At 39.5% G+C, this 72,089-nt stretch overlaps 1 protein-coding gene across 1 annotated transcript; it reads right to left on the minus strand.

Moving 5' to 3' along the window:
• Positions 1-28,013: 28,013 nt before the first annotated feature.
• LOC133832247 (uncharacterized) lies at positions 28,014-30,410 on the minus strand. Its single transcript, XM_062262617.1, has 4 exons — positions 30,355-30,410; positions 29,875-29,950; positions 28,872-29,793; positions 28,014-28,615 (listed from the first exon to the last, which is right to left on the minus strand). Exons 1-4 carry the CDS (start codon positions 30,408-30,410, stop codon positions 28,014-28,016), a joined length of 1,656 nt encoding a protein of 551 aa, XP_062118601.1.
• Between the last annotated feature and the right edge of the window lie 41,679 nt (positions 30,411-72,089).

A 72,089-nucleotide genomic window follows, 5' to 3' on the forward strand; every position in this document is an offset into this window, starting at 1 on the left:
CCTATCCACCTTAATAAGAGAGATTAAAGAAAAAACTATAAGAACACAAGGATTCTTACGTGGTTCAGGTTATAAAAGAACCGTAGTCCACGAGTCTCTGATATTAAGAGGATTGTAAGCTTGTGATGGCAAACTCCAATGGTGTATTCTCAGGAAGCATTTAGATTGCTCTGAGTACTAGGTGTTTTCTCTCTCCAAAATCCAACCCTTACAATGAGACTCCCAGCCCTATTTATAGAGGCTGGGGTCATTAATGTTAATCATAAATAATTAATACACATTCTTCCCATTATTGAGGGATTAATACACTTCAATGCGTTGGGTTGGATTGAATAGAGACCATGACCCAAGCGAGATTTGCAGAGCCCACTACAGAAAGGTAACCACTTTATGGGAAACATGCCCCTGGTGCTGTCAAGGCATGCTATACGTATTTACGTGTTAGGCGGCGTAGTGGGAGTGTGAATTGTTGAGTCGCACCATCGACAACATTGTAGGCAGAGCACCCAAAAAAAGGTTGTCAGGTCTTCCTATGAGGCAGCTAACCTACATTGGCTGACACCTGGCTTATCCTCAAGATCCCGAGGACTGGGTCCTCAGCCTAAAATATAATTGAGGGTAATGAAAACCGTGAACTATCAAGCATCCCCGGGATATAACCTAGGGAAAACATTCATAGCTCTCAGGACATGGCCCAGGAGGAAGGTCGACACTTTCTCACTATTAGAGGAGAAAGTTCTCCAACTGTGGAACCAACCTCCCGAGAACATATCCCTTGGGTGTTGCCTCATAAAAAGAGGCACATGTCCTACTCAGGTGATCACGTGTCCTTGGGTGAAAATACAGACAACATTTTCCCCACAAGTCTCTACTCATTGTCGGACAGTGGAGACTTAAAACTGATGAAGCCTTCAAAAGGTCCTCGGATAGGAAACACTTGGACTTCCACTGACGTTTGTACAAGATTTCCTGCCATGTGCCAGAACCCCATTGTTGGGCCCATCACTCCACGCAATTAATGAAAGGTCAATTCCATAGCCCGAAATGTCTTTTTCATACCCTAGGCGTCCTTTCAGCTTACACTCGAGATTTCCCTTTTCCAATGCTAATGATAATGATCTGCACCACTCTGATTTTAGGCACTTGGATCGTCCTCGAGTATCCAGGTCCCAGATAATCCGATGCTTGGGGTGAACTTACTTCGCCTCCAAGCACTGGGTCTATGAAAGGTCGAGAATCAAATCCCCAACGTTACTTTAGCTCATTTAAAATTTTTCATGCCTTCAAATTCTTCACTCTCAACTTCTCTCAAACCATTTTCTGGCATTGCCTCCTCTCTAGTTCCTTTCGTCACCCAGGATGACTAGCGCAAGGCTTCGTACTTCTAGGTGAACAATCAATTGTTCTTCAAAGTTTGCACTCAGTTCAGCACAATCCGACACTTCATTTCGAGTAATTATCCCTAAACTGTGATTTCCCATTTTCATGTGTATTTGGGAGTTTAGGATGCATGCTTAGGTGTTGTTTGTCGAGCCTTTCTAAGGCTTTTTTTGCCGTATTTGCAATCATAAATGGCCTAAATAGCCCATTTAACCGCTCTCTAGTCTTCTGGGGCGTTTTTGCTTATTTTGTGTTCTTAGCCAGAATATGGAAAATTTCTAGATTCCGGCAATGTTCATCATCTTTGATGGTGTTCATCCTTTTCGGTGGTGTCTTCGGTGTCAAGTATTCGACCCTGAGGACACCCCAGAGCAACTAGTCTATTTTTTTCTCCTTCCCAAAGCAGTGGTCTTAGGGGCTCTCGTTTTGGCCCAACTTCCTTCCAGTCAAGGCGCTAACTTTTTGGTGTTTGTTTTCAGATGTCTGTGGAGCTCTATTAGCTCGAAAAATAGGGATTCTATGCCTTCGGCAATGAAATCCTCTAGATGGCCCGAGAGGCAGAACAACACCCCGAGAAGGGGAAACAAGTGGCTGGCAGCAACCAGGCTCTTACTGTGCGGGAAAGCTTGGAGCCGGCTGTGGTGAGGCCTCACAGAACTAGCTTCTTGGAGGAAGAGGCCAATGCTAGTCTGATGCTATCGGATACTCCGTATCCCACTATAGGATTCGAAGCAGAAGACCTTCCGAGAAAACTACAGGATTGGGGTGCCTTGAATAAAATACTCACCAACTACAAGGTAGAAAATAGCGAGATACTAGTGTGCCTGGCTCGGGAGGATGAGAGGGCACACCAAAGTGTTCATAGGCTCGGACCTTGGAGTGCCTCGCATTTTCAGGCGAGTGCCACGCTACCACTGAACCAATACTATGTCGATTTCCTCATATACGTTGGCATAGCTCCATTTCAATTATCTCCTAACGACTATCGGGTATTGGCTGGACTCTACGTCTTATACAATACCCACAACTGGCCTACTCCATCCCTCGCCAAAATACTGTATACCTACAATTTTCAGCAATGCTCGAAGAAGGGGAAGAAAGGGGGATATACACCCTGATGAAACACACGATTCTGGGAAAGGCTATAAAGCTTCGAGTGATAATGAGAACCACACTTTGGCATATAAAGACCAATTCTTTTGGGCAGACGGCTTCCCGACTAGGACCAATCCAATCATACTTCTAGACTTCACCACCGTCGGTAACTATTGAACCCGCGTAAGTTAGCCCGATGGCACTTAGCTTGCAACTGACCTCTATATATTTTCCCCAACAGGTCCATACCGTCGTACCTCATTCTTGGACTCCTTCGACGAGAGGCTTTGTGCGATAGGCTCTCTCCCTAATGTAGAGCTAGAACTCTTTGTGGAGTGCTATCGTATCGTACTTGAGGACGTGAGATGGGTCTGATACATATCTATGCAACATCAAGATATCGAACACATTGTGGCTATCTGCTAGAGCTGGCGGTAGGGCTAATCTATATGCAATCGTTCCCACTTTGTCCAATATCTCAAAAGGACCTATAAATCGGGGACTAAGCTTGCCTTTCTTCCCAAACCACTTCACACCTTTGATAGGAGATATCTTTAGGAAGATTTGATCTCCGACTTTGAATTCCACATCACGCCGCTTGTCATCCGTATAACTTTTCTGATGACTCTGAGCAGCGACCATACGCTTTCTAATCAGCGCTAATGCATCCTGAGCTTCTCTAACAGCTTCGGGTCCAAGAAGTTGTCTTTCTCCTACCTTGTCCCAAAGTAATTGCGATCGACACCTTCTTCAATAAAGTAGCTTATAGGGTGCCATCCCGATCGTTGACTGGTAGCTATTGTTGTAGGAGAATTCTATTAGCGGTAAATACTTACTCCACGATCCTCCAAAATCAAGTACACAAGCGCGCAACATATCTTCTAAAATCTGTATGGTACGCTCGGACTGACCATTGGTCTAAGGATGAAATGTCGTACTAAGACTTAACTTGGTACCCATGGCTTGCTGCAAGCTTCCCCAAAATCTTGATGTAAACATCGATCCTCTATCAGATACTATGGTCTTAGGGATTCCATGTAGTCATACTATTTCTCGGACATAAACATCTCTGTATTGATCTGTTGTATACATAGTCTTGACAGGCAGGAAGTGAGCTGACTTGGTTAGTCTATCTACTACTACCCAAGCCGAGTCGTGCTGATTATTTATTCGTGGTAGGCCTGTCACAAAATCCATGGCTATGTCTTCCTACTTCCATTCTGGGATATTAAGCGGTTGCAATAAGCCTGCAGGCCGCTGATGTTCTGCTTTCACTTGCTAGCATACTAAGCATTTAGACACATATTCTCCTACATCTTCTTTCACTTCCTAGCCACCAATAGCTTGCCTTGAGTTCGTGAGTCATCTTGGTCGACCCTAGGTGAAGTGAGTATGGAGTATTGTGCGCTTCTTCTAAAATCTTCATCTTAATTCCATGAGCATTTGGCACGCATACCCGGTCCTTATATCTCAAGAACCCCTGCCCTGATATATAAAAATTTGTGGCCTTACCTTCTTTAACTGCAGCTATGTGAGATACTAATGTGTCATCATGCCCTTATCTGATCCGTATATCTTCTAATAGACTTGATTGGATGGATAAGTTAGCTAGCTTACCAATGACTACTTCTATTTCGGCATTGATCAGCTCTTGCTGTAGTAGCTTTTCTATTCCAGCTAACGCTGCTAGGTTTCCATAACTCTTCCTGCTTAGCGCATCAGCAACTACGTTTGCTTTTCCTGGGTGGTATAGGATTTCGTAGTCATAATCCTTTAATAATTCTGACCACCTGCGCTGCCTCATGTTGAGCTCATTTTGTGTGAAGAAATACTTTGAGCTTTTGTGGTCTGTATAAATCTCACACCGTTCTCCATAAAGCTAATGGCGCCAAATTTTCAATGCAAAGACCACTGCTGCCAACTCCATATCATGCGTTGGATAGCGTTGCTCGTACTCCTTCAGCTGCCTCGAGGTGTAGGCTATTACCTTATCATTCTGCATCAGCACTCAACCCAAACCTTGCTTTGACGCGTCACAGTAGACTACAAACATGTCGGTGGGTGTCGATACACAAAGTATTGGTGCTAAGCATAGCTTATCCTTAAGCAACTAGAAGCTCTCTTCACACTTATTCGTCCAGTTGAACCTTTGCTGCTTCTGGGTCAGGTTGGTAAGCAGAGTGGCTATCCTAGAAAAGCCTTCTACAAACCTTCAACAATAACTTGCTAGCCCAAGAAAAATTCTTACCTCTGACGCATTCTTAGGTCTTGGCCAATCCTTCACAGTCTCTATCTTAGTTGGGTCTATAGCAACTCCGCCCTTGGATACTATGTGGCTGAGGAACGCTACTTGCGAAAGCTAAAATTTGCACTTCTTGAACTTGGCATAAAGTTGATGCTCTTTTAGTCGCAACATAGTCATCCATAAATGTTCCTCGTGCTCGACTTCGTCCTTTGAGTACACCAAAATATCGTCGATGAATACTTCGACAAATTTGTACAAGTAATCTTTAAAGACCCTATTCATTAAATCCATAACTGCAGCTGGAGCGTTTGTAAGACCAAAAGACATAACTAGAAACTCGTAATGTCCATAACGAGTTCTAAAAGTTGTCTTGGGAATATCCTATTCCCGTACTTTGAGCTGGTGATACCCAGACCGTAGATCAATCTTTGAAAACACGATCACTCCTCAAAGTTGCTCAAACAAGTGGTCGATCTGGGTTAGCGGGTACTTATTCTTAATTTTCACCTTATTCAACTCGTGGTAATCTATACACATTCACATACTTTTGTCCTTCTTCTTCACAAATAGAACCGGGGCTCCCAATGATGAATGGCTCGGTCTAATGAAACCCAAGTCTAAGAGTTCTTGTAACTACGTCTTTATCTCCTTGAGTTTGGTAGGTGCCATTCGGTATGGTGCCTTGGAGATAGGCTCGGTGTTCGATACTAGCTTGATTGTGAAGTCAATTTCCCAAATTGGCGGCAACCCTGGCAAGTCATAAGGAAATACTTCTGGGAATTCCTTTATAATTCGGACGTCTCCAACCTTTAGTGGTGTTTCCTTTACCACATCCGTGACACTGGCTAATAATGTGTGACATCCTTTTTCTATCATTCTCTGAGCTTTGAGAGATGAAATAAATGGTGTACGTAGTCCTGAAACCTTTCCCATAAAGCATAGTCCCTGACTGTCAGGAGTCTGGAACATCACTTGCTTACATCTGCAGTCGACGGTTGCGCCATGCCTTACTAGCCAATCCATGCCTAGTATTACGTTGAAGTCTTTGATTTCTAGCTCTATCAGGTCTCCTTCTAGTTCTACGTCCTCAATTATGATCGTTATGCCTCGTACTATCTATGATGATAGGACTACTTCACCCGAAGGAAATTCTGTCACAAACCTAGTTCTAAATATTTCACAAGGTTTGTCTAATTTCTCTATCATTCCTAACGAGATATACGATTTTATGGCTCCTGAATCAAATAATACTGAACATACATTATTGACGATAAGAATCTGACCTGTGACCACTTTATTACTAGCTTCAGCTTTTCCCTGGGTCAAGGCAAAGACTCTGGCAAGAACCATCTTGTTGTCCCTTTTCTCTTCTTGCTTGAGCTAGGGACATTCTTTCTTTTGGTGACCTTTCTGACCACAATTGTAGCATTCCTTGGTGTTTGCACAACCTCACCAGGATGTTTCTTTTGGCACTTAGAGCACTGCGAGTATTCTACATAACCCGACCTACTACCTCCATTGTTTGTCCGTGCTCTTTTATCGTTGTCAGACAGCTTATTGTCAGGATGCCTTCTCATCTGACTATTATTGTTGCTATGTTAATGGTTGTTGTTGTGGTGGTTGTTTCAACCATTCTGAGGTTGACTCAACTGTTTAGGCTCAGGCTTACTACCCTCCTCCTTACAAACATTCGCTTGAAGCCTTTCTACTTCTATAGCCGTTTCAAGAGCATCGACATAAGTAGTAGTTCCAGGGTTTGCTAGGTTAACCCCTAGCTCAATCTTTGGTCTAAGTCCTCTTACAAACTTGATAACCCTCCAAATATCGGTTGGGACCAGGTCTGGAGCAAACTTGGCTAGTCGATCAAAATGTCGAGCATACTCTGCTACCGATAAGTTACCCTGTTTCAGACTAGTGAACTCCTGAACTGTTGTAGCGATGACTGTCAAGTTGTAGTACTTCTTGTGGAACAACTCCACAAATCTTGTCCATGTCATGGTGGCGACGTCATGAGTTTACTGAACTAGGTCCGACCATATTCTATCATCTTTCTTTAAAAGAGACGAAATGCAGGATATGTGATTCGCGTAGCCGAGGTTCATGTGCGCTAGGATCGGCTCTACATTTCTGAGCCATTTTTTCGCCTCAAAGGGGTCAGTTGTCCCTTCAAATTTTGGAGCGTGTTGCTTACAAAACCACTCATAGATTGGCTCCATGTACTGAGCTAGGTAGGGCGCATAGTTCACGATTTTCCATCCCCCATAAGGACCTACTTGTTGGGGGTGCTTGAGCCATTTGTTGAGGTTGTGGTTGCGGGTGAGGGTGAGACTAAGTTTGTGGCTGTGGCTAGGCCTACTATCATTGTTGCTGCAGCAATTCTTCCACTTGTTGTCGTAGCCTGACAATTTCTACGTTGTTGTTAATCGGAGATGACAGTGCACTTTGGTTAGCAGCAGTAGTGGTAGCACGCGCTTCCCTTCTGCGAATTGGAGGGGCTTCAATAGTATCATGAGTGATGCTAGAGGCATTGGCATTTGTGCGTGCAGACCTTCTGAGTGACATCTTTAGCAGAGTTCTAACAGTCGAGAAAAACATGTTAGAACTTACCCTAATAGGCTCTAAGGAAAAATTGAGGCTAAGCAAACATAACTCGGACCTATTTGTTATGATTTGTTATGAAAAAAATTATACAAGCCTTCTTTATAATCAACCATCTTTATTATTTTCTAAGTCTGTTTCTAATCATCCTAGATGAGTTAATTCTCAGGCTCGAAAGTCGTCGTTGTTCAAATGTTAACAATATTGAGGGAGGGCCGGGATCAGTAAAATCGTTCCCACTACTATGGCCCCTTAAAATCTCAATATAGAACTTGGTCCATTGATTTGTTGTAATGAGCCAACTATTTCTAAGACCTTTGACCATTAAAATTACAAGACGTAACCACTATTTTTGAGTAAACATACATAAGGAATATTCATAACTTTGGATCCAAAGTAAATATTGAAATACATAAATGAGCGGTATGGGATCCCATTGTTTTAAAAATAAAACATAACTCTAAACTAAAGGAAATTGTTTACAAAGATAAATGCGGAAAATACATAAAAACATAATTTAAAGAGACTAAAGATAACGTCGTCCTCAAATCGTCACGCAGTCCATCGAATCTCTTCATCCTTAATACACAAGCCAAGCTACCAAGAATCCTTCCGCCACAATATCTATTTTCCTGCATCATATTAAAAATAAAGGAGTGAGCCTAATGCCCAGCAAGGAAAATCTACTAACACATATAAGCATAAAACTATATCATAAACATATTCTATAAAACGTATGACTATAAATAAAAACAAGTATTACAATGGCCATCGTACTTCTTGGGGCTTGCTAGCTAGGCAATCATATGCCCATAAATTTACGGGGCTAGTTATCTAAACAAGTCATATAAATTTATGGGGCTCGTTATCTAAACAAATCATTTGCCCAAGGAATATATTATCGGGACTTGTTATCTAAACAAGTTATATGTTTGTTATCTAAACAAATTATATGCTTGTTATCTAAACAATTATATGCTTGTTATCTAAACAAAACATATACTTAAGAACTAAAAACATATCATACATATATCATAGCATAAACATAAAAAAACATAAAAGCACATGAAATCAATCCTATTTTCCTTACCAACACTAGGATATTTGAGAACAAGGACGGGATTTGGAACACTCCTAAAACCAACAATAAGAATGGTGAATTCTAAAGATAAGAGATGATAAAGAAGAGAACTAAACCACCAAGAAGAAGCTTACCGAAAAGAAACCTTAAGTTCAAAGAACTTAAATACCTAACCAAGAATCGAAAACAACAAGTTAGGATTTGAGTAAAGAAAACTAAGGAATTCAACAGAAATGAACTTAAGAATAAGAATACCTTTAGATGTACTAGAACCGAACTACACCTCGATATTGACACACACTATATCTTACTTCCCAAGTGCTTATAAAGCTTAGGATGATAAAGCTTTTATCCCAAACCCAAGTGTATCACTCTATAGTAAACCTATCAGCTTGAAGGCTCTGAACACAGCTTGAAGAATGAGAAAAATGGCTGGGTACTAGATCCTATTTATAGAGTTCAAGGAGTGAAACTAACTCCTTTAAGCCTGAATAAAATAATGAAAAATATTTGAATATTCGTTCAATAGGTGCTTAAGTCTCAGTCAAAAACGTTCAGAGGCAAGTCAAGAGGTTAAGGGATGAATCAAGCTCAGTTTCTACAATGTTTGAAAAAGTGGTCCTAGGGCTGATATATCGCCTGACCCTATGTCCCGAGTGCTCGTAGTTTCGATCGTGCGATGTTGACGTGTTTTTCGTATCTCCCGTGTGGTGATATATCGCCCCTATAGCTGCGATATATCAGCATACGTTGAAATATTAGATACTTAATTGCACTTTATCAGCTTAATTTGAATTGAATAAACAACTTTGACTGAGTCATAATACGATTTAAAAGCTCCTGGAAGGTTCTAGAGCTTCTAGATCTTTCTTTTTAATAAAATTGTTCATTAAAATACTTAAATCCTTCATAAACATGCACATGACAAGTGTCATGATCTTATTAGTTCTATCTAAACCTTATAGTAAAATAAATGCATCTTTCTAATCAGCTATATTAATCAAACCTTATGTTATAATTAATATTCTTAAACTATAGGTTAAACTTATAAAATCTATAGGTGTTGCTACGAGTGTTCGACTAAGTCCCAACTTGAACCAAAAATCCACAGTAACTATCATACTATAACTACTACTAGCTACTACTACTACTACTATTATCTAACTAGCTAAGTAAAGTTCTGGGACTCTACGTTTGTATCCATTATTTATTAATAATAATAAATAAATTTATTATTTATAAATAATAATATTTATTATTTATTATGATTGCATAAGAAAATCAAAATTATACATGTCATTCAAAAATAACAATAATATTCATTTGGAAAAATGTTTTCACTAAATACAATCATACATGCAAAAAATAAATAAATAAAGAAATAAACTAATCTAAAAATCAGGATCTTCTACATCTGACCCTTCATCTAACATATCATCATCTATCTCCTCATAATCATCATTATCTTGAGCCTCAAAATTTCCTCGTGGAAGATTCGTGAAGATTTTATGTTTTTGCTCATTAGTGAATTGGAATTCCATCTTAGAGGTGAACCTAAGTATGAGAAAATAATATCTCATAGCTACAGGTAATTTATCTTCATCATCTATAGTCTGCCATATTTCTTCTAAAGATGAAATTACACAAGTATAATCTTTAAAAAGCCTAATTACGAAGAGATATTGCTTCGTAGCTCTCATCATAATTTGCTTAGTAGTTTGGAGGTGAACTATCTCCATGTGGAATAAAATCAATCTCCGAATGATTCTTTCTAACACTCCTACTGTATTCCTTGGATCTCTAATCCTTTTTAATGCCTTAATGGCTAGGATATCCTCATAGGTCAAGGCTCCATCCATTCTTAACTGAAAACATAAAGGCTAAAATGTTAGCTAATAACATAAACATAAACATAATAACTATAACAAAAACACTTACATTGTGGTTATATTCGGAGCTTGAGCATGTGTATTAATGAGAACTTCATGCATATGAACCGTTGCTCTAATACAAACTATAATGACCCAACTATTTCTAAGACCTTGGACCATTAAAACTACTAGACATAGCTACTATTTTGATACAAGCATAAGAAATAACATATCTTTATTGAAAACCCAAAATATTGTATCAAATACAAGATAATATAAAAATATAAAATGTGATAGATATGGTATGAGATTCCATTGTTTATAAAACATAAAACATAAACTTTAATTTAATTGTTCAAAAACTATGTGCATAATTACAAAAGAAACATAATTCTTTAGACTAAATAAAGTCATCCTCGATCGACACACAGTCCATTCATTCCATTCATCCTTAACACACAAGCCAAGCTGCCAAGAATCCATCCACCTTCCATAATCATTTTCCCGCATCAAGCAAAAATAAAGGAGTGAGCCTAATGCCCAGCAAGGAAAATCTACTAACACATAAATCATAAATCATAAGACTAAATCATAAACATATACTATAAAATATATGACTATAAAAAATATATAACATATAGGACTATAATATTAATAGCCATTAACTCATTAACATGGCATGTGATAAAACCATCTAGGTCCTCTATCTACTAATCGAGGTAGGTTAGATCATATGGTAGTATATGATAACCCATCTAGGTCCTCTACTAGTCGAGGTAGGGTAAATCATAACTATAAACCATGAAAATGATAAATAATCTTGAGGTTTTCTATTTAAGCATTTATAAGCCCCAAGCGACATAAATGATTGGGGTTTGCTATCTAAGCAACTATAAGCCCCAAATAACTACAAGACATATTCATACATAAATATACATATCATAACATAAAACATATAATAACATAGGCATATAAGCACATATAATCTATCCTATTTTCCTTACCACACACCGGAATATTTGGGAAAAAGAACGGGATTAGAACACTCCTATAAACCAATAGTAAAAATGGTGAGTATCTCTAAAGAATAAAGATGAAATGAGAACAAAACCATCAAGAAGAAACTTACCAAGAAGAGCCTTAAGTTTCAAGAAACATAAATACCTAATCAAGAATCATAAACAAGAGTTAGGATCTGAATAAAAGAATACTAAAGAACCATAAAGAACTAAACTTAAGGATAAGAATACCTTGAATGATCTTATGAATTGATCTAAACCTCGATACCGAAATCTCACTATATCTCACTTCCCAAGTGTTTAGAAAAGCTTAGAATGATAAAGCTTTTAACCCAAAACCCAAGTGTTTACTCAATTTAATAACCTTTGCAACTTGAAGGCTCTAAAGACTGCTTGAAGAATGAAGAAAATGGCTGAGTACTAGGTCCTATTTATAGAGTTCAAGGAGTGAAACTAACCCATTTAAATTTGAATAAATAAATGATTATAAAATGAAAAAGATTTGAATTTTCGTTTAACAGATGCCTAGAACTCGGTCAAAATTCTTCAAAGGCAGGTCCAAGTGGTTAAGGGTATTTTTAAATTTAAAAATCATTAACATTCAAAAATACGTCACCAGGGGCGATATATCACCTACCCTGGGCGATATATCGACTCCACCCTAATCCCAAGCCCTGTTCGTACGTTCGTGCAAAGTCGACGTGTTTTTCGTATCTCCCATAGGCGATATATCGGCCCCTATAGCTGTGATATATCGGCATACGTTGATATATCAAACACGTATTTGCACTTTTTCAGCATATTTTGAATTGATAAAACAGCTTTGACTGAGTCATAATACGATCCTAACAGTTTCTGAAAGGTTCTAGAGCTTCTAGATCTTTCTTTTATTAAAACTATTCATCAAAATACTTAATTCCTTAATAATCATGATTATGACAAGTGTCATGCTCTTAATGATTCTGTCTAAACCTTAGGTTATAATAAACAATATATCTAGGACCAGCAATATTAATCAAACCTTATGTTATAATCAATATTCTTAAACTATAGGTTAAAGTTATAAAATCCATAACTATTGCTATGAGTTTCAAACTGATTCTCGGTGTTTACCCAAAAATGGCTATTAATGATGTGGCAAAGATTTCTCGCACGTGGATTGACACGTGGCCGAATTGAAGGGCAAAGGTGCTATTCGACTATCGACCAGAAGCACACCTCATCATCAGTGTTAATTTTTTATACGACCAGGCTGATCGTGAAGCCTGATTTATTTCCTTCTTAAGTTGAAATCTAATATTAACTGCTTTTGAATATTTCATCATAATTATCCTTGATACGCGATTATTAAGGAAAGATAGGACACATTAACATGTGTAACCCTCCTTGAGCCTATAAATATGCATGAAATAGCTAAGGGAAGGGACTTTTGGATTCATGAGCTTTTTTGCTTAATATTGAGAGAGAAAGAGCTATAGTGATTGTTCATTGTTCTATTGTAATCCTTCCAAGGTTTGTGAAACTCAAAGAACCATAGTTCTTAGATCACGACTTTGAAGTTCAATAATAACAATACACTAAGTGGACGTAGGTTGTTACCAATCATTGGGGAAAAACCACTATAATTCATTGGTGTTTTTTCCTTTTCCATTAGATTATCTTTTCAAGTGTCATTCCTTATTTTTTCGTATATTTGACTCCGTGTCGTTGGCCAATTCGAGGGTCAACATTCTGGTGCTTTCATTGAGAGCTTGTGAAAGAATCTAATGGTGAAAACATCCAAGAAGACTAAACAGGATACTGGCACTGCATCATCCTAGCCTCCTCCCCCAAATGTGGCTGAGGATGAACCACATTTGGAGTTTGATGAGGAGGAGTTAGATTCTGAAACATTGAAGGAAACGCTGTTGGTGTTGCAGGATGAGCTGGAAAATCTGAGGGCCAATCAAGAGAATGTTGTAGAGATAATGGCGTCGCAGCAAAGGGAAATAGAACGCCAGCATCGGGAGCTGAGCGAGCGACAAGCTGAGATGGATCATCGGTAGAGGGATGCCATGGCCGCCCTTGAAGCAGCCATCCAGCTGGCTAGGAATCAGGCTGCGCTAGCCTCCCAGCCAGATCAGCAACCAAATGGGTCGCCTCAAAGGGGTCCCAATCCTAGTCCTCCGCTCCAGCCGACAAGCCCTCAAAGGCCTAAGTAGCTGCATGTGGCTTAGGATGATGTCCCACCTAGGGATCCTGAGCAGCGACCTCCATCTCAGGCTGGTTGAGGCAATCCCTAGCACCCGAGGTAAAATAGGGCTGGGCAACCGCCCCGCAGCCCTAGACTCATAGGGGATGAAGAGCCAAATCTACTGAGCAGGGGGAAGCGTCCTTCTGCCAACAAGAGGAACTCCGAGACAGGCTCTGTGGTCAGGGGCCTCCCACGACATAACAATGCATGGGGACCCACCGACCAGCGCACGCCTCCTCCTGATGCTCGAGAAATGCCAGCCCGAGGAGGCAACAACGTGAATAGCCGGTCACGCCATAGTCAGCCACAATTCAGACATGGCCACGACTACAATGAAGCAGATTCCGGCATAAGAAATGCTGGTCGGAGAAACGAAGAAAGAGGTGGAGGCAGGAGCCCCCCACCTAGAGAGGACTGACCAGCGGGCCATAACGCTGGGGGGCAGCCCACGTAGCAGAACGTCTTTAGTCAGCTGGGAGCCAGCGAGCAGAGACGAAGAGATGATGATCTGAGGGACGTACTTAACGACCGCTGTGAAAGGCACGATGAGTACGTTCCCCCGGTACCAGTTGCCCCAGCAATCCCAGAAGCTGTTCAGGCTCAGATCAATGCCCTGAACCAGGCGGTGCAGCAGCTGGTTGGGGGGCGAACATCCCACATTGAATACGATCGAAGGAGAGGCACCCCCTTTGTACAGAGGATTGCTGTGGCTGAAACCCCCAGTAAATTCAAGATGCCAACACTGCCAAATTTTGACAAGAATGGAGACCCGGTATCTCACGTTAATAAGTTTGAGATACAAATGGATATACAGAAGATGTCAGAAGATGCCCGCTGCCGCATCTTCCCTGCAACACTGTTTGACACTGCCCAGGAGTGGTTCTTCAAGTTCCCTCCTGCTAGTATAGTATCATGGGAAATGTTCGGAAAGGAGTTTTACAGACAATTCTATGCGAGTCGCGTGCACCCCACTGAGGCCAACCAGTTGGTCGAGATACACCAGAAAGAAGGAGAGCCCTTGAAGGAGTATGTTCAGCACTTCATGCGAGCTGAAGCTGGAGCCAAGACTGTGGGTGATGAAGGTAAGATGATGGCCCTAACTGCTGGGGTTAGGCGCCATTCACCCCTCTGGAGCAGCCTTAGAAAGAATGTAGTCAGGAGCACCCAAGAGTTCTTAGATCGAGCTGATCGGTACATCAAGCTCGAAGACGTGATTGCCAATGAAGGAAAATCGCCAACAAAAGACAAGGGGCCCAAGGAAGAACCCACCAAAGACGCCAACAGGTTAGAAAAACCCAAAGGCAACGGGAATGGCAATGGTAGAAATGGTGGAAAGCGGGCGAACAATGAACCCTCGACCTACGAGAGTAAGTGCCCCAAAGGAAATCGGTATGAACTGAGATTCACCAAATACACTGCCCTTGTCAAAATCCGAGCTGAGGTCTACCAGGCGACCAACTCAAGTGTGCCTTACAAACGACCTTCACCTATAAGGAAAGATATCTCTAAGAGAGATACAACAAAGTTCTGTCATTTTCACAACGACTACGGGCACGACACCAACGAGTGTAACAAGCTGAAGGACGAGATTTAGTTCCTGATAAGGTAAGGACATTTAAGAAGATATGTGTGAGCCATAGGAGGTTCTTAGCGAGAGGCTCAAGGTGGCAATGAGTAGGCCCCTGCACGCCAACGCTCGCCACCTTTACAGCCAGCTCTTGTGGCAGGTACTCTACTCACCATCTGCGGAGGCCCGCATCTTGTAGGAGATAGTGGGAAGGCAAGGGAACGATATGCTCGAACCCTGCGCCATGACCAGGACATCAAGATGATGAGTGTCGAGGATCGAGCACCAAAAAAAGCTTGAACAGAGGAGGAACTGATAACCTTCTCTGACGATGACGCCCAGCGCGTACGATTCCCACACTCCGATCCGCTAGTCGTGGACGTGCAGATTTCCAACATGATGGTGAAAAGGGTGTTGGTCGATACAGGAATTTTGGTCAACATCCTATACAAGTCTCCGCTGGAAAGAATGAAGTTGTCCGTGAAGGACCTGGAGCCATGCAACCAAACCATTTATGGTTTTTCCAGAGAAGGGCTCGCCCCAACGGGGCCAATTAGACTCCCAATTACAGCAGGCACCGCACCTGCTAATAGGACATTACTCACTACCTTTATAGTAGTTGATTATCCTTCGGCATATAATGCTGTAATTGGGAGGCCAATTTTGGTCGACCTACGAGCCGTCACCTCGATATGGCACCTCGCCATGAAATTCCCAACAGACACAGGGATAGGGTGCGTGTTGGAAAATCAACAGGAAGCAAGGGAATGCTACAACACCTCGATCATCAAGGCAAAGAAGGGTGTATCGAGAGATGACACCGGAAAGGAGTTACAAATGGCGACTGATGTTCAGGGCCGCTCGGGTGATAATGTCACCAAATAGGGCGTTGACCAAAGTGAGGATAAGGACTTAGATCCTCGCTTTGGGGATTTTGAAGAAGAAGTGGGACCCATCGAGGACCTTGAAGAGGTCCAACTCGATGAAGAAAATCCGACTAGAGTTGTGAAAGTCGGTAAAAACTTAGAGACAACGACAAAAACAAGCACTGGTGGAGTTTTTAAGGAGGAACCAGGAGGTCTTTGCCTGGTCGCACAAAGACACGGTCGGGATAGATCCTACAGTCATCAGCCATGTCCTAAACATCGACAAGAGTTTTCCACCAGTGCAACAAAAAAGAAGGCCGCTCGACAAAGATAGATCAAGGGTCTTAAAAGAGGAAGTCGAGAAGCTGAAGGAGAATGGGTTCATCATGGTCGCGTTTTATCCATCGTGGGTCTCTAATCTAGTACTAGTGCCCAAGCCGAATGGCAAGTGGCGTACGTGCGTGTATTTTATAGACCTAAATAAAGGCTGCCCCAAAGATTGTTTCCCACTCCCACGGATCGACCAGCTGGTCGATGCCACTGCAGGACATGAGATCCTCTCATTCATGGATGCGTACTCCGGGTATAATCAAATTAGTATGCATCCCCCTGATGAGGATCACACTAGCTTTTGGACTAATACAGGGCTCTACTGTTACAAAGTGATGCCCTTTGGTTTGAGAAATGCTGGTGCAACGTACCAGCGACTCGTCAACCACATGTTTAAGGAGTTGATCAGCACAAACATGGAGGTCTACATCGACGACATGCTGGTCAAGTCGAATAAAGCAGAAGGGCATGTAAGGGATTTGCAGGAGTGCTTCAACGTCTTGAACAAATATCAAATGAAGTTAAATCCCCTTAAATGCTCTTTTGGAGTAGGATTAGGGAAGTTCTTGGGATTCATTGTTAACTCGAGAGGAATTGAAGGCAATCCCGAAAAAATAAAAGCCCTGATCAACATGAAATCGCCAGCAAAGATTAAGGATGTTCAAAGCTTAACTGGAAGAATTGCCGCTCTTAGTAGATTCATTTCAAAGTCAACAGATAAGTGCGTCCCATTCTTTAATCAACTTAGGGGCAATAAAAAGTTTGAATGGACGGAGGAGTGCGAACAAGCTTTCCAAGCACTAAAAACACATATGGCGCAACCACCCATCCTGTCAAAGCCGGTCGATATAGAAACTTTGTTCATCTACCTATCGATCACGGAATACACTGCTAGTGTCGTTTTGGTAAGGGAGGAAGAAGGCGTGCAGAAGGTTGTTTACTATGTAAGGAAAAGGCTGATTGGAGCAGAACAACGATACCCGCCCATCGAGAAGCTAGCCTATTGCCTAGTTTTGGCCTCCAGGAAGCTGCGGCCTTATTTTCAAGCTCATCCAATTATGGTCTTGAACAACTAGCCTCTTCGACAAGTCCTGCAAAAACCAGTGGCTGCAGGTAGATTGTTAAAATGGGCAGTCGAACTTGGCCAGTTCGACATATCTTACTTGCCGCGAGCAGCGATAAAAGGACAAGCCCTGGCTGACTTCATTGCAGAATTCACTGAACTTACGAATGGCAAGCAGATTGAAGAGCCTGACGAGCCTGAATGTCAACGCCAAGCACCCACGTGGAATTTATTTACAGATGGTTCTTCTAACGAGTGCCATGCTGGGGCAGGAGTGATATTGATAACGTCAGAGGGGCATCGTTTTCACTGTGCAATCAGATTTGACTTCACTGCTTCTAACAATGAGGCCGAATATGAAGCACTACTCGCTGGATTGCGGTTAGCCAGGGACATGAATATAAAAGTGCTTGACATTTACAGTGATTCTCTGCTGGTGGTGAATCAAGTCATGGGAGAGTACCAAGCCCGAGGTTTAAAGATGGTTGCCTACTTGAACAAAACAAAGGATTTGTTAGCACAGTTTGATAAGTACACCCTTTAGCAGGTACCTCGCGACCAGAATTCGAATGTTGATGCTTTGGCCAAACTAGCAAGTGAAAAAGATGATGATACTCTGAACATAGTGCCAGTTGAAAGACTATCTGCACAAAAGCATCCGAGCAGAGGAGGTCACTCTGGTGATCCAGATGGCGGATACGTGGATGGCACCATACGTAGAGTATCTAACACAAGTCGTGTTACCAATGGACAGAAACAAAGCCAGGACCTCTCAGCGGTAAGCTGCTAGGTATATCCTGGTCGATGGAATCTTGTATCGAAGGGGATACTCAATGTCACTCCTCAAATGTATTACAAAAGAGAAAGCCAAAGAATTTATGAAAGAGGTGCACAAAGGGTTTTGTGGAGACCACGTTGGGGGGCAGAGTTTGTGAAAAAAGATCCTAAGGCAAGGATACTTTTGGCCCACAATGAATGAAGACTTGATGGAATTCATGCGGAAATGTGACAAATGCCAAAGATTCTCCAAAATCCCACGAGCAGTCCCTAATGAGCTTAAACAGATGCAAAGCCCATGGCCGTTTGTAGTTTGGGGTATCGACCTAATCGGATCTTTGCCCACGGAAAAAGGCGGTGTCAAATATGCTGTGGTTGCTGTCGACTACTTCACCAAGTGAGCCGAAGCTGAACTGCTTGCAACCATAATGACCAAGAAAGTGCTGGATTTTGTGATCAAAAACATACTTTTTCGCTATGGATTGCCAAGGAAGATCGTCTCGGATAACGGTCTCCATTTTGATAGTGATTTATTCACGGACTTCTGCGAGCGGCATGGTATTATTAAGAGCTTCTCTTCGGTCGCTCATCCCCAAGCAAATGGACAAGTTGAAGCATTCAACAAAATGTTGAAGGATACACTGAAGAAAAGACTAGAAGAAGCTAAGGGGGCATGGCCAGAATAATTTCCTGAAGTACTTTGGTCGTACAGAACTTCCCACCAAACAGCAATAGGTCATACTCCGTTATCTTTGATTTATGGATATGAAGCTATGTTGCCTGTTGAGTTAGATCCACCTTTGCATCGCAGAATAACGTACGACCAAGGCTCAAATAGCCAGCTATTGATGGAATCCCTCGATTTGATCGATCAGAAATGTGAGCAAGCCTAACTTCGAGTAGCTGCGTACCAACAAAAGGTCGCTTGGTATTTAAACTCTAAAGTGCGAGAAAGAAAGTTCAGTGTTGGAGATCTTGTACTCCGAAGAGTTTTTCTAAACACCTGCGACCAAGAAGTCCTTCACCCAGGCACCTATAAACTTTCTCGCTTAAACGGAGATCTCATTCCTCGCTATTGGAATGGAGAACACCTGCGCAAGTACTATCAATAAATAATTCTTCTTAAAGAATTGGCTTGTATTAATTTTACTTTTTACAAGTTTTGAAAAAGGGTTGGTCATTTTATGTGATTGATCGCTTACAAGTGTAAGATCTTATTGATCACTAGTACATACATGTTTCGTCCATTTATTATGAGAAATATAAGGGACTGTGCGTAGCCAGTCATTTCTTGCCAATTATTGTATTTATTACAAGTATTTTCTCATTACGTGTGTTGTTTTGCTTTATTACAATTTCAATTATTTTGCTCTGAGCAACATTGTTCAAACAGGTTTTGGTCAAGGCAAGTGACCAAGGACCTAAAGCTCCTCGATCACTTCGGGGGCATATAAGGTACAAGTAAGCGAAGCATATCATTAAAAGGTATGTAAACACATTAGCAAAATAAGTGAAAGCATGCTAGGGTACTTAGAGTATTTTTCAAAATCTTTTTGTATTTTGTTAAATCAAACCAAAGTGCTATGCTAAGTTCGGTCATGCGAACATATATTATAATAAAATAAAAATGTGTTATAATATAAAAAACGAATTACTTTACACTACGAGCAGTACTTCTCGAATGTAATTGTCTGATTAAAAGGAAAATAGATGCCCATGCAGCAATAAAATATTAATGTCTTTACATTACGACCCGTAGGTCGTGTACTTGAAAGATTAAAAGAAATAATAAACTACGAAGCCATAGGATCTTGAGGGGTACCATGGTCGACCACATTTGTATTTTCATTGTCCACACCGTCCATGCCAGTCGCCAAGGAGATTTTGGGCGAGATAGGTACCCTTGCCCTCTCCTCTTCTGTCAGTCGAGCAACGCAGTGGGCTATCTCGGCTTGCCTTGCGCGCTCGGGAAGGTAGCTGATGTCTGCCCCTTCGTTGTGTTTCCAGAAGTCATAAAAACACTTACTCGTGGTGTGCTTGTACCTTTCCAAATTGTTGGCATTGGTTTTTTCAAGCTCCTCGATCTCGCCCTCCAAAGTTGTAGTCTCCTGTCTGCTCGCGATCAAGTCCTCTTCGAGCTTTTTAGCCGCGCGGTAATTGACACGGTTAGACTCCTTGAAGTCTTCTCTCTGCTCGACAGCCTTATCCAGAGCACTTTGCTTCTCCTTCAACTCCTCAGCCAGTTTTTTCTTCTCCCCGAGCATTGCCTCAAGTTGTTCAGCGTATTTCACTTTGGCAGCGTTGAGTTCGTCAGCATGTCATTGCTCCAAAGATTTGGACTGCTCAGTGATGGCGCCCGAGCGTAGCCGACTGGCAGTAAGGGTTACAAATGCCTGCGATAAGAGCAAAGATTAGACTGACTGTAGAGTATAAAGGAAGCTGTCTCCACAGAAAAAGATAACTTCCACCGGCAAATTCATTCAAGGCGCGGGTTAGCATCTGGTCGACGTCCATTGTCTCAGTCGTAGCCATCACCTCTTGGCAGTGATCGTTCTTCACAATTTTTGTAACCCTATGTTTGACCGATCTAAAGGCACGACTTATTATGTCGTCCTAGTGGAAACAACACCATTCTATTGAGTCTGATCAGTTGGGGCCGGTGGAGATGGTGTCGACTCGGCAGGAGCAGGGGAAGTCTGCTGCTGAGTGGAGAAGAGGGTGGTGTTGCATTGGTTGAGGGTCCGTCCTCCAGGAGGCCGACAGTGCGAGATTTCTTAGCCTGAGGCATTTTACTGCTTTCTCCTGGATGCCTCTTGCTCGCTTTCATTTTGCTCGAGGGAGCTTCGGGAGCCTCAGGGGCGCTGTATATGTCGAACACACACTCAGAGTCCATATCTGGAAAAGAAGCAAATATTCGAACAGTGAGATAGTATAAACAATTAAGTATGTTATGTCAGGAAAAGAAACTGTTGACGGTGAGAACTCGTCAACTAAGTTGAGTTGGAAAAATTATCAAGTCAAGATCACTAAAGGAAAAGTTGTAGAAACTTAAACAATCACTCAAGAACAATGATAGAACAATAATGGAGAATTCAGTCTTTCATTCACACTCAAGCCTTTGCTACAGTAAAATTTCCAACCCCCTTTTAGGTGGTGTTCCAGTTCATTTTATAGTAGGCTCTAATGGCCTTAGGTACATGGTGGTCCAGGAGACCAAATGGTACATAAGTACTATGTCAGGGGAGTGGCTTCAGAGGTTGTGGTCGTACATTAGTACAGGAGCAGGTGTCAGGAGGATGTCTCCACTACTTGTCTGTACCCATGTCTGATGAGTGGCGGCAGGCGTAGTGGCGCAGGTGGTAGTGGTGTAGACTCTGACCCTTGGCCGTAGATGTACGGGCCATAACTCTTACCCCAACAGTCCCACTGGTACTAGTGTCCGTACTCAGTACTTGGTCGTACAAGTATGTCCCATTCGACTCGTACTGGAGCCTCTAAGCATAGGGGTCTCTAGGTGTAAGGAATGGGACACTTGGAAGGATTATTGATGGCGTAGCTCTCTTGGCTGCTCACGAGGCTGAGTGTGTTGCGGATGTGACCCCCATGAGGCCATGGGCGAGGCCACCACGGGGCCTATTTGGTGAGGCCCCCCCGTGGGCATGGGCGAGACCACCACAGGGCCTATTGGGCGAGGCCACCACGGGGCCTATTTGGCGAGGCCCCTCCGTGGGCATGGGCGAGGCCACGACAGGGCCTATTGGGCGAGGCCCTTCCGTGGGCATGGGCGAGGCCACCACGGGGCCTATTTGGCGAGGCCCCTCCGTGGGCATGGGCGAGGCCACCACGGGGCCTATTTGGCGAGGCCCCTCCGTGGGCATGGGCGAGGCCACTATGGGACCATGAGTGCTGAAGTACGGCTGAGCGACGCCATGGAGATGCGCGCGCGGTGGCCGAGCAATGCCAGGGAGACGCGCGCGCGGTGGCCGAGCGACGCCAGGTGGTGCGCACGCGAGGAGGGCCTCGCGCCTGGGGTACGGCCGAGCGAGGCCATGGTGACGGGGCTGGGACCTCATGCATCGCGAGTTGATCCGAAGTTCCCGTCAAAGGATGATGGGCCTTTACGGGATCTTATATGGATGCGGAATATTGAGCGTCCACAGAAACAAAGACAATTGTAAGTGAAATACCCGAGCTATCATTACTGGTCGCTACATTATATACTCTACAAGTCTTACACTCACTCTTTGGCATGAAGAAGGCTGAATCTAAATTTGGAGCGTACTTAAAATTGCTGTCCCCGTCAAATAAGTGACAGGGAATCGACAAGCTATCTAAGAGTGAGAGATCAATACCATTCTCGTCCGAAGATTCGTTGAGGGGCTCGAGAGGTTTGGTGGCTTTCTATTTCCCTTTTCCCTTTGGGGCGGGGGGAGCAGCAGCCCGCGAGGTGCTAGAAGGTTCCCTGATTGTTACTCCAGTGGTCCTCCCGTATGGGTATGTTCCACGACCGGGTACTGCTCGGGAACTTCTCCGCCAGTAGCACTCCCCGCTGTTGACTCCCTCATGTCCTGATGAAGGGACAAAAGGCCGACTAGCCTAAGGTTAGCCTATGTGACCAGATTCTTGACGCTTTTCTCCGCATCAGTCATACTCGCCAAGAGGGCTGATCTTAACTCCATGTCAAGAGTGGGGTCTGGTCGCAGCCATGGGCCTGAAAGGCATTAAAAGTCTAAGAAAGTGTAGAGGAAAAATTAAAGAAATATTAATGATCAGTGGTGAAAAGGTGTTACCTCATTGAGTAAAGGATAGATTGTTCGCGACCATGTCAGTCGTAAGGAAATACTCCTGGTAGTACCTCCCCACGTTCGATATGTGAGTGGTGTCGGTCAGGAAGGTGCGCCCTGTTTCCTGATGACAAAAATGAAAAAACCTCGTACCTTCTTGGTTGGGGTTAGACTTGAGGTCGAACAGATAATTAACCTCATGGGGTGTTGGCACAGGCCATTTTTTGTGGCTATTAAGGATATAGAGTGCTACAAGCATTCTATACCCATTGGGAGTTATTTGGAAAGGGGCGACCCCAAAGTAGTTGGCCACCCCTTGGAAGAATGGATGAAGAGGCAAGGTAGCCCCTGCCTCAATATGGTATCTCGACCAGGCACTGAAAGCGCCTCTGGGCAAGTTCGCCCGTTGGTCTTGATTGGGTCGAACTTATGTAATCCCCGGGAGTCCATATTTTCTAATGTAGTTGGCAATCATCCTGATCGTCACCTGGCTTTCAGGTACAACATACCATTCAACATCTGGTTGAATGGCATTTCAAGGCTGAGCATGAGTTTGTACATTGGCGTCAGGAATATTTTCTGCTCGACCACTAGTCAAGGGAATTTCAGTCAGAGGAGTAGGATGATTTGAAGGATTGGGAGTTTTCTTTTTCTGGGATGTAGTTTTTGCTCGAGCCATATTTTGGATGAGGATAGATGGAGTGTTTGAAGTGGCGCGAGAAAAGGGAATGTCAGGTATTAGCGATGAGGGTTGCTCCTCGTCCTTAAGCAGCTAAGCTAGTAAGTCATCGTCGATGGGTCTTTCTCCTCCCCACGGATCTTGCATGAAAGCCGCAAACAGAGAAAGGGGGAGATAAGACGTAAAGCTTATAAGCTTGTGTTGAAAGTTGGAATAACGTTGCTCACGTATAAAAATTATGTCTTTATACGACCAGCAGCATTCTAACAAAAACACTAAGTTCTATACGAGCATTTTGAAAAACAGATTGAAAAGCGGAAGTAAAAAGTTTTTAAGGAAAAAGATTTTTCGACTCTGAAAGGGCGGGAAAAACCCAGTTTTTCACCTAGCTTAAAAATCGAATTTTTTACTTTGATTTTACGCCCTAAATCTACAATCTCGACTACCAAACTGTCTCCTAAATCCTACAGAATGCTATTTCACTATCCTATCAAGCATCAGTCAGTATGCCCGTTACCCCAAGTCAGTTTTGGCCAGGAACAGTAAAAATATATATATATTCAAGGACTCATAAATCAAAAATTGAGATAAACAGATATTGCATGGTGTATCGACAACTGAAAGGTTGAAGAAAAGTACTTGTATAAAAGATGGAGTAGAGTCTGAGGCTCTAAGTCGGTTTGGCTGGGCAGGAGCTTCATGGATCGTCAAGAGTTGTCTGAGTTCTAGAAGTTTGGCTCCTTGTTCTTCGGTTTTCTTGAAGATAGAGATAAAATGGAAAAAGTAAAAAGTGATTCTGAAGGGTCATTTATACTAGCTGAGGAGCGGTTACCAAGGTAATCATAAAGGGTCATTTTTCAAGGAATGGGGAAGTGTGATAGCCGTTGGACACATTCTTGGGAAATCGAAAAGACCTGATTAGACATGATTGGTCAACTTTTTCGAGAAAGCATGGGTGGTTCTGACAAATTTTGTGGGGTATTCGAAGAGTCGGTTTCTAAGTTTACTTATTGTTGGTCGCAATAAATAAACTTGGGGGGAAAATGTTTACCCAAAAATGGCTATTGATGACCTGGCAAAGATTTCTCGCACGTGGATTGACACGTGGTGGAATTGAAGGGCAAAGGTGCTGTTCGGCTATCGACCAGAAGCACACCTCATTGTCAATGTTAATTTTTGATACGACCAGGATGATCGTGAAGCCTGATTTATTTCCTTCTTAAGTTGTAATCTAATATTAACTGCATTTGAATATTTCTTCATAATTATCCTTGATACGCGATTATTAAGGAAAGATAGGACATGTTAGCATGTGTAACCTTCCTTGAGCCTATAAATATGGATGAAATAGCTCAAGGAAGGGGCTTTTGGATTCATGAGCTTTTTTGCTTAATATTAAGAGAGAAAGAGCTATAGTGATTGTTCATTATTCTATTGTAATCCTTCCAAGGTTTGTGAAACTCAAAGAACCCTAGTTCTTTGATCACGACTTTGAAGTTCAATAATAACAATACACTAAGTGGACGTAGGTTGTTACCAATCATTGGGGCCGAACCACTATAATTCCTTGGTGTTTTTTCCCTTTCCATTAGATTATCTTTTCAAGTGTTGTTCCTTATTTTGTCATATATTTGACTCCATGTCATTGGCCAATTCGAGGGTCAACACCCGGCTTGAACCAAAATCCACGGAATCGAACATAGTAGTCTGCTGCTGCTGGTGCAACCCTGCAGACCCAAATTTTCCAACTTTTTTTTTTTGATGAAAAGAGAATATATTGAAACACAACAAAACAATTACAACTCAAGCTCAAAAAGTGCACCAATAGCTAGAACCATTACAACAGGTCCAACTTCTCAACAATAGCTATATCTTTTTTCCCAAACTTTGTCCTAGGAAGTCTTAAAATTCTAGCTTTCAAACAAGACTTGATCAAGTGATCTATACTATCTACTGTCATAGCATAAAATCTGAACATACAAGAATTACGATTCCACCAAATCGCATAAACTGATGCAGCTAGTGCTGTTGCTGCAATTTTTTGCTTAAGACCTTTAGGTCTCCCAATCATCCAAGTGGACCAATCTTCATACTTAACCGACCAAATATCATTTCCCAGCCAAGAAGCAACTTTTGATCTAACTTGATGAGAAAAGAGACATTCAAAAAACAGATGGGCATAAGTTTCCTGCTCCAGCTCACAAATCGGACATAGTAATGAATCAATATTCATATGGCAGTGAACAGGCTTATCTCAGGTGAGTAAGTGCCCAAGAGTAGCTTGCCATAAAATAAACCTGTGCTTGGGAATAACCAGATTACACTAGACTACATTAGCAAAATGAACTCTCTCCTTATTCAGCAGCTGAAAATAGAGTCTTCTCAGATTAAGTTTACTGTTCTTTACTGCATCCTCCAAATCACCAAGAGAGATGACTGATTTCAGGTTGACAAGCTTTCTCCAGTACCAGCTCACATCGTTTTTGATCCTATACTCCCAAAAATTCTGCCCTTTGAGATAAATGGCATCCACCCATTTCACCCAGACGATATCTTGTTTAGAGGAAATAGCCCAAAGGAACTTGGCTAACAACACTCTATTCCATTTGCACCCTTCCTTAAACCCAATACCACCCAAACTCTTAGGCAAACAGACTTGATCCCAAGCAGTGAGATGCATTTTGCTTTTGTTACTATTGCTGTCATTAGACCCCCATAAAAACCTTCTGCATAATTGATCAATCTCACAAATCACACTCTTGGGAAGGAGGAATATACTCATCCAGAACGATCTTATGCCCAATAAAATAGAATGAATAAGCTGAGCTTTACCAGCAAACGAAAGATGACGAATGGACCAGGAGTGAAGCCTCAGGTGAATCTTTTTGATGATTAAGGCACAGTCTCCAGCCTTCCATTTAGTAGGCCTAAGAGGAATCCCAAGATATTTTAATGGAAATGAACCGACAGAAAATTGAAGCCTAGTCACAATATTCTTCGAATCCTCCTCTGTCAAACCCCCAAAATAGACCTGAGATTTAGCCATATTGGCTGTTAAACCAGAAGCAAGACTAAAAGAAGTGAAACACTTTTTGATAATCTGAATCGAACTAGAAGATCCCTTACAAAACAACACCAAATCATCAGCAAAACATAGGCTAACTAATTTTAGCTTTTTACAATTAGGATGAAATATGAAATCCTTTCTATAAGAAGCTTGAATAAGAAGACAAGTTAAGTATTCCATGACAAGAACAAACAACAAGGGAGATATAGGGTCCCCTTGTCTTAGACCTTTTCTACCAATAAAGCTCCCTTGTAACCTACCATTCATCAAAATAGAGTAAGATGAGCCCTTCAAACAGATCATAACCCAGCGAATAAATCGACTGGGAAAACAGTAAGCAGTTAGAATGTCCTCCAAAAATTGCCAATCTATAGTATCATATGCTTTGCTAAGGTCAATCTTCATCACACATCTAGAGGAAATATTTTTCCTCTTGTATCCTTTAATAATATCCTGAAAGATAAGAATGTTATGGGCCAACAATCTATCCTTGACAAAAGCTCCTTGATTTTTGTTTATGAATAGAGGAAGAACCTTAGTCAATCTACCACATAGCATTTTTGAAATACACTTGTAAAGAGTATTACAACAAGCTATGGGTCTATACTCCACAGCCTTAGTAGGAGTCTCAACTTTCGGAATCAGTGAGAGGGTTGTACTATTAAGCTCAGCTGGAAGCACTCCATGATAAAAAAACCCCAAGATGACATCAGATATTTCTCCTCCCAAATCATTCCACATAACTTTAAAAAAACCCGAACCATATCCATCAGGACCCGGGCTTTTCATCGAATTAATACTGAACATAGCAGCTTCCACATCCTTCTTGGTGAAAAGGTTTCATCAAACTCAGTTGCTGATCCAAAGAGAAAATGCCTCCATGAATAAAACACTCTCTCTGAATAGGAGCAGAAGCTGAACTATGACTGCCCATAATACTTCGAAAATGATTAAAAAAATGACCCACTACATCCTCAAATTTATCATTAATCTGCCCATCATCATCAATAAAAGAGGTGATACGATTAGTAGCCTTCCTCTATTTTAAACACGCATGAAAATAGGCAGTGTTATCATCACCAAACCGAAGCCAGTTAACTTTGCTTCTTTGTCTGAGATAGCTTTCATAGTATCTAGATTGGCTAGAAAAAACCTCAAAAGCATTCCTCTCTTTGAAGATCATCTGAATGAGGTTCCTTTTGGAGCTGACATTGGGCAGATTGGTAGTTCTCCTTAGCTATAGCATACTTGTGAACAACATCACCAATTGCCCTTCTGTTAAACTGGCGAAGGACATGTTTAAGTCTCCCCAATTTCCTCATTATTCTCTCTAAACCGTGAGCTTTTATCGGCTTAGATCAGCTCTGCAAAACAATTTCCCTGAAGCCATCATGGTCAGCCCACATATTGAAAAATCTGAATGGTTTAATTCCTGAGTTCAAAGCTGTTATGGATTTAATGATACAAAAACAGTGGTTAGAAAGCACATCCCAATTAACATAGTCTTCAAAATGAGGAAATAAATCCGTCCAGGCTTCATTTTTAAAGATACGATCCAATTTGGAATAGATTCTAGCCTCAGCAGCTTGCTTATTCGTCCAAGTGAAATGGGAACCACTAGTGCGAAGTTCATCAACCAAACCAAGAGATCGCCATCTCTGAGCATCAGCCATTTCCATAACAGTAATAGCACAACCAACAAGTCGATCATCAAAATCAAAAGCAGAATTCAAATCTCCAGCCACAAGCCAAGGTTTAACTGGAAAAGTCAACCCAGTTAAATCTTGCAATAACTGAAATCTCTCCTCAATCGTATTCCTCCCATACACAAATGACAGACAGAACTCTTTACCCGAACCCAAATCTTTAACATAAGCGTGAATAAACTGATCGTTTTCTTGTAAAACCTCAACAATCACTATATCGGTATGCCAAACCAAAAGAATTCTTCCTTCACTAGCTGAACCAGTATAACAATTCTAGGCAACAAAATTACTTGCCATCATCTCCTCTTTTTTATTACCACGCAGCTTGGTTTCAAGAAATGCTCCTATACCAATTTTGTTAAAACAACAAAAAGTACGCAGGGATCTCTGCTTCTCCCTTTTATTAAGGCCCCAGACATTCCAACTAAGAATGTTGTAATCCTCCATTGAATATATTTGTTGTAGATAATCCCAAATTCGTGACCTCCATTATCCTATCTTGCAAAGCACTATAAGAATTCTTCAACTGATTCTGAGAAGTAGGTGCCAAAATCTTTACACCCCCAACTCGTTTAGGAGTGAGCCAATCTGAATCATGCCCATCCCTAGTATCACACCTCTCCTTAACAACAGCTTTCTGAGTATCTTTTGAGACTAACACACTATCCGTACCAGTAGGAAATGAGATAGAATGGGGGTCACTCATCTCCTTAGCAATAACTTTCTGTGTATCTTTTGAGATTAACTCACTAGTTGTACCAGTAGTAACTGAGATAGAGTGCAGGTCAGTGGATTTTGGTATAGGAACTTCTTCAGTATTCTGAGTTCCAGACTTCCTGTCTTTTTTCCTCCAAACCTCACCCTGTTTTCTATTACAAAAAGCCTCAGCATGACCTAAAACTTTGCATCTTTTACACTGAGTCGGCAACCATTCAGATTCCAGCATTTGCTCCATCAACTGTCCTCTTTGATTTAGAAATTGAATAGATTTAGGAACATCCTCTGTTATTTCACCATCCACTAACACCCTAGCAAATTGCACCATGGACCGATCTTTAGTAACTTTATCAACTAGTATAGGATTATCAATGGTACTCGCTAGGGCACTCAAACACTTAACACCCCAATATTTCAGCCCAAGACCAGGCAATCTAACCCATACAGGAACATATTTCACTAACCTCATAGCATCAAGATCAGTAGACCACGGCCTCAAGATAACTAGTTTCCTATCGAAATGGACAACTCCAGCTTCCAACACCAAATCACGTGTAGCTTCATCCCTGAATTTTACAAGAGTATAACTAGCATTCATTCTAGCAATCCGTTCAATACCCAGTTTGCCCCAAATTCTATTGATAAAACCCTCAAACACAGCAAAGGGAGGATTAGCTCCAGGATTAGCTTCAACTTCAATCTCCTCCAAATCAACCTGAGCAATCCGTTGACAATCTCGAACTAAGGGTTCCTCAAATTTCAGCCAAATCCCGCAAAATTCATCCCAAAGTTATACCAAACTCCCAATTGAGCCTCGGACTCTCAATAGCACAACATAGGCAAGAAAAACACTCCTAAAACCAACATAAAACCTAAGTTCAATTCAAAACCCAACCATAAGCTTAAAACTCAAGAAAAAAACTTAAACAACCAGAAATTCACTCAAAAAAGAGCATGGGATCTTACCTCAACTTAGAAATCATGACCCTAAGTTGTACGTAACTCAATTCTTAGCTTCAAGCCTCCAATTCCAAGCTAAACTCCTCCAAAATTCAATGACCATAACCAAACTAAGAGGGAGGGAAAGAGAAACACGTGAGAGAGAGAAGCTGAGTGTTTTTTATGGTTATCTCTTTTCCTAATTCTGAGGGCTTTGTTTGATTAAGCTAATCCATGGGCATGAAAAGACTAAAATGCCCCTCACCCAGAAGCTCTCTTTAATGCTCTCAAGGAAAAAATCATCTTTTTCCAACATTTCCCACTAATATAAAATTACCTCACAATTTCCGAGTTAATTCTAATATCCCATGCAATCATCAAATAACTTCCCATTACTCGATAAATCTCGATAATGTACTAAATTACCAAAATACCCTTGGCTCACCTCGAGCCTGGTATGTAACCCCGTTGTGACCTAACCGCTAACTTGCTCACCAGGATCGTCTCGTGCCAAGTAACCCAAATATATCCACATAATAATGTGGTCTAAATAAAAAAATACATATATTTACAAATATTCCTTCAACGGGTCAAAATTACGAAAATTCCCTTCTAATACGAAATGGGCCCACATTCATGCTTAATACACCTAAACATGCAAACATAGTCATATCATAATAATATACACATATCACATAAACACATAATTAATCTAATTATTCCCCTCCTAGCCCCCTAATCAAGACACTAAGCCTTATTAGGGTATTTTTGATGTTACAATTATCCCCTCCTTAGAGGATTTTCATCCTTGAAATTTTACCTGAACACTTCGGGATATTGATCCCGGATATTTGACTCCAATTCCCAAGTTGTTTCCTCGACCTTGTTGTTCCTCCATAATACCTTAACCAAAGGTATGGTTTTATTCCTCGGGACCTTGTCCTTCCTATCTAATATCTGGATTGGTTGTTCCTCATAGGATAGATCTACCTACAGCTCCAAATCTTCGTAACATAATACATGAGCCTCATCTGATACATACTTCTGAAGCATCAAAATATGAAACACATTGTGCACTGCTGACAATGTCGGAGGTAAGGCCAACCTATAGGCCACCCGACCAATCCTCTCCAGGATCTCAAAAGGTCTTACGAATCTAGGGCTCAACTTGCCTTTCTTCCAAAACCTCTTCACCCCTTTCAATGGTGAAACTCTAAGGAAGACAAAGTCTCCCACTTGAAACTCGATTTTCATGCACTTCAGATCTGAATAGCTTTTCTATATACTTTGCGATGCGAGCGTCCAAGCTCTAATCTTTTCGATAGTCTCCTTGGTCCTCTGAACCGCTTCAGGACCCAAGTATTTCCTTTCACCCACCTCATCCTAGTGAGTGGGCGATCTACACTTCCTACCATGCAGTATCTCATAAGGAGCCACTCCAATGGTCGACTGATAGTTATTATTGTAGGAAAACTCTATTAAAGGCAAATACTTACTCCAGGACCCTTCAAAGTCCAAAATGCATGCTTGAAGCATGTATTCCAATATCAGAATCGTCCTCTCAAATGACCATCTGTGTGAGGATGATAAGCCATACTAAATTTCAAATGTGTACCCATAGCTTTCTGCAAACTTCCCCTGAACTTGGAAGTAAATTTGGGGTCCCGGTTTGACTCAATCAACCTCGGAGGCCCATGAAGACACACTATCTTTCTCACATAGAGATATGCATACTAGTCAACTGTATAAGTCATCATCAATGGTAGAAAGTGAGTTGATTTGGTGTATTGATCCATGATAACCCACACTAAATCATGTTGACCCACTGTCCTGGCAACCCAACCACACAATCCATAGTGATGTACTCCCATTTCTACTATGGGATATCCCAAGACTGTAATAACCCCGCTTATCCCTAATGCTCGGTCTTGACCTGGTGACACGTCACGCACTTAGTCACATATTTGATTACATCCTTCTTCATCCAAGGCCATCAATATAAAGTCTTTAGATCCTGATACATCTTTGTGGTACATGGATGCAAATAGTAAGGGGTAGTATGAGATTCATTCGGAATCTCTTGTTTGATAACAACATCTATTGGAACATAGATCCAACCCTTGTACCTCAGTAAGCCCATCTCTGACAATGTGTAGTCTCCAGCCACTCGAGCTAGGACGTCCCCTCTAATCTTCATCAACTGTGGATCATTGAACTTACTTTCCTTTATCCTCTCTGAAAGAGTAGACTACAAGGTGATGTTGGCTAACTAGCCCACCACTAACTTTATCCCTGCTCTGGTCATATCCTCTACCGATTCCTTGGATATCTACCTTGAATTGCATAATTGTGTCGGACCTTTCCAGCTTATGGCATTTGCCCCCACGTTGGCGTTTCCAGGATGATACAGGATTTCACAGTCATAATCCTTCACCATCTCTAACCAACACCTTTGTCTCATGTTCAAATCCTTATGTGTAAAGAAATACTTCAGGCTTTTGTTGTCAATGTATATCTCACACCTCTCCCCATAAAGGTAATGCCTCCATATCTTTTGTGCAAAAACCACCGCTGCTAACTTAAGATCATGCGTAGGGTATCTCTGTTCATATTCTTTAAACTGATGCGATGCATAGGCAATCTCCTTTCCCCATTACATATGAACATAGCCCAAACCCTGTCTCACGGTATCATAGGAAACAACAAATTTCTCTTGATCTGTTGGACGACTGAAAAATGGAGCGGTAATCAAATGCTGCTTTAGTTCCTGGAAGTTGTTCTCACACTCATCTGACAACTCTGTCATTGGTGAAGCGTTCCTAGAAAATCCTTCCACAAAGCGCCTGTAATAATATGCCAATCCAAGGAAACTTTTGGTCTCTAAAGAATTCCTTAGCCTTGGCCAATCTCTGACTGCCTCAATCTTAGCTGGGTCCACCTTGATTTCATCTCTACTGACAATATGACCAAGGAAAGTCACATGTGGTAACCAGAACTCACACTTATTGAACTTCACATACAACCTATGTTCCCTCAGTCTATATAAAACCAACCTAAGATGCTACTCATGCTCTTCCTCCGATTGAGAATAAACTAGAATATAGTCGATGAAGACGATCACAAACCGATCCAAATAGTCCTTGAACACCCTGTTCATCAGATCCATAAAATTATTCAAACCAAATGACATAACCAGAAACTCATAATGCACATATCTGGTGGAAGAAGTTGCCTTTGGTATAGCTTCCTCTTTGATCCTAAGCTAGTGATAACCAAATCAAAGATCTATCTTCGAGAATACCGTCTTACCCTGCAAATGATCATATAGGTCATCTATCCTTGACAGAGGATACTTGTTCTTAATGGTTAGCTTATTCAGTTCCCTGTAATCAATACACATCCCCAGAGAACCGTCCTTCTTCTTTACAAATAAGACTGGCGCACCCCATGGAGAGAAACAGGGTCTGATAAAACTCAAGTCTAACAACTCTTGTAATTGTACCTTCAGTTCTTTCAACTTTGTTGGGGCCATTTTGTACGGTGCCCTAGACACTGGTTCTGTCCACGGTGCCAGTTCAATAACAAACTCTATCTCTTTGTGTGGTAGCAACCCTAACAAATCCTCTGGAAACACATCCAGAAATTCACAGACTGATCGGTCTCTTCTGGTCCCATTGGCACGACCTAAGTGGTATCCCCCACAATTTCTACGAATCCTATGCAACAACCTCACAATAGGTCTCTAGCCCTCAATGCTGATATCGTAGGTACATGGGGTCCATGCATGGTGCTAACAAATAAAAAGGGATCCTCACCCTCAGGCCCAAAGGTTACCATCTTCTTTTTACAGTCTATGGTTGCCCCATATTTAACTAACCTATCCATACCCAAAATCATGTCGAAGTCATTCATAACTAACTCAATCAAATCAACTAACAACTCTCTGCCATCCACCGTCACTGGTAGTGATTTGATCCATCATCTAGAGACTACTAACTCCCAGTGGGTAGTAAAGGTCTACACAGTCTATCAATTACCCTACTAGAAACAAAGGAATGTATAGCACCAGAATCAATCAAAATAATATAGGAGGTTCCAGCACTATAAAGCTGACCTATCACTACTGAGGGACTAGCCTTAGCCTCTGCCTGTGTCAACATGAAACTCGAGCTAGAGTCAAGCTGTTCGCTTTCTTTGGTTTCACTTTCTTTGCTCTCGAGCAGTCTTTCTTCAAGTGTCCCACTATCCCACAAAAAATGCAAGCCTTTGCCCTAGACTCTCCCACATGGCACCTTCTACACCTAGCACACTCAGGGTAAGCCCTCCAGACCTCATTGTTGCCCTGGCGACCTATCTGTCTACCAGGTGGCCTTCTGTCGGGACCTAAAGCTGAAAAAGTATCTGGAGCCTTTTTTCTAGTCACTAGGGCCTTCGCCCCTACTAGAAACCATAAATGGAGGTCCCATCCTCTTGGTATCTCTCCTAATTGCGTTCTTGTGCCAGATTTTGTTCTCTGCGCTCTCTACAATAAGGGCTTTCTCTACCACCTGGGCATATGTTATCACCCCAGGCACGGTGGTAATTCAGACGTCTCAGACTATCATATGTTGTAGCCTCTTAATGAACCTTTCCTTCCTTGTCCCGTTAGTGGGCACAAAGTCTGCATCAAACTTGGCTAGTATGTCAAACCTTAGTGCATACTCTGTCGCTGACATATTTCACTGTAGAAGCTTACTAAATTTTTTTGCCTTTGCAACCCTAACTGGATCATTGTAGCACTTTTCATTAAATACAGTTCTTAACTCTTCCCAATCCATGGTTTTCATGTTCCTGGTCTGGGATATCACTTCCCAGCAAATTTGGGCATCCTCACAAAACATATTCGTGGCACAAGCCACTCTCTCATTACCCTCTACCCTCATGAAGTCCAGGATAACCATGCTCATCCATTTCTCATCCTTTACAGGATCTGTACAGTCCTCAAAAACTTGAGGGTGCTTCTTTCTCAACCTTTCATATAGAGGATCCCATTTGTTCTCAGCCTCCAACGGTTGTACTACTACTAGTACCAATGCAGGCGGCACCACTGGGTGAACGTTCCCTACTAGAACCTATTGCTGTCTAAGTAGACGAATCTCTTCTTCATGCCTCTGTAATCTAGCTTGCATATTAGCAAGCACTTCCTGCTAGTTCTCTGAGGCTGACTTACGGGTTTGGACCTGATTATCATTTTGAGCCTGTATTTCTTGGCCGGTTAATGGATCTGACAGTCTTGGAAGCATACTTCCAAGTTTATCTCCGCAGTTAACAACTTGGTCTATTAGGTAGTAATAACAATACCTCTTGCTGCCTTGCAATCCAAGAACGAACAAACAAAAAAACATTCACACTCAACAATCATGCTAATAAGCATGTTGGTTCATATTCATTCTCAAACATGGTGCTAATAAGCACTTCTTGACATTTATAAGCAAATAACGATGTTAATAAGCATTTTCTGACAATTATAAGCTAATAGTGATGCTAATAATCATTTCCTAACATACAAGTGCATATAAGAGTGTTAATAAGTGTTTCCTTAGCATTTACCAACAATAATAGTGCTAATAAGCACATATTTAGCATACACATAGCAGTCAAGGGCTAGACCCTTTCAGAATATCTAATGTTCCATAATAAGGTTACATCTCATTTAAGCAGTTAACACATAACCACATAAATAGTTACCAATCCATGAGTTGAGCTTGTCTTTAGGGGCGAGTGTACACGCCCAGCCAGTCTTCAGGAACCCTTAAACCTTGGCAGCACTGATACCAAGTTGTATCGCCCTAGTTTGCCAAGACGGTTACACTGTGTACTTTTAAATAGTGCTAGACTCTCTAATTGAGTCATTTGGTCGTAAACGTGTAACAAAAGGTAATTAACATGTTAGGGTTAAAAATTTTGGTCAGAAAAAGTAATCATTTCATTAAAAACTTTAAGTTCACACATGGGATCCCAAAATAAACATTAAAAAATCATTTACAATTCAAAAGAATACAACAGGTCGACCTAAGCGACAAAGTTAGGGTTCGACCCTAGATCCTCTGTGAATCTATGGCCGTGGTGGTCGATCAAGATGCATATATACACGCCGCCACTGAGGATATCCGACTCATGGCTGGTCAACTTCATTTTCCCCTTACTTGCACCACATAGAACCCATGAGCCAAGGCTCAGAAAGAAAACTTAAACATGCTCATAAGCATTTAATAACATATTACAGAATGAAAATTACCATGCCTATCAGTAATAACCATACTTGTGCATGAAAGTCACCTCGGGGCCTGTTGCCATAGATAAGTGACTATAGAGTCACACCGGGGCCTATTGCACTATTCTCAATATAACCAGCCTTAGGGCTAGCTAAGTGTACCTGGCACTTTAAATTCCAAGCGATCATAGGGTCGGTCAACTGTATACCATGCTCCTGGATAGGCCTAACCATATTGGCCTGCGCTCAACACACTATTGCCGCCCTTGACTTATCAGTCAAGCCTTTCAATTAGATAATATAAACAAGAATAAATCATTTAAAAATTATCTAGACACAGAGTATTCAAGCATGCTTAGTCAAACAATCATAGGCATAATCATAATCAAGATCATTCACAAGGGCCCAAGCCCTAATCATAACCCATGGTGCAGTTTTCTTACCTCTGGTCAAAGCACTGGATAAATAGTATATCCAACAATCCCCTTCCGAGCCCTAGTGTTACCATAGTCACAACCATAATAAAAGATATCCAACAATATCGAGTAAATAAAGACTTCTGGACCGAGTCCTAGCCTCTAAGAACTTGAATTCTACTAAACTTGGTAGTAGATACCTTCCCAAGCCCTTAAGTTTGATTCCCCGCAACTTGAAACTTCACTTTGTTATTCTTCTCAATTAGCATCGCATGGTACCCCAAAAGGGTTGCAGCGTGCCATAAAGCAGAGAGCCTTGGACCTGTTTTAACTGGACACGCACCGTGGTGTAGACCACCAGGCGCTGCGGTGCTAAGGCGGTTTAGAAGAACCTCAATGCCCCTTAGTTCATACTGGTCGCGGTGCTCCAAGCACAAAGCCACGACGCAACCCCGCGAACCCAGATTTCCAACATTTTTCTCTTAGCCAAATCCCTCAAAATTCATCCCAAAGATGTACCAAATTCCCAAATGAGCCTAGGATTCTCAATAACGCAACATAGGCAACAAAAACACCCCTAAAACCAAGCCAAAACCTTACTCCAATTCAAAACCCAACCATAAGCTTAAAACTCAAGAAAACAATTTAAACCACCTGAAATTCACTAAAAACAAAGCATGTGATCTTATTTCAACTGAGAAATCACGACCCCAAGCTACACCTAACTCAATTCTCATCTTCAAGCCTCCAATTCCAAGCTAAATTCCTCTAAAATTCAAAGAAATTAACCAAATTAAGAGGGAGGGAAAGAGAGACACGTGAGAGAGAGGAGTTGAGTGTATTTTATGGTAATCTCTTTTCCTCATTCTGAGGGTTTGGTTAGATTAAGCTAATCCATGGGCATGAAAAGACTAAATTTCATTCACCCAAAAGCTTTCTCTTTAATGCTCTCAAGGGAAAAATCTTCTTTTGCCACCATTTCCCACTAATCTCAAATTACCTCATAATTTCCCAATTAATTTTAATATTACAAGTACTCACCAAATAACTTCCCATTACCCGATAAATCCCGGTAATGTACTAAATTACCAAAACACTCCTAGGCTCATCAAGAGGCTAGTATTTAACCTTGTTGTGACCTAACCACTATTTTGCTCACTAGGATTGTCTCATGTCGAGGAACCCAAATATATCCACATAGTAATGTGGTCTAAATCACAAAATACATATATTTAAAAATATACCATCAACGGGTCAAAAATACACTTCTAATAAGAAACGGGCAAACATGCATGCTTAATACATCTAAACATGCAAACATAGTCATATCATAATATAACCCTTATAATTCACATAATATTATACACATATCACATAAACACATAATTGATCCAATTAATGCCCTCCTACCCCCCTAATCAAGACACTGAGCCTTATTAGAGAATTCGGGACGATACAATCCGAGATTTCTCTGCCTCCATGAGCTGGAACCCCATATTCTTCTCCTCCTTGAGCTGAGCTTTATGCTTTTGAAGGTGGACGAGCTCGATTTTGATGTGCTGAAGCTCGAATTCCTAGTACTTGTTTTTACCCAAAGCTTCTTCGCAAGCTTGTTTCACCTCCATAAGCTCCTTCTCGAGCTTGCCCTTAGAATCTTTTAGCATGTCCTCGACCCTTGTTTGAGCATCTTTAGCATAAACTGAATGCTTCTGGCTACTGCCACTTGAGCAACAAGTAAATGAGAATACTGACACATGCTTTATAGGATATACATATAACATGACCTTTATTTATTTTCATGTAATTCACATATTATCAAACAAACATACAAATTTTTAGAACATGCTCCTATGAAATTGACTTAAACATAGAGTAAAGTTATTAAAAACTTACATTGCATAGCAAAACTAGAACAACTCCTTCCTTCAGATTCTCTAACACTTAAATCATGGTAGTAGCAGGGTATAATCAAGAACCTGAATTGGATCAACAACACAATCTTCCTTACCAAGCCTTTAATCAACCTAGAACTAGTGTGAGCTTGTTCTCAACACATAAGATAGAAATCTGGAAGAGAATAAGAGAGAATGGCTAGAAGAGTATAATTCTAGGGTTTTCTATGACTGAGCACTTACTTAAACTTGTCTTTTGAAAACCCTATCTATAACACTATATTTATTGACACATCCATGGGCTTATTTTCTTATTTAAATTAATTAAAAAATAAAATATAAATAAAGCCTTATCATGGTTAGCCCACATCATGTGGGTTGTGCTCATGATGTGTGTCTTAAATTTAAGGCCCAATGGACTCAAATTCAAAACAATTTTATTTATACATTTTATAATTGATTAATTAAATACTTAAATCCTTATTCAAATTAACTTATAATTTGAAACTTGATTTAATATTATTTAATAATACAAACACCAATTTGTCATTATTAATAAATATGCCCAATATTTTACAATAGTTGTCTTATTTTCTCTAATTTATAATTCATGTGAATATCACAAAATTGACCTAGTTAATTCGATATTCTAAATTGATAATTAAATCATTTAATTGAGACATTCTAGATGATTTATTCAAAAGTAATTCGGGGACTATGGATCCATGAAATCAAGCTTCAATATGTTACCATGAATTTATTTACCAATAATTTCACTACCCTATTAATTTTTTGTGACTCCATTATAGACTCGGAATGGCATTCATGGATTCATAGAACGTTTTACACCAAATGTAAATATGCTATCCATCTTATAACCATTACTGTCATTCAACCCTCTATAGATGATCTACTAATGAGACAAGTGCTAATTACCGTTTCATCCCTCATTTATATTTTATCCTTAAATACCACTAAGTTCCTTGTAAATGCTATTTTCATAAACTTAATTACAAAAGTGAGTTCTCTATCATTTAACACTTGAACTAAGCTATATGGAAATCATTATTTCACTTCTTAGATAGAAGTTGTAGATATCATATCTATGATAAATACTCTCACACAATTATCCTACCAAGTCTCCAATATGTATGTATGGGCTAGTAGGGTAAGTTGGTAACGAACAAATCTAAGGACTTGAATAATATTATCAATAGAATATTAATCACTCATAATTGGGATAGAATTGACATATGGTCAACTTTATGATATAATGATCCTTTACTTATCTATCTATAATCAATATCGGTCCAGTCTGATGTAACACAACACATCCGATATTATCTACTTGGTCCATGTCCTGGATAGGATATCACACCAGATTGTGTAAGTAGATCATATCATAGATTAACAAGTTAGTCTAAATAATGTGCACTAACTTAATCTTTGTACTAATGCTTTAGAACATATAACCACACTTATAATCCACTATGACCAAGTCACTATAACTGTGATTATCCATATGTTCAAGATTTAATAGATGTTTATATAAAATAAATAATCATGTAATTAAACAAGCGAGCAATGTGATTTACAAGTCAAAAATGATTTCTTTTCTTTATTGATAACAGAATGATATGACTATATTAATTAGTTTATCATTTTTAATAAAAAAATTTACATACTTTAAATTTTAAAAGCATTAAATTTATTATGGGTGCTTCTATCTATAACATCTTTTTTTCTCACTACATGCATTTATATTAAACTCATCATAAATTGTTAAAAATTATTTTCACATATATTAAAAAAATAATGTCATAGACAGAACTTTAATAAATTTCATGCTTCTAAAATTTATATGTAAATTTTTTTATTATTATTTCTTAATATTTCATGAGAATATTTACGTAAATTACAAAAATAATATATTTGGTAATGATTAATTAGAAGGTTTAAAGAGAAAAAAAATGGGTATTGTATGTGTGTCTGTTTTGTTTTGTTAAAATCCTATTTATTTTCCTTTATAAATTAGAATTTATTTAATAAAATATAAATTGGGGACCTATGTGAGCCAAAAAATAAAGGTTTTGGATCTAATTGCTACAAAATAAAGGTTGTGGATCTAAGCGATACAAGTGGTAAAGGTTGGGGACCCCAAGTGTTATTTACCCACTTGTAAAAGTTACAGCAAACTATTGTTCATGTAATAAAGAAACCGAAATTAAATTACGACTAAAGTTTGGAATAAAAAAAACATTTTCTAAAAGCAAAAATTTATTTCCAAAGTTTAGACGAGCTTGTCCTCTAACCTTCACTTTGATGAACGCTCAGTTCCTAGCTCTCATCTTTAGCTCGCCAACTTTCACCTCCTCCCATGGGCTAAGTAGTTGTAAAGAAGTGCATACATGGTTAGTGGATCCTGACTCAATAATCCAAACGAATTTATCATCTTCCAAAACACATGCGTCTAAGACAACTGAAAAACTATCATTACTTTGGTTTCTAGCTGCTTGGAGTTTTGAGTAGTCCTTCTTCCAATGCCCTTTCTCATTGCAGTGGAAACATGCACCTTTACCTTTCTTGTCTCTCTTCTTACCCGTTGCAGGCTTCGCAACACCTTTTGCTTTTGCAGCCTTGGCAGATTTATGGTTGTTGGTATGTCCACCATTTCTCTTCTTCCTCTTTGAAGAGGAAGCTAGGTTAGATTTGGCTTGGGCACCCTCGACATCAGTTGTAGTAGTAGAAGCCTTCTTGTCTCCTCCTTTCCTCGGTCCACCATTAATTACTTCGTACATCTGAAGTTTGTTCAGCAATTGAGCCATCCCGTAATTTATCTTGTTTAAGTAGTAGTTTGTGGTGAATGCAGAAAAGTAGGAGCAATGTCATTCAGAATGATCTCACTTGAGTCTCCTCATCTATGGTGACTCCATGCAATTTAGCCTCTTGAAAATAGTTCGTCATCTTTATAAAATGATCATAAACATGCATCGTCGATGCCATCCTAGCATTTGCATACTTCTTGGTGACTTCAACACAAACTTGCCTAGATTTGTGTCCAAACATCTCTTGAAGCTATTCCTTGATGTCAAATGCAGTTTCAACATCTTCTAGCTTCATCCTTGGCGTGTCTGACATGATAGCCAACATGTATGCCTTAGCCTTATTGTTTGTCGTCTGCCAACGTTCATACTTTTAATGGACAGACATGGGTGGTCCTTCAGATGGAACTTCCGGGGATTCTTCGGTCTTCACGAACTTAGAGTTGTCATTGATCAACATGATGTTCATGTTGAACTTCCATTTCATGAAATTATCTACAGTGAAAAGCTCTTTGGAGAGTAGAGAGCGGATGGGGTTGGAAGCTATAGAGAACTACATTTTTTATCAAAAAATAGAAATCAACACATTGCTCAATAAACATCTAATCACTAAGTTTTAAGAAATAGTACACATATATCAAATATGTAAGATATGGAAAAAATACTAAAAATAAGCATATCTCTATTTCTAAGGTATTTAACTAGTCCATGACACTCGTGTCTCGATAGGCGAAAATCACAAAAAATCATTAGTTAAATAGAGTAAAAACTCAATTAATGATGGCCTAAAACAATTATTAACAACCTTTCTATTCAGTCAAAGTAAGAAAACCAATTATTTGTTACTTTATGAGCTTGACTCATAGTATCGATAATATAGATTTAGTCATAGCAGTCACCGTAGGGATGAGTCTAATAGAATTTGATCTATAATTATCTATCTAACTAAATTCAGCCATGTTGAATGTTTAATGAACACTATCCATAGGGGGACGAATCAAAGTGACGCAAGGCCCCATTAAGACATCAACCTTGTTAAATCTACAGTGGAGATCGAATAAAATTTTTAAACTAAGCCCATTATTTAAAAAAAAAATTAGTATTTTCATTTTTAAAATTACAAACTTAGCTTTTCCAAATTACAAAAAATAATTATAAACCATAGTTAAAAAATTTCCTATTAATTATAGAAAATACTCATTGAAAACCTATTTAATTATTCAGAATTAATGTGTTGCTAATCAATAAACCTAAGACAATTAATTCGAAGTTAGGGAAATAGGCCTTAACAGTTTGTCTTGTATGGAGAAGGGTTGAGTCCAGTATGTCGTTCCCACTACTAATGCCCCCTAACTTCCATGCAAGGTCCAAAAGACAGGAATTTAAACCTGTCTTATTAGTTGTTATTAATTGATTAGACCCATTATAATCATGCAATGTAAATGGGCCTTCACAAGTGGAATCATCCACAAGAGTGGAATTTAAACTTCACATTCTTTAATGGGCTCAAATAAAACCTATCAGATTATAAATATTTTATTTTGCAAAATAATACCTCATTTTACCAAAACATATGGGTCATCACTATATGTATCTAAGCACAATTACAAAATTATCAATTATAATGATGAATGAATTACTAATAATTAGATTGGTCTAACATGTTATTATATGAGTAAGTATTATTAATTTATGCGAATAAACCACAATAATAAATAATTTTGCAAATATACCATAATTAATTATCATAGATTCATCAAACAAAATTAAATATAATTAATTAAATAAATGGAAAAATATTAAATTAATTAAAATAAAATTTATCAAACAAAATTTAATTTTAAATAATTGATTTAAACTAGGCTGTAAGTTGTTAGGAATTACAATATATTTTTAAAAAACTATTTTAACCAATTTAAAAATATAAAAAATATATTTTAACAAAAATATCTTAAAATTTCATAACTATTAGATTACCAATTCTAAATATCTTAAATGATAAAATATCTTGAATAATCAAATAATCAATTTTAAATATTTTTAATTTAATTGCAAAAAATATCAATTCTTTTAAAAATTCCAAAGACAAAATATCCATTTTAAAAAGAAAATTAAAAAAAATCAAAATTAATTTTTTTCTGTGAATAGTGCCAAATTCGTACGGATCCGTACTGCCCCGAGCCCTAGCATCATCTCATGAGCGCATGTCACCAGCCACCCTTGCAGTGTACCCAAACAGTCCAAAAAAAATTCAAAAAAGTTTATGTGCAACTTTTCTATCCCAAAACCCAAATACACTAAATTATTGCTAATTTTACATAAAAAAAATTAAAAATGCATCAAAAAGCATGTACCATCCAGTTAACACACTAACATATCAATCAATTTCATACATATTCATTCATGAAAGAAACTAGCAACATATGGCTCTAATACCAATTGTAGGATATACATATAATAGGATTTTTTTTTTTTTTATTTTCAAGTAATTCACATATTATAAAAAAAAAACATGCAAATTCCTAAAACATGCTCCTAAAAATTGACATAAACATAGAATAAAGTTATTAGAAACTTATATTGCACAACGGAACTGGAACAACTCCTTCCTTCAGATTCTCTAACCCTTGAATCCTGGTAGTAGCATGGTATAATGAAGAACAAGAATTGGATAACCAACACTGTTGTAATACCCATACACACATTTAATTATTAATTATTATTTAATTACTTATTTTAATTTAAATTTCTCTCATTATTGTCTTGTTTACTTCTTTAATTAGTTGCTACCTTATTTACTATAATTGTTAATCTCCTATTTATTTATTTACGCAGCTATTTATTTATTTGATTTTATTTACTTATTTATGCTTAGAATCAAGTATATGATAAATGTGTGCACAAGTGTGTGCATGGAATAGCCTTGGGTGTGTGGAGTGTGAGTGAAAGAAAAGTGAGGTGAATGATTATGCTTTGCTATGAATTGAAAGACTACTAAGAGGTGATGTGGAATAAGCAATATTGATTTCTTGATATCTTGATGAGTTGGAGATTAATCAAGAACGGAATCTTATCACCATCATGGATACTATAAATATGGGAAATTATCCCTTAAAGCATTTATAAATGAAGGCGCAAGGCCATAGAAGAAAAGCGTCTCGCATAGCGAGGCCCGCATCTTCGAACCCTCAAAATAGCAAAGTGTGCAAGGTCTGTATGGGAGAGAACCTCAATAGTGAGATCCTACTTGCCTTAGGCATAAGGCCTTGGCATAAGGTTAACATCTGGAGAAGAGGGCCTCGCAAAGTGAGGCCTTATATGCCCAAGTGTCTCGTACGCCCAACTAGCCTTAGGCATAAGTCCTCCACACAAGGTTTGCACCTAAAGAAGAGGGCCTCGCATGGCGAAGCTCTATATGCCCAAATGTCCTGTAAGAAAAGGCACGACCCATGAGCACCTTGCATAAGGCCCTCGCATCGCAAGACCATTTGTCTTGCACTAAAGGGACTATGAGAGACTAAACTCGCCAAACTCGAATGACTCGCGAGGCTTCATTTTCCTAGGCTGAACTCGCTATGTGAGGGCCTCGCTTTATGAAACACCTCACCATACACTTGGGGGCTTTGCATAAGATGTCACCTCTCGCAATTTGTGCACTGAAGAATTCCCAGTGACAAAGGCCTCGCTATGTGAGAGCCTCACTATGCGAGGTGCCTTGTCTTTCGTTCGAGACTTTGAGTGAGGTCCCATGTCTCTGCACCCCGAGGGTTTATGAGAGGCACCTTGTGTCATCACAAGAAACACGTGCCCCCCTGAAGAAGGTGCCACCATCGAGGTACATTTTCACTGCGACTTCTCATAAAATGTAAAGTCTAAAGCTTCCTGAGGAGAACTAGTAAGGGCCCAGTCATCATTTAATATAAAGCTAGAATTGGTGAAGGCCACTAAGTATGTTACTCATGATTACTTGCAAGCTTTCCCACACTTAGAAAAATACATGAAAGATTGGAGAAAAGATGTATCTTGAAAATGTAAGACCATTAGGTACAAGGCACGCGTATAGGTACGAGATGTACGACTCTGAGGAAGACAATGGCGTGACTCTGACATTCATATCCGAAAAGTGGCAGTTGCACGAATTAGTACGAGGCATGGTGGTATGACTTGTATGCCTCTGACCATGTACCAACATTGACACCACAACCCTCTCCTCCACCACGACATATACCACTACTCTGACGGTGTACCTGTGTACTATTTTGTCCCCAGGGACCACCATGTATTAAGTGCCATTAGAGCCCATCTATAAATAAACCTTCACCCTTCAAACTAAAGGGTTGGAAAATTCATTGTACACACACACAATCAAGCAATCTACAAGTTTTTCTCCATGGTTAATGTTCTACACTTTTCTTCTTCAAGTTTTTCCTACATTCTTTCTACATTATTTTCATAACAAGCTTTGAGTTTTCTGATTTTATATTGTTGATGAGCTCTCACCGTCAACAGATACAATTTGGAAATATTAATGGTAAGTATTTTTGAATTCTTGAGGTGCATTTTGTAAGGGTGAATCATGATAACTAGATGACTAAGATGTGACTAGATAATGAGGTGTGCAATCCTCTAGGAATCGCCTATGATTTTCGAAAATGGTATGTAGCTATCCATTAGAGATTTTGATGACTTATTCATGGAAACTAGATCATGTAGATTTGATGTAATGAGTTGGCGATTGAGAGAAATGGGGAAACTAAAGGTATCCTACTAAGATAATTTCCAAATTGGTTAAGAGATTGCCCATAATTAAGTATGATTCATAGCAAGTCAATGAAGAATGATCAAAGAGTGATTGATCTTTATTTTTATGAGAGATTTTAGAAATTAAAGGTATAAGGAAATGATTTTGGGAAACATGGTGATTTGATTTGGAATCATGAACTTCGTACAAGGAATAGAATAGGTTTATAAATTTATAATGGAATCAAGTGTATAAATGGTAAATGGAAATTAAGAATCAATTAAGATTATTTGATTGGAAGAGTGCAATTAATTAAGATTATTTGATTGGAAGAGTGGAATCAAGTAAGATTATTTGATTGGAAGGTTGGAATCAATTAAGCTTATTTGATAGGAAGAATGGGAATCAATCAACATTTATTGAAAGGATTTGATAAGAGTGTAGAAGGGTGGTCTTGGAGCCTATAAATAGAGAGAGCATAGCTTGCATTTTTGCACAACACAAAGAAAGGAAGAGAGAGAGAGAGGCACGAGGAAAGAAAGAAAGAAAGACAAAAAAAGAGAGAAAGGGTGAGAAAGAAAGAGAGAAGATCGAGAGGATGGAGGTTTAGCTCGAAGGCATGGGATTTTCGTTAAGAAATGGAATAAAGGTTTAAGGTAAAATCTTGATTTATGGTTTAATCTTCAAGTACATTCTACTCTTGTTCTTATGATTATTATTGGAGAAATATAATTCTTGGCTAGGGTATGTAATCTCTAAGGTGGTGGTGCTTCATAGTGGTTTGGCCTACACATCTACTTAAGGTATTATTGGTTATTTTTTAAGGTTGGTTGGTGTTGTTATTAGGTTAAGTTTGATTTATGGGAATGGAATATTATTGATTTTTGCAAAAAATCTATGCGTTGCATGGCTCATGCAAAGAGGTTTTGGGTGTGTAACTTAATTATTTCAGCATGATATTGTCTAAATATGGTTATTTTTATTTTATGGATAGGCTTTGATTGTTAAATTGGATCACTTTCTTCTTTTTTTAAAGGCTCCACACACACGCCAAGGTAAGGATGTTAAACATGTTTGCTTGATTGTTAATGTTTATGGAATGCATGTTGTATGTTATATGTTTTAGGGCATGTACTTGGGAAGGTAAAAGGTGGACAAAGGCAGCCACAAAGTAGACCATTGAGGTCATAGAGAGGACCATGAGAGCTTCCTTGCATTTATTTCTCCCATTGACATGCGTAGTGCACGCATAAGCTTTCTGTATGATGATGATTGTGATGATGTTTATTATAATGATGAAGATGCTATGTCTTATTATGATATGAGATTATGGTTTGGATATATGAGGTTTGCTTTATGTTGATGTTTGGTTTGATTCTCCTTGTTGGGCATTAGCTTACCCTTTTTTCCCTCTCCTTAGGCAAGAATTGATCATGTGATGGCATGGCGGGTTAGGGACCGTTCCAAGAAGGTGTATGTACTCTGTGAGGGAAATGCATGGACAACGACGATCCTAGAACACCATAGAAAATTTCTATTTTATGAAATAAATTTCATGATATTTAATAAATTTCACATTTTAGCATTATTTTGGAAACTCAGATCCGAACCATCTACAAAGACTACTTTCTTTTTGCATCTAAAATGTTTATTAAAAAAATATGTCTTGGTCAAATTTGGGTGTTACAGCAGTCTTCCTCACCAAGCCTTTGATCGACCTAGAACTAGTGTGGGGTTGTTCTCAACACATGAGATAGAAATAGAAGAGAATAAGAGGGAGTGGCTAGAAGAGTGTGATTCTAGGGTTTTCTATGACTGGGCACTTACCAAAACTTGTCTTCTGAAAAAACCCTAGCTATAACACTCTATTTATAGACACATCCATGGACTTATTTTCATAATTAAATTAATTAAAAAATAAAACTTAAATAAATCTATATCATGGCTAGCTCGCACCGTGTGGGTTGCGGACATGATGTGTGTTTAAATTTAAAGCCTAATGGACTCAAATTCAAGAGCCTTTTATTTATACATTTTATAATTAATTAATTAATTAAATTCTTCTTCAAATTAGCTATTTATAATTTGAAACTTGATTTAATATTATTTATTAATATTAACACAAATTTTTTATTATTTATAAATATGCCAAATATTATAAAATGACTCTCTTCTACTACTACAATTTGGACATCTGCCATCGGCCATGAGAGGTTGTTCTGCTTAAACAGACTTAACACATGTTAATAAGTCGATTTACACAGGACCGACCTATCATGTATGTCAAATATAAGCACGGAAGTCAGATGCGTGGGATCTGACCTACCATGTGGACATGGTAGGTCGGTTCTATGTGAACCGACCTCTCATGCTTGTTAAAGACACAGTAGGTCAGTCCCTGCAAAAGCGACCTGCCATGGTAGGCCAGCTCTGTGTGAACTGACTTATCAGGTCATATTATTATTTATTTTACATTATTTCAAATGATATGGTAGGTCAATTTTATGGGAACCGGCCTACAATGTCATTACACAAATATATTATTAAAGACACTCTAATTTATTTTTACATTATTTGAATTTTAAATATATTAATTTATTTAAACAATAAATATTGTTGTATCCAAAAACAAATATGAACTAAGTCACTCAGCACGGGGTACAGCTAACAGATAAGCAATTGGAGAAAGCATACAGGTAGAATATCTAGCTAACTCTGGTGTGAGCAACTTGAGTCAAACTTGATAGCTTACGACAACCAGATAGTCTCTAGATCGCCTTTTGCGCCAACATCTTAGTTCAAGATGTGCGATGGCCAGATCGCCTTCATGAAACTGAGCTTGGCCTATGTTAGGATAGCTTAGTTTTAAGGCATTCAGCTCGAAGGAAGTGACCAGCTCGCGAAAGCTTGGTCATGACGTACAAGGAACGATCTCATAAGACTCGGAGATTCATTGTACGCTCTTTAATGCCTATACTTTATTACACATTTATTACCCGAGATAATGGATATAAATTCTATAGGTAATCATTTCCCTATGTGCATGGGGGGTAATCTGAATTTATTATTTACTATATTTATGTACGTGATTACCCAAATCTGTTTAGAAAAACCCTTTATAAATACCAAGGGAATGGATAGAAAAAGGGTTCGATTCTTTATACACAGAAACTCTGCTGAAATTGTAGGAACAATTTCATGTAGAGCCCTAAAGAGATTAATAAGCCACTAAACCGCGTAAAAGTGTGAGTGTAAAAGTGTGACTGTTTGTGATATCTTTCATTCGTTTAATCACGATTTAGTAAAAAAGCCTAATATCTCTATTGCCAAATTTCTTAATCCACTGTTGGCGAAAAACCACGTCAATAGATTGGTGCTTTTGTTGAGAGATTATTAGTGCTCAATCCCCCACGCAAGTTTCACCCAACACTCACCATGGTGGTCACCTGGTCTATGCATGACAATGAGATGGAACAACTTGGTGATCAGGAGGTGCATCGTGCGGCAGTCCCCACTGGAGAAGGCCTAGTTGCTCTACCCAATTCTTGAAAGCAACATTTGGGCCAAGATGATATTGGGAGCTCAGCATCATACCCACCAAATCCCAATCTGGTGTATCTGACGTCCATCGAGATGGAAAATGCCCAGTTAATGAGCCATCTCACCAAGGCTACCAAGCAGATTGAGGAGATATTGGCTCGATTACTCCTTCCTGCAACTAATGTTAACATCGAAAGGAGGCAAAGTGGGTCCCATAGGTCCCACAGAAATAATCGACCCAATCTTAGTTGCTATGTCAGAACTATAACTCCGAGCATTATACCTTATGTGAAATCAACAAAACACTCAACCTACCAATACTCATAGAAACCAATGACCCCATGTTAGTCAATCTGTTCGAACTGCGACTCCAAGCTTCGTGCCTTCTAAATAGAACCCACATAATGCTTAGAACAACCCAATAGGGCGAGTTGGGACCAATTTGAGGAGGCAAAACACCCTAGCAAATCCATCCGTGCCATGGTCAGAGCCTCCGACATAGAGAAATGGACTGGTCCTACCTCTAACCTTGGAGTTGAGATAGATCATGGACGAGCTAACCTAGTGTACCCCAATAGAACAAGGATAGCTTCACCGATAAGACGTCCATCGTCATTGGTTCAACATCCAATGCCACCTCACCCACAGAGGAATGCTCTAGCTCGAGGGGATAGCAGGAGAAATCCTCCTCCCTCAGAGGACATCTATATCCCACAGTCTCGTGCTAATAATCCAAGTCCTCGATCCCAGCCACGAGTTGCAAGCTTCGCTAAAGGAAGTTACTGGATGGAGAACCAACGTGGGGGCAAGCCTAAAAGAGATATGAGGAATCACTTGAGCTCCGCACAAAGTCTTCATTGCAACTCACATCCTAACCTATGTGATCATCTGAATTCACAAAGAAGATATCTAGTTCGCCATAATGATTTGAGTTATACTCAACACAGGGGAAATCATACGCAACAATGGGAATGTCCCACATAATCGAGCTCAAGCTTGGAGGGAAAACAACCCATCTAATGCGTACAATAGGATGGGGGCTGATGATCAGCTCCCAAATAACCTACAGGCCAAGGATCCAACCCTCGAGTGACTAGCCTTAAAGGAAAAATAGATAAAGAGACTCCTATCTGGAAAAGGAGTCGATGATTGTGATTTAGATGGGAGCTCGAGCCTTTTGCTCCAAACATTGCGGCAACTCCGTATCCTATTTCCTTTAGGATGCCGACCATGCCCACATATGATGGAAACAATGAACCGTCCAACAACCTCAGAACGTTCAACACATCAATGATGGCCCTCAACATCGAGTTCAACTTAAGATGTATCTTGTTCCCCGCAACACTGACCGGATCGGCCAAAATATGGTTCAATAAGTAAGTTCTGAGCTTCGAAGGTAAATCACATTGAGGTCGATTCACTACTAACATAAAACAACAACTGGGTGAGTCCTTGAAGGCAAATCTGAACTGGTTCTCCAATGCAGCAACACGAGCTAGAGATGTTGATTATAGCTCCAAGCTCATGGCACTTAGGATGGGGATCATGGTATAAGGTGATTTATGGCAAGAACTCCACCAAAAAGGAGCAAAGAGTGTAGGTGAATTCCTGGCTCAGGCTCAAGAATGGATAAATCTGGAGGAGTTGAGATCTGCTGTTGCAAGAACAAGCCGTCATGTTCAGCCCACTAGAGCGGTGGCAGATGTTGCAGCTATGACTTAACCTGCTACCCAGAATAACCAGGCAGGGAACAATAAGCAAAAGGGGTTTGGTGAGGGCGACCAAAATTGAACTAGAAAGAACAAGCCCAGAGAAAATTTCAAACCTATCTACACCACCTACACCGACCTGACCGATACGAGAGAGCATATTTTACTAGAGAACTCTAATCACATTCCATGGAAGAAGCCAGAGCCTTTAAGGCACCAAAGGGCAAAGAGAGCTCCCTCTAAGTTCTCTCGATATCGCAACGACATCGACCATAATACTGATGATTGTCATCAGCTAAAGGACGAGATCAACACTCTCATTCGGGATGGACCGTTAGCCAAGTATGCTCGAAACAATCATTCCCAATCAAAAAACCAGGCAAAATACTCATCCAGTCGGTCAACCTCGAGCTCAAACAGATCAGAGGAACCAAATTGTCCCCCCTCCAATATTAGGAGGCAATCGTCAGAGGGCCCCATTTGGTGGGCATGAGTAATGGGGCCCAAAAAAGGTACATACAGGAGAAAAAACCCCACAACGGTATTTAATTTATTCTGGAACAATGATTATCAAAACAATAGCTGTTGGGGAAACAACCATCATTTTAATGGAAGAGGACACTAGCCACGTTCAGTTCCTGCATAATGATCCACTGGTGATAACCGATCAACTCACCAATCGAAGAGTACGGCATATATAAGTTGATAATGGGAGCTCGGTAAATATGCTATATAGGTCCACCCTAGAAAATATGGGATTGTCCATAACCGATCTTAAGGCGACCTTGATGACCCTATACAGATTCTCAAAAGAAGGAACAGTCGCCATAGGGACGATTGGACTTGTAGTTATGCTAGGCGATGATACGCGAACTGTTTCTAAATACTCGAGTTCGTCATAATCGATTGTCTAGCCGCATACAATGAAATTTTGGGATGACCCGAGCTGATGACTTTGAGGCTATCACCTCGATCCGACATCTAGAGATGAAGCTCCCCTCGACCTCAGGTATATGTTGTTGGGAATTGTGCCCTTAAAGCAATTGTAGTTGACAATGGTTTTAATGAGATGAATAACTGAATTGAATTATTGTGTATATATAGCTTATGTACTATATTATTGTTAATAATATTAAGTAAATATCATAAAATTCCCAAGTTCATCTATGTGGTCTCAATCTTATATTGGTATGAGAGGATCAAGATTGAGATAATGGACTTAAATAGTTCACAGTAAAATAAAGTTATGGAATCTTTAGATTAATTACTGCAAGTACAGTCCACAAGTATTATGAATACATGTGACCTAGATCCGGGTTACTAGTGTGGTAGGACATTTTAGTGGAGGTACTTTTCATACTGAGAGTATGTAGAACTGGACCAGATGTGATTTGATAATACTTGTTTAAATACTGTTTCGTAGTATTATAAAACACATCAACAGATGATCATATACAAACTTATCTTAATCCTGAAGTTACTATGAACTTCTGTATATGTCATTTGATCCTTTGATTCATGCATTACGGTTTGTCAAAATGATCAGGCTAAGAACTATTGTTTGTGAGACTCAATGATATATATAGTTGGGGACATAGCTTAACATATATAGAATCTATACCTTTTTATAGATTGAATGGTTGTTCCCTATTGGGTTGGCTTTTGGAACTAAAAAAGGTTATTGACGTCAAATTCATGATTAGATTATGAATTAACCTTCACTAGTAAAGTCAGTGGTACACTAGGAAATAAGATATAATTAAAAGGATAAAACAGTAATTATATTCCCACTTAATTATGAATTGTCAATAGAGGATTAATTTGTATGTAATGATTATATCAATGAACACTTTATGGTTACAATAAAGTACTGAGTAAATATATGTCTTTAATTCTCAAGAGTACAATCGCATATTTATAGTGGAATAACCATGAGATTAATAAATATGATTATTGAATCAAAGAGTTTTGGTCAATAATCTTTTATTTATTGGAACATGGAATTATTAGTCCATAGGTCCCCGGGGTTGCTCTATCAACACTATTAAAGCTAAGAGTTGATACAAGGATCAAAGTGTGAATGAGATATATGAGAGAATATTTATTCTTTGGGATAAATATACAATTGAAAGATAAATGAAGTTGCACAATTTATTATTGCATTAATTCAATTTTCAAAATTGTATAGAATTAAAAGAAATTGATTTTAATCAATTATTTTATTTAAGTGAGAAAGGATAAATATGGATAGTCAAAATTGGTTTTGATTATTTTATTTATTTAATTAATAATAAGATGATAACAAAAATTCAAATTTTGAATTTTGAATATTGAAATTTAAGTTGTTATCTTTTCCTTAAAAAGATGATACCTTATTTGAATTATTAATTAATTAAAATAAATATTCATGAAAAATTAAATCCCCTTATTTTAGGGAAGTGTTACACGCATAGGGCTTCCTAAACTGCCCTATGTGTGTACCACTACTGATAATGATTAGTTATTTGTTTTTTCATTTAATTAATTAATTAATAATTTTGAAAATGGTTTTAAAATGGAATGTACAACTTTGTCTTTAATTATCATTTATTTTATTATTATTAAGATGATCAATTTTATTTGATTATTAATTTGATAATAATACCTATATATTCTATATAATAGCAAACAGGAGAATAAGTTTTTTTTTTTTTGACAAGAAGCAGCAGTAAGAAATCATCTTTTTCTCACAAAAGAAAAACCTTTCTCTCTATCCTATAATCAAGAGTCTCATGTGTTGAGAATACGTTTGATTCACAAATTTGATTCTTGTCCTCTCTGTGCCCACCCATATCTTGAGGTGTAGAGAACATCTTGGAAGATCTTGGTGTGAGTACTTGAGTGATGATAGGAAGATTGAATTATATACGAAAAGATTCAATGATTCTTAATAGGCTACAAGAGGTAAATCATTTCCTATTATTATATTTTTGTTGATTAAATATTTCATATTAAATGGTCCTCATATAAAGTTGTTTATATGAAACTTTTTTTTGTATACAATACTACCATTACCGCAATTTCTGATGCGCACTAGGAATAGTTCCTAATAATTGGTACCAGAGTCATCTTTAATTCCTGTGTATGTTAATTACTATGTGGGTGTCATATGCATTTTTTATATTATGCGTAATATATGAAAAGATAGATGTTTATGTATTGTTGATGTTCATAAGGGTTGGTTTTCATTGTGCTTTTGGGTTAGGAAAAGTTCTTAAATTTTCTAGATATACAAAAATTGTAAGCCATTTTGGGCATAAGAATTTTGAATTTTTTTTTTAATTTCTGCATTAAAATTCTTTTATGGCCCGAGCCCCAAGCAAGAACCCCGAGCCCCGAGTCGCTGCCCCAGACCACGTCGCACGCGCCCCTTCAGCCACCACACCCCTGCAGCCACTACTCGTGCGCGCCCCCGTAGCCACCGTCCGTATGCGCCAGCCACAACCCACGGCCGTGCCCTCCTCCACTGTCGACCACCCTTGCCGTTGCCCACCATGACACACCCATTAGGGTTTGTGTCATGCAAACCTTAATGGATGTGTAATTATCATTTTGAGCCCAATATAATTAAAAGTATTTTAATTATAATTTTTGAATTAACTATGGTGAGTCCAAATTCCAGTTGGGCCTCAATAACTTATTGGGTATTAAAAACAAAAGTTTGATTATTTTTAAATTGTTTAAAATAACTAAAAGTTTATTTAATTCATAATGAATGATTAAAATGATAATGGCCCAAAGACTAAAAGGGAAGGTCCAAAGATCAAAGAAATGGATCTTTATTAGACCTTAGTTAGTTTAATTACTTTTTTTTGTGTATTTGTTTGCAAGTGTTGTAATTTTCTAGAAATACACAAAGCACCCAACCCGTATTTATTTATTTATTTATTTATGTGTATGAACATGATTAAAATGTTTAATACTTTATCATGCACCATACATATTACCCACCCAGTACATATTAAGCATGCATCTATATTTTTAGAAACATGCTTAGGATAGATTATATGTTTTTATTTGATAACTCGTATAATTAATTTAGCATTAATTAGTTAAGATGGGAAATAAAATTAATTTTTTTTTTCTTATTTAATAAAAATGTTTTATTAAATTAAATGGTATTCTTCTTAAAAGAAAAATAAAATTAATCTAGGGCACGATTATTTATTTTGCATAATTGGATTGGTATTTATTAGAATATCATTTGGTAAAATTAATTTAATTATTTTTACAGCCAAAATGAAAAATATTGATTTTGAGAAAAAACACATTTCTTTTAAAATAGTGAGTGGGAGAGGGAAATATGACAATAAGTCTCATGTCGTGTCGCCTCCGTTTTCGGCCTTCTTAAGAAAAGGCTTCCTAATATGTTTATTTTATCTCAAAGTTGACTTCTCATAAGAGAATAAGATTAGTGATGTATTTCAAGTTTGACTGACCCTACAACACACTCTTGAGTTAAGTCATTAATCGAAAAATAATGGGTTACACTCCAAATATGTATCTAGGCTTTCGAGCATGACTAGTACATCTTGACCAAACTAACAGTAACTCATAAGTCAAAAGAGAAAAATGAGTTTTTAAGTTTTCACTTATGGAATTGAGATCTTGTCTCAAAGTTAATTTGTAATTAGTCAAACCTACCCCAAGGCTGGTCCATAAATTTTCAAATTAATCTATCGTTGATTAGTAACCAATTTTTTGTGTTATTTTAAGTGTTGCATTCATGCATCATGTTTACTATTCCAAATATAAACTGATATTTATTATATGCATTAATTCATTAAATTTCATTTACTATTTTTCAGCAATATGTCCAATCCAAACCCTGTAACTGTTTTACTTGCTAATGAGAAATTAACTGGTGATAACTACATGAAATGGAAATTGAACATGAACATTGTTTTGATATGTGAAAACCACATGTTTGTCCTAAATGAGGAATGTCCTGAGATTCCTGCTCGCGCTGCTGCCAAAACTGCTAGAGAAAAGTGTGACAATTGGATCTTATCTAACAATAATGGCAAATGTTATATGCTTCCTAGTATGAGCGATGTGCTGAAAAAGAAGTTTGAAAATGTTGAAACATCTTATGAGATTTGAGAATCTCTACAAGGCATGTTTGCCCAACAGTTTGATAAGTGAACACAAGATGCTACTAGAAGCTTCATGAATATGAAAATGAAGAAAAATATTTATGCCAGAGAACATGTCCTAGACATGATCAACAAGTTGCACGATGCATTGATGAGAGAACTCAAGTAAGTGTGATACTTGAATCTCTCGCACCAACTTTTGCGGCATTCACTACCAACTATGTTATGAACAAGTTGGAGTACAACATGACCCAACTGCTGAATGAGTTACAAACTTTTGAGTCTCTAAACAAAAGTTCCACTATGGTTGAGGAGGCAAATGTTGTTGAAACCAAGCCTTCCACTTCAAATGACAATTAGAAGAAAAAGAAGGGTGGCCAAGGAAATGACAAGAAAAAGGACAAACAATCAAAGAAGACGAACAATTCTTCCGAGAAGAATAATTTTGCAAAGAACTCCAAAAACAAAGCACTGAAAGGATCATGCCTTCATTATGGAGTTTATGTTCATTGGAAAAGGAATTGTCCTCAATACCGGGTTGAATTGAAAGACAAAAAGAAGGGTAAATTTGATTTACTTGTTTTAGAATACTGTTCAGTGGAAGGTGATTTTTCATCTTGAATAGTTTATTCCAGAGCTACTAACCATGTTTGTTTTTCTTCAAAGAGCCTCAGTACTTTAAGGAAGCTAGCTCATGGAGAGGTGACCATGGGAGTTGGTAGTGGACAGGAGATCTCAGCAATTGTAGTTGAAAAGTTCGCCTAGTTTTTTTATAATAATAAATTTATTGTGTTGGACAATGTTTACTTTATTTCTGTATTTTCTAGAAATTTGATTTCCTTATCAAAATTGCATGAACAAGGTTTAAATATTTATTTTAATAATATTTCAATTGTTATTTTGAAATATGGATTCGAAATTTGTTCTGGAAAGTCTGAAGGTGGACTTTTCAAGTTAGATTCAAATGTTGAGCATGTTTATAATTCTAAATTATTTAAAACTGCAAATCCCAGATCTATTAAAAGACAAAAGTCAGATTCCGATAGTGAAACATATCTGTGGCATTTGAGATTGGGGCACATTGTCCTAGACAAAATTAATAGACTAACAAAGGATGGTCCTTTAAGAGAACTATCTATTGGTTCTCTCCAAGTCTGAGAATCCTTCCTAGAAGGCAAACTGACCAAGAGACCTTTCTCTATTAAAGGATCAAGAGCCACATAACCACTTCAACTTGTACATATTGTGGTCCACTAAATGTCCAAGATAGAGGAGGTTATGAATATTTTGTCACGTTCATTGACGATTATTCAAGATATGGTTACCTATACTTAATGCAAAGGAAATCTGAAAAGCAATTAGGTAAATCACTAAAATTACTTCGATCAGATCGAGGTGGAGAGTACTTAGATTTTGAATTTGAGGACCATTTACGTGAGCATGGTATTCAATCCCAACTCACTACACCTAGAACACCACAACAAAATGGTGTTTCATAAAGACGGTACATAACCTTATTGGATATGGTAAGATCGATGATTAGTTTACCATCATTGCCTTCGCCATTATAGGGTTATGCAATAAAATGTGCTCTATACATACTCAATGTTGTTCCATCTAAGTCTTTTCAGAAAGCACCATTGGAATTATGGAATGGTACTAAACCTAGTTTACGCCATTTCTGTATATGGGGTTGTCCTGCTGATAACTCTATGATTTAGAGTTATTTTTATGAACTTTGAACTTGTTTTTGGTTGAAAAGAGTGATGAGGGTGTTGTTAATTGTAAGTTTGTTTAGTTTTTACCTTTATTTTCTAATTAGTGTGTCAATTCAAGAGTCTTGTGATTTGTTGGTAGTAATTGTAAATATTTATGTAAATATGTGTGTTTTGTTATCTAGGAAAGGAACCTTAAACTCGCCAAGGGAATCAAAAGAAAAAGGGGACAGAAAGTTGGAATTGCTGCTCGAATGCTGTAGGCCAAAATGTTAGCAAATCTGGAAAATGAAGACTGACGTGGACAAAAGCCAGCTGCATTTATTTACTGATCTCAGTGCCTATGTGGCACCCATTTAAAGAATTAAGTCAGCTGGCTGAGGTGGCAAGAAATAGTGGACCAAAGATGGAAATGGGCTTTCTAATTAGGGTAAGGTGAAAAGGAAAGTACCCTAAGAAGAAGAGGACAGCCGAAATAAAAGGGGGGAGGACACAGTACGTGGATGACTATCATTTTCAGCAAGAAGAGTACAGAGAAAAAGAGAGAAAAACAGAGAGATACATAGAAGGGAAAGATCAAAGAAGCTCACGGCTAGGAAGGAAGAGGGTTTTAGCACAAGACTTTACTACTCTCTCTTTCTTCTACATTCCTTCTTTTGAAGTGTATACTCTTATTTAGATTAATCTGTGAACTGTTGTTACCATGGATGAACTATTTTTACATGGGATTGTAATTTTCAGTTTAGACATGAACTAATCATTTTGAGATTTGGATGGCTATGAACCCTATGTTATGACTTATTAATGAAATGGATGAGTTTAGTAATTTTCCTTTGTTCATTCAAGTGAGATGAATGCTAAATGATTGTTAATTACTGGCCATGACTAACAATTTAATTAGCTAGATCTGATTTTGGGAAGAATCTATCTAGTGGAGTTAACTTGAATGATACAAGAGGAATACCATGTTTAGGTAGTTCTTAGTAAGTGAAATATGAATATTTTACTACCTTGTATAACCTGAGATTTGGTGTGTAATTGCTTGTTTTACAACCTGGTTTAATATAGGAATGTATTGAATTACGTTGTGGAATTACCTGAGTGGGTTTTGGAAAAATCTCACTGGTTTATTTAGAAATCTGTTAACTCTGTGCATAATTGCTGAACGATTGCTATAACAACTGGGCAGATCAACATAGGGGGAAATAGCCATTCAGATCCATTAGTCCATAGACACTTTTCTCGAATTAAATTTTGCTGACATCTTAGCTACATTTTAATTAGAATTAATTGCAACCATTTAATTTCAGATCCATATTACATTCATTCTCATAATTCCTTTTTCTTTTACTTTTAAATTGTTATTTAGTTGGTTTTGCATTTGCTTAATTTGAAATCCCTGTGGAGACGATACTCGCTTACTACTATATTACTCGTTGCCGATTGTGTATACTTGTACATTTTAATTTGCTTAACCAAAGGACTCGGGTAGCGGATCAAATTTCCAGTTCACCATTCACCGTAACGGTTCTTGGGTAACCAGAGCATTACAACTTGGTATCAGAGCGTGCCAAGGTTAAGGTTCCTGTAGACTGGCTGGGCATGTACACACATCACTGAAGCCAAGCTCGACTCATGGTTTGGTAACTATTTATGTAGTTATATGTATAACTTCTTAAATATAGTATATATGCTTTACTTGTATGCATGAGCACCATGTTTGACCTGTGCCCTGAAATATTATATCCCCTACAACCGTGTGCTAATTAGTACTGAGATTGCTGGAACATACTTATTAGTATTGTTGATTATGAACTATTACGTGACACATGCTAAGTGCTAAATTCTATAAACATCTATTTGCCTGTATAATTGTATGACTATGGAATGTGATAATTTTCTGCTTGTTCTTGGACCGTAAGGCGGCAAGAGGTTTAGTTATTACTACCTGACTGGTCGTATTGATCAATTTTTCAGCAAGGTATCAGAAATAAGAATGAATCCAGGGCAGACAGATACTTCAGCTGGCCAGAGTGAACAGGGCCAGAATAATAATAATAACAGCCAGGGTCAGGAAAATGACCAGTTTCAGATTCCACAGCCAGCTCTTGCAAACTGGTAGCAGTTGTTTAATGATCTGCAGGCTATAGTGTTGAAGCAGGGAAAGGAGCTTCATCTCCTGAGATAGCAACAAGTGCCTGCAGTGGTTAGTGTATTAGAGGCACCTCCTGTGTCGGTGCCAGTAGCAGAGCAGCTACCTGAGGTTGGAAGTAAATGGGAACCTCTTTATGAAAGGTTCAAGAAGCAACAATTTCCAGTGTGTGAGGGCAGTGCAGATCTTGCCAAGGCAGAGCAGTGGATGAGTATGATTACCACTATCCTTGATTTTCTGAGGGTAACTGGTAATGAGAGGGTGGCCTATGCCACTTATATGTTTCAGGAGGATGCCCGGATTTGGTGGGAGGTGATTACCCAGACCAAGAATTTCAATGCCCTGAGTTTGGAGGAGTTTCAGACCTTGTTTAATGAAAAATACTACAATGATGCCATCAGGGCAGCTAAAGCTGAGGAATTCATCAGGCTACTTAAGGGAAGTTTATCAGTCACTGAGTATGCCTTAAAGTTGGATCGTTTGGCAAAGTTTGCCATGGAACTGGTGCCCACTGATGGGACTAGGAGAAAGAGATATCCTATTCATGATTTAGAGTTGGCAGCTGTGGTTTTTGCTTTAAAGATATGGAGGCATTATCTTTATGGAGAGAAGTGTGAGATCTATACAGACCATAATAGCCTGAAGCACTTCTTCACCCAGAAAGATCTTAATATGAGGCAAAGGCATTGGCTGGAGTTAGTAAAAGATTATGATTGTGAGATCCTGTATCATCCAGGACAGGCCAACGTGGTAGCTGATGCTTTAAGCCAGAAGGGTCTGGGACAGATTCATGGTATGAGGCTGATAGCCAGAGAGTTAGCAGATGATATGACCAGAGCTGGTATAGAGTTGCTGGTGGGCCAGTTGGCTAACATTACACTACAGTCTACGCTGTTGGGGAGAATCAAAGAGGGTCAGTTGAGTGATCCACAACTGATCAAGATCAGGGAGGATGTTCTGGCTAGAGCATCCAGAGATTATACAGTGTCTGAGTTAGGCTTGTTGAGTTACAAAGGGCGGATAAGTGTTCCGCTAGACACTGCTTTGAGCTGAGAGATTCTGGATGAATCTCATACTACACCTTACTCTTTGCATCCAGGCACCACGAAGATGTATCAAGATGTGAGATCGTTGTATTGGTGGCTGGGGATGAAGATAGATGTAGTTGAATATGTGGCTAAGTGCTTGACATGTCAGCAGGTCAAGGCTGAGCATCAGAGGCCGGCAGGGTTATTGCAGCCTCTGGATATTCCAGAGTGGAAGTGGGAAGACATCACAATGGATTTTGTGGTGGGCTTACCCAGGACTGTTGGCCAGCATGATTCTATTTGGGTGATAGTGGATCGCTACACCAAGTCAGCTCACTTTTTGCCAGTGAGGACTACTTACACAGTTGACCAATATGCAGATCTCTATGTGAGAGAGATCGTGCGCCTCCATGGAGCACCTAGGTCGATCATGTCAGATCGGGATCCTACTTTTACTTCCAAGTTTTGGGGGAGTTTGCAGACAGCCATGGGGACATGGTTGAAGTTCAGTACTGCTTATCATCCTCAGATAGATGGGCAATCTGAGAGGATGATCCAGATATTGGAAGACATGCTGCGGGCATGTGTGCTGGACTTTGGTGGATCTTGGAGTAAGTATCTTCCTATGATAGAGTTCTCCTACAACAACAGTTATCAGTCTACCATTGGAGTTGCACCTTATGAGATGCTATATGGTAGGAAGTGCAGATCTCCCGTTCATTGGGATGAGACAGGTGAAAGGAGATACTTGGGTCCTGAGGCAGTTCAGAGGACCAGTGAGGCTATTGAGAAGATTAGAGCTCAGATGCTTGCTTCTCAGAGTAGATAGAAGAGCTATGTAGATCCAAGCGTAGGAACGTGGAGTTCCAAGTGGGAGACTATGTCTTCCTTAGAGTCTCGCCATGGAAAGGGGTGAGGAGGTTTGGGAAGAAAGGCAAGTTGTGCCCCAGATTTGTAGGACCATTTGACATCCTGGAGAAGGTTGGTCAGGTGGCTTATAGATTGGCCGTGCCTCCGGCGTTGTCGGCCGTGCATAATGTATTTCATGTTTCAGCTCTTCGGAGGTATGTATCTAATGTGAGCCATATTTTGAGTTATGAAGATCTGGAGCTTGAGCCAGATCTCTCCTTTATGGAGCAGCCAGTTCAGATTCATGACACAAAGGATAAGGTCCTCAGGAAAAAGACAATACCTTTGGTTAAGGTATTTGGAGGAACAGCAAGGTCGAGGAAGCGACTTGGGAGCTGGAGTCAGATATGCAGAGTCAGTATCCCGAGCTGTTCAGGTAAATTTTGAGGACGAAATTTCTATAAGGAGGGCATAGTTGTAATGCCCCGAATTCTCCGATGTGGTTTAATGGCGGGAATAGTAGGCTGGGAGGGCCATACTTGCTTAATTATGCCATTAATTGATAGAATGCATGTATATGTGAATTATATTATAATATGATGTTAAATGCATGCATGTGAGTCCACATTTTAATTACAGGGGTGTGAAGGAAATTTGTCCCGTTGAGGGTTTAATTGTATAATTGTACAATTGTATGCATGTCGGTGATATGTTGTTGAGACCACATTATATTGTGGGTTTGTTCGAGCTATTCGGCATGAGACGATCTTGGAATATTGATTAGCGGTCTAGTCATAACAGGTTTGAGTTTGGGGCTCGGGATGAGTCTCGAGGTGATTTTAATGATTAAAGCGTTACCGGGAATTAAAGGGTAACAGGATATAAATTATTGGTGTTTGAGTTTATCGAGAATAGCGGGAATTGGAGAGCGTTAATTATGATTAACGAGATAGGTGGAAAATACCAATTTTTCCCTTGGGAGCCTTTAGAAACTATTAATTGACCTAGGGGTCAAATGATCATTTCACCCCTAGGATAGATATAACCATTTTTGAGTTGAAAGAAAAGAAGAAAACAGAGTATACTTGAAGCTTCTCCCGTACCTATCTTCCCGTCAATTTTCTTTGTGATTTTTGAACCATTCTTGAGGATTCAAGCTTCGGAAGCAAGCCTTGGGAGTTTGGGAGTGTGTTCCTCCATTGAAGAGCATCATAAGCTGAGGTTTGGGTAAGTTTCTAACCATTGGAATCCCTGGTTTTCCCTGTTTTAGTTCTGTTTTACAGTTGTGATTTCTAGGTTGAGATCTTGGTTTTGTTGGGAGTTTTGGCTAGGGTTCTTATGGTTGTGATGTTTGGGGTATGTTAGGATGGTTTTTGGGTTCATTTGGCATCAAAAATGGGATTTGAAAGCATTGGAAACAGGTTGGGATCGAAGGAGATGACGAAGGAGGTTTCAGGGGGCATCAGGTCTGGAGGTAGCGTTGTAGCGCCCACCCTAGGGCACTACAACGCTACACAGGGGTCTTTTGGGCGTGTTGGGGCTCTAGGGATCAATGCTGTAGCGCTACTCTGTTCCTTCAAAGTCATGTTTTGAGTGTTTTTAAGGGTTTTTGACTTGGGGTTTCAATCCTTAAGGCCCAAGATCGAATCTACTCGCCGTGTGGGTATGTTTCGAGGTCCCGAGAGTGGTGCTTAGGTTAAGACCCTATCCACGTTGGTTTTCATTAATGGAAGTTATAATTGGTTGTGATTAGGTAACCGCTAAGGAATCAATAGATCGATCGTTCTCAAGAGTCGTTCTTATAATATTTCTCGCTCGAACCTGAGGTAAGAGAACTGCACCCCATATGTGACATGCATTATTATTCTTGAGACATGTTGATTGTGTAAATGTGGACATGGATTGATTATCGAATGCTTAGCAAATCTTTCTCACTTGTGTATGGCACTGACTCATTAGTCAGAATTGGCATAGGTGTCAATATTAACTGTGAAGCAGTGACTCATTAGTCAGGTTTGGCAGTGGTACTGGGCACTGGTCACATAGAGCTGACTCATTAGTCAGGACGGCCTTAGCGTGTTCAACGCAAGCCAATAAAGATTAGATCTAATCGACATCTTCATTGGATGACTCAAAGAGCATTAATGCCAGATCGACCTCAAGTTCGATGAATATTATAAGCGCTTGTGTGGCTTACCCATTAGTCACTCATCTGTTAAGTTAGAGACTTACCTATCAGTCTCTCATCTGTTCAAGGATAGTGGCTTACCTAGCAGCCACTGTTCTGTTTAAATTAGTGACTTGCTTCTCAGTCACTCAGTATGGTTTTCTAGAACCTCAAGAGATATTCACTCATCTGTTTAAGAGCTATAAGCTCTGTGTGGTTATAATGATAATCATTTGATAATGTTTATATCCAATACTGTGTTTTCTTGCTGGGCTTTGGCTCATGGGTGCTATGTAGTGCAGGTAAAGGGAAAGAAAAGCTCACCCAACCTTGAGTGGAGAGCTTAGGTGGTGATGTGTACATATGCGGCCGCTTGATCACCACGGCCAAGGAGTTCTCAGAGGAACTAGGGGGTTTACCCTATTTTTGCCGCTTAGGTCGGCGGGTTTGTAATGTTTAAACAATAATGACCTTTTTGAGTTGTAAATAACTTGTAAATGTTCTTGTGGGCTCATGAACAGTTTTATGTATTAAATAAAACATATTCTTTCCTTTTTGTCAGTTTTTTCACCCTAGCCTGTTAATAACACTTAGAACACGTTTTTAACCAAAGGACTCGAGTAGCGGGTCAAATTTCTGGTTCACCGTAACGGTTCTGGGGTAACCAGGGCGTTACAAAAATGTTTGCACTGTCTCAAGCAAGTTATTTTGATAAATTTCTAGAACGCTTTGGCATGCAAAACTCCAATAAAGGTACTATGCCTCCCGGTCAAGAGATAAATTGTCTAAAGAACAATGTCAACAAACACCTCAGTAAGAGGAGGACATGAGATAGTATCCCAATACCTCTGTTGTAGGCAGTCTAATGTATGCAATGTTGTGCACTAGACCTAACATCTATTATGTAGTAGGGATAGTCAGCCGTTATCAATACAATCCTGGACTGAGTCATTGGATAGCATTAAAGAATATTCTCAAGTATCTCAGGCATACTAGAGAGTACATGCTTGTGTATTAGGGTGGAGACCTAAACCCCACTTGATATACTGATTCTAATTTTCAATAAGACAAAGACAGTTGAAAGTCGACAACTGGATCAATTTTCACACTTTGTAATGACTCAACTAATTCTAGACTTTGGACCACTAATAACTACTATATACATTAATCTTACGAAAACATACATATTAAATAGTCATAACTTTATTAAAAACTGTAAAACAAAGGTCAACATAAAATTCGGAATATGATATGGGATCCCAATGTTTGAAAAATAAAATAAAACATGACTTAAATCTTCAAGAAATTGGTTACAAAATCAAGTGCGGAAATACATAGAAATCATAATTAAAAGACTTAAACAACTCATCCTCAAATCGTTCGCGCAGTCCACCAAATCAATTCTCCCTCAATACACAATCCCAAGCCGCCAAGAATCTTCCCGCCACCATAACTATTTTCCTGCGCATATAAAACAAAGGAATGAGCCAAATGCCCAGCAAGGAAAATCTACTAAAAGCATTCAACATAAACATTCACTATAAACACATATCATAATTCTAACCCATGTACATGGTAACAATTGGGGTTTGCTAACTAAGCAACTATAAGCCTCAAAATACAATGAGGTTTGCTAGCTAAGCAACTATAAGCCCCAAGAACATAAAAGTGTTGGGGTTTGCTATTTAAGCAACTATAAGCCCCAAAACATAAATAAATCATTTCATATAAAAACATATAATAGCATAATCATATAAGCATAATAACTATCCTATTTTCCTTACCAAATACCGGGATGTGAGAACAAGGAAGAAATTTTGGAACACTCCTAAAAACCATTAATGAGAAGGTAAGTTTTTCTAAAAGAAGGAGATGAACAAAATAAATGAATCTAGACCACCGAGAAGAAGAGCTTACCGAAATGAAACCTCAAGTTTAAAGAACTTAGATGCCTAACCAAGAAGTAGAAATAGTGAGTTAGGATTTGAGTAGAGAAAAACTATAAAAACTAATGAAACAATACAGAAAGGAACTAGTAATAGGAATACCTTTGAATGTACTATAACCGAACTACACCTCGATATCAAAATACACACTATTATCCTTACTTCCCAAGTATTTAATAAGCTTAAAAATGATAAAGCTTATAACCCCAACCCAAGTGTTTAACACTCTAAAGTAAACCTAGCTGCTTGAAGGCTCTGAACTCAGCTTGAAGAATGAAGAAATGGCTGGGTACTAGGTCCTATTTATAGAGTTCAAGAATGAAAAGATCTTCTTTTAGCCTGAATAAAATAATGACATTTTAATTTAAAAACATTTGAATAATCGTTCAGTAGAAGCTTAAGACTCGGTCAAAAAGATTCTGAGCTTATCAAGAGGTTATGGAATAAAATGAGCTCGGTTTCAAAATTATTCAAAAATAATGCCCTAGAGTCGATATATCGCCCATGCTAGGTGATATAACGCCTGGGCCAATATTCCCGACGCTCGTCGAAGTGGTCATGTGAAGTTACGTGATTTTCGTATTCCCCGAGTGGTGATATATTGCCCCTAGAGCTGCGGTATATCAACATACGCTGAAATGTTATACACATAATAGCACTGTTTTAGCCTAATTTGAATTGAGTAAACAACTTTGACTGAGTCCTATAACGATTTCAAAGCTGCTGGCAGACTCTGGAGTTTTCAAATATTACTCTTAATAAACTATTCCTCAAAGATACTTAATTTCTTAATAAACATGCACACGAAAAGTGTCGTCATATTATTGGGTCTATCTAAACCTTATTGTATAATCAATATCATCTTCATAATAAGCTATATTAATCAAACCTTATGTTATAATTAATATTCTTAAACTATAGGTTTGTTGACCCAAGATTTGGCCAACTGACACGGAGTCAGAATATGCTTGATATGAATGAATATGTAGAGAAGAACGTAATGACAAAAAGTAGTAACAACACAATATTTTTATAGTGGTTCGGCCCCAGGATCTGGTAATAACCTACATCCACTTAAATTGTTATTGATATGAGAACCAAAGGAGTGATCAAAGAACAAGGGTTCAATGAGTTTCACTAACCTCTCAAGAACAATAAAATATCACTAGGAGAATTACTATAATCTCAAATGATTCAAAAGCCAAAAGTCCCTTCCTTGAGCTATATCTTGCTATTTATAGGCTCAAGGGGGATTACATAAAATTGTTACAGATATTCTTTCCTGAATAATCGGATACTCAGGAGATTGTGTGAGTTAAATTCAGGATTTACAAAGATCATCTCATTAATGTTGCTTTGTATGCGGAACTATCGACCAGACTGGTCGCAGGTAAGACTAGGCTGCTTACTGCTTCTAATGCGTCTTCTGGTCGATACTCTAGCAGAACTTTTCCAGGTGTCAGCCACGTTTCCAGGGATCACTTGCCACGTCATCAATGCTAATTTTTTGGATAACATTTACTCCCCAAGTTTATTTATCACGAGCAATAAATAAACTTTTGAACGAACGACTCTTCGGTAACCCCGCCTTACGTGTTAGAACCCTTCGTGTGTTCTTGGAAAAAGTAACCTACTTCCGTCTAATCACGTCTTTTTGGTTCCCCAGAAATAATTCGATGGCCATTCCGCTTCCCCATAGTTTGAAAAAGGGAAACTGATGATTACACCTTTTTAATGCCACAGACAAACTTATATAATACCTTCGAAATCTTCCTTTTCTTTTTACGCACGCCATTGTCTTCACAAGAAACCCTAAAAGCCAGAGCTTTAATCGTCCCCGGAGACCGTTTCTTCTGTACTTCCAAGGCTCAGACCGAGAGTTCCTTGATCTCCGAAGGTCCTTTTTCCATCTCCACGATCATTTTCTTGGTAAGTTTTCGAATTCTTATGCTTCAAAGTTTCGTGGTGCATGCTTCTGTATGTTGACTATATGAGTTTATCTGTTTCTGGTTCGAGATGCTTGTGAGTAGCATGTTTTGTAGGCAAAAAAGGGTTACGAGTTAGTTTTATAGTCAGGATCATACTTTTAGGACGTAAGATCGAAGTAAAAATTCGATCTTTAGGCTAGCTGGAAAATAGGTTTTTCCCGCCCTAAGGGGAGTTGAAAAAGCTTTTTTGAAAAACTTCTTACTTTCACCCTTTGATCCATCTTTCAAACTGTTCGTATGGAACACTTAGCTTTTTTTTTAGAATGTTGTTGTATAAAAGCTTGGCTTTCATACTCGACCAGCGTTATTCTAAAAAGCTTTTAAAAATTCTTTATCCTCACCTCCCCATTCTTCTGTTTGCAGACATTGATGCCAGATTTGTGAGGAGGTGAACGGCCCATCGACGACGACCTTCTCGCCCAGCTGCTCGAGGGCGAAGAACAACCGGCCGACTGATTTCACAAGATTCCCTTCTCACAATCCTCCACTAGACCTCGTCCTTCTCCTCCTCAAATGGCCCGTTCCAAATCCGTAGGCAAGAAAAGACCTGAGTCTGAAAACAGTCCAAACCTTCCTCCCCAGCCTGATTCGCAGGCTAGGGCTCCCTCGACCAGTGGTCGAGAAAATCCTATTCCTGACCCTAATATCCAAACCAGGGCCCGCCCTCGCCATCAGAATTTTCCTGATGTCGAGTGGTATACTTCTCCGACCAGCTCAGTGACCATGCGGATGGTTGCTAACTACTTTAGGAAATACCCTCTTACAGGGGTTTCCATTACAATTCCTGCCACAGACTAAAGGGCTAACCTCCCTGGGGGCATATACAGTGCCTGGTCTCGGTATCACTTAGAGGCAGGGGCTTACCTCCCTCTACATCCTTTTTATGAGGGGGTGGCCAATTATTTCGGTGTCGCCCCCTTCCAAATTACTCCAAATGGATATAGAATGCTGGCCGCACTCTATATCCTATACAAACTCAAGAAATGGCCAGAACCTACCCCTCACGAGGTCAACTATCTTTTTGACCTTAAATCCAACCTGCAACAATATGGAACGGGTTTCTTCCACTTCTGTCACCAGGAGACCAATCGGACGTTCCTGAGTGACACCACGCATATATCAAACGTGGGGCAGTACAGTAAGGAGTACTTCCTTACACCGGACATAACCAGCAACAACTTGGCCTTCGCTCGAGGAGGTAATTGCTTGTCTTTGACTGGTCGATACTTTTAACCAAAGAGCTTCCTTTCATTTTTCTCAAATTGTACTTTGTCTTTCAGGTCCATGGTTACGTCCGACCCCAACACCAGACATGGTGTTGAGGTCCAACAGACTGGCCAGGATGACAGACGCAGAAAAAAGCGTCAAGTCCCTGGTCACCGATGAAAACTTGAGGCTGTCTGGCCTCCTGGCTCCTCGCCATGAAACAAGAGGGTCCGTGGTAGACGATGCCACTGCCGAGGGGGTTCCCGAGCAGCAACCTCCCGCATCCCCTCCTCGAAGGAGGCCAACGGGGGTTACAATCAGGGAGCCCACAGGCAATCCGTCCGTAGAAAGGCCTTCTGCTCCCCAAGGCAAGGGGAAACAAAAGGCCAAAGAGCCAGTTGTGGACCTGAGGGAATCCTCTGACGAAAATGGTAAAGTTATTTTGCTTTTAAGTAGCTTGCCAATTCCCTGTCATTTGTTTGACGGGGAGAGCAACTTTACATATACTCCAAATTTAGGGCCAGAGTTCTTCATGCCAGATAATGAGTGTACGACTAATAGAGTCAATAGTATACGGACCAGTAGTTGTAGCTCGGGTACTAACTTTGTTACCTTCTTCTTCGTTTTTATCGATAGTCTTCATCTGCTTTTGTCTTTACCCATTGCATGTTTTTTCTTGTGTGTAGATATGGCTGCTCCCAACGTCTTCGATCTATACAACACTGAGGAGGAAGAAGAAGTTCCTCAGCTCCGAAGGAAGTCGTCGCGGAGACAAACTGGCGAAACAAGCCAGAGACCGGCCAAGAAAGGTCGAACAGAGGACCCTCCCAGGGACGTCCCAGCTGGGCAAACTTCTATTCATCCTCCGGCCTCTGTCGAGAAAGAGACTCCTCCCACTCCAAAGATCCTTCCTCCGGCTCCAAAGAACCCTCCCCCGGCTGCACCCAGCAGGGAACAAGATAGGCGGGAAGAGACCCTTGGGGCCAAACTCTCGAGCCGTGTCGTACGAGTAGCAAAAGACCGCATTGCGTTCATCGGGAAAAATGATCGTGTCAAGGATGCAATGGTTGAGGCAGAAAACATGACGGTCGACCTGATCCTGAACAGGACCCTGAACGAGATAGCCAGCGTAAGTACTTCTTTAATCATTTTGGCCCTAGTCTTTTAGTCTTTGCCACAGGTTCTAACTCTTATCCTTTGTCTTCAGGCTTTGCTGTCCGCCACCACTGCTCGTACCCGCACCCAGGCCCCCATCGAGCAGGCTAGGGCAAAGGCCATTGAGGGGTACCAAGTGAAGGCAGCCGAGGAGCTTTCGGCTATAGAGGCCAGGCACGCCAAGGAGTTGGAGGCGATGGTCCAACAGAGGGACGCTGCGGTGACAAAGTTGTCGGAGGCTGAAGCTGTGAAGGAAGCCACGATAAAGTCGAGGCAGGATTATCAGGATGCCAGCCGCACCCACCTTCGCGAAATCAGAAGATTAGAAGAGGTGCTCAAACCCAAGGACAAGGCCATCGCCACTCTCGAGGGCAAAGTAAAGCAGTTGGAGCTCGACAACTCCAAAAATCTGGAAAAGTATAAGAGGACGACACTCCGATGTTTCTACAACTTCTGGAAACACAATCAGGGAGCCGACTTCAGCTATCTTTCAGAGGATATAAGGGCTACCGAGCTGGCTTGTTGCGCTGCCCAACTGGCTGAAGAGGAGGCAAGAGCGAGGATCCCTGCTTCCCCAAGTCTGGCTGGTGCTGAAGAAGAAGGGGCTGTTGAGGATGCTGTCAACCAGAATGCTACTAATGACCCTCCGGCCCCAAATTCCTCTTGAGCTTCTCCATTATTTTTTCTTTCCTTTTGATTACACGACCCACGGATCATGATGTAAAGACAATATTTTCATTTTAAACTTTACTGCACGGGCAGTAAATCTTTTTCTTTTATTTGAACAGTTACATCCAAGCAGTGATGCTTGCGGTGTAAAAGGTTGCATGATGCTACACTATTTTCATTTATTATAACATTTGTCAGTATGACCGAACTTAGCATAGTACTTTGGCATGATTTAACAAAATATAAATTTTGAAAAATACTCTAAGTACCTTAGCATGCTTTCACTCATTTTGTTTATGTGTTTACATACCTCATGGTATACTTTGCTATCGATGTGCCTTATATGCCCCCCAAGTGATCGAGGAGCTTTAGGTCCTTGGTCACTTGCCTTGACCATGACCTGTTCGAACATTCCTGTTCGTGTGCAAAAATAATACTTGTAATACAGCAAAACAACACACGTAATGAACAAATACTTGTAAATATAAATTCACAAAGGCTGGCAAGAATGACTGGCTGCGCACAGTCCCTTATAATCTCGTATTAAAAATGGACTAAACATGTCTTTACGAGTGATTCTGAAATAGAATCTTACATATACGAGCGATTAGCCATATAGCGTGGCTAACCCTCTTTGCTAAACTTGTAAAAAGAAAAATTAATACAAGCCAGTCCTTTAAAAAGGACTG

This window comes from Humulus lupulus, chromosome 4, assembly GCF_963169125.1.
Source record: "Humulus lupulus chromosome 4, drHumLupu1.1, whole genome shotgun sequence".
NCBI classification, from domain to species: domain Eukaryota; kingdom Viridiplantae; phylum Streptophyta; class Magnoliopsida; order Rosales; family Cannabaceae; genus Humulus; species Humulus lupulus.

What these genes read in the sequence shown, in the direction of transcription:
- LOC133832247 (XM_062262617.1), bottom strand. Translation starts at nt 30,410, where the DNA reads ATGGGAAGTTATTTGATGATTGCATGGGATATTAGAATTAACTCGGAA. An exon ending in ATTAACTCGGAAATTGTGAG is followed by an intron (nt 29,951 to 30,354) that starts GTAATTTTATAT and finishes AATTGAACTTAG; the next exon opens with GTTTTATGTTGGTTTTAGGA. An exon ending in GAGGCTCAATTGGGAGTTTG is followed by an intron (nt 29,794 to 29,874) that starts GTATAACTTTGG and finishes CGGATTGCTCAG; the next exon opens with GTTGATTTGGAGGAGATTGA.